This window comes from Lithobates pipiens, unplaced genomic scaffold (assembly GCF_037356315.1).
Source record: "Lithobates pipiens isolate NorthernLeopardFrog02 unplaced genomic scaffold, aLitPip1_a1.2 Scaffold_28, whole genome shotgun sequence".
Lineage (NCBI taxonomy): Eukaryota > Metazoa > Chordata > Amphibia > Anura > Ranidae > Lithobates > Lithobates pipiens.
The window spans coordinates 224,645,265-224,717,353 of NW_027507789.1; the positions used below are offsets into that span (position 1 = coordinate 224,645,265).

The window sequence follows — 72,089 nt, forward strand, 5'->3', positions numbered from 1 at the left end:
GACTATGGAGCTAATGAAGGCAATGGAGGAGAGGGAAGGTCAGGGACCAGGGTAGGCAAAGAAGAGGGTGCAGGAGATGATCACCAGCAGCGTGACATACCGGAATGACACATGCACCGTGATAGAGGCATCTGACAGCAGCACCGTAATACAGAGCACTGACAGCAGCACCGTGACATACAGCGCTGACAGCAGCACCGTGACATACAGCGCTGACAGCAGCACCGTGACATACAGCGCTGACAGCAGCACCGTGACATACAGCGCTGACAGCAGCACCGTGACATACAGCGCTGACAGCAGCACCGTGACATACAGCGCTGACAGCAGCACCGTGACATACAGCGCTGACAGCAGCACCGTGACATACAGCGCTGACAGCAGCACCGTGACATACAGCGCTGACAGCAGCACCGTGACATACAGCGCTGACAGCAGCACCGTGACATACAGCGCTGACAGCAGCACCGTGACATACAGCGCTGACAGCAGCACCGTGACATACAGCGCTGACAGCAGCACCGTGACATACAGCACTGACAGCAGCACCGTAAGCAGCCCCAGGAGGAAGTCAGCACAGCACAGGGATGGTGTGATCCCCTCATAATAAGAACCCCCAGGAGGAAGTCAGCACAGCACAGGGATAGTGTGATCCCTTCATAATAAGAACCCCCAGGAGGAAGTCAGCACAGCACAGGGATATCATAAGCAGCCCCAGTAGAAATATGACACCGCTCAACCTCTTCAAAGAGGAGGGTAGGGGCATATAGTACGGTGTGCTTTTTTGGGTCAAGGAAGTGAGCCAAATGAATTAAGAAGGTCTGTGTGCTTGATTAAAAAAATAGTTTATAGACATATACATGGTCTACTGGTCACATGTGTTGAATTCCTCCGAGATCCATGCCTCATTCATTTTTAGAAATGTGAGGTAGTTAACACTGTGGTGAGCTAGGCGAGTACGCTTATCGGTCACAATCCCCCCTGCTGCGCTGAACGTCCTTTCGGACAGGACACTGGATGAGGGGCAAGCCAACAGTTCGATTGCAAATTGGGCAAGCTCTGGCCAGAGGTCAAGCCTGCCCACCCAGTAGTCTAGGGGTTCATCACTCCTCAGAGCGTCCACATCGGCCGTTAACCCAATGTAGTCGGACACCTGACGGTCTAGGCGTTCCCTGATGCTGGATCCGGATGACACCTGTCGATGGGTCGGCTGAAAGAATGACCTCATATCCGAAGTCACCAACACATCTTCAAACCGGCCTCTTCTTGCAGGCGCTGTTGGATTGGTACCCGCAAATCCTTCTCTGGGAGTGGGAATTGCTCCTCTGCCAGCGCACGCAAAAGCAGAATGCAGCATTTCTCGAAGCAAGGCCTGGAAGTGCTGCATTCTGACAGCCCTCTGCGACGGCGGTAACATTTCCGCCATTTTGTGTTTGTACCGGGGGTCTAAGTACGTTGCCACCCAGTACTGGTCCTTGACCCTCATGCTTTTTATACGGGGGTCCCTATTAAAACACTGGAGCATGAAGGCCCCCATTTGCACTAAAGTGGAAGCGGTGTGGTGGCCTGGCTCCTGCTCATCATCCAGGATAATGTCGTCCTCTTCATTCTCCTCTCCCCATCCTCGCACAACAGGGATCCCAGAAAGGTTTAAAGCATGCTCTTCTTGCTCCTGCTCATCCGCCCCGGCACCATCCTCCTCTGACTCCTCATCAGACTCCTGTTGTTGACTTGTCTCAGATAGAGTAGCCCCCCCTGGGAATTCATCCAGCATTGCGACTTCCTCATCTTCCCGCTCCTGCTCCTCCACAGCCTGATCAATGACACGACGCAATGCACGCTCCAGAAAGAAGGCATAAGGTACCATGTCACTGATGGCGCCATGGCTGCGACTGACCAGTTTGGTGATCTCCTCAAATGGCCGCAGAAGTCTGCATGTGTCGCGCATGAGCAGCCACTGGCGCGGTGAAAAAAAACCCAGCTCCCCAGAACCGTTTCTTTCGCAGAGTTCATACAGGTAGACGTTAACTGCACGTTTCTGCTGGAGCAGCCTATCAAGCATATAGAAGGTTGAGTTCCATCGCGTCGGGCAATCGCAAATAAGACGTCTGACCGGCAGATGGTGTCGCCGCTGAATGTCAGCAAGGCGAGCCATGGCCGTGTAAGATCTTCTGAAATGGGCCGAGATTTTCCTTGCCTGCCGCAAGATGTCCTGGACCCCAGGGTATTTGACAAGGAATCGCTGCACGACCAAGTTTAAGACGTGTGCCATGCACGGCACGTGCGTGATTTTGCCCTGTTTCAATGCGCTAAGCAGATTGGCACCGTTGTCACACACCACTTTACCAACTGTCAAATTGAGCGGTGTTAGCCACTCATCTGCCTGTGAACGCAAAGCTGAAAGGAGTGCCGGGCCAGTGTGGCTCTTTGCTTCCAGGCACAACAGACGCAGCACGGCATGGCAACGTCTCACCTGGCATGTGGAATAGGTTCTGGGGAGCTTGGGCGGTGCAGTGGAAGAGACGCTAGCAGCGGAAAAGGAGGAGGCAGCTGAGGAGGAGAGGGAGGAGGATGGAGTAGGAGGAGGAGAAGAAGAGTCAGGCCTGCATGCAATCCGTGGCGGTAAAACCAAATCTACACGGGTGCCACGGGTTACATGCTTGACGGCCGTCAGAAGGTTCACCCAGTGGGCAGTAAAACTGATATACCTTCCCTGCCCGTGTTTGCTAGACCACGTGTCTGTGGTCAGATGTATCTTGGCACCGACACTGTGTGCCAGAGATACATTCACTTGCCGCTGAACATGGCCATATAGCTCTGGGATGCCCTTCTCTGAGAAATACTTCCTTCCTGGGACCTTCCATTGTGGTGTTCCAATGGCCACAAATTTGCGAAAGGCCTCCGAGTCCACCAGTTTATATGGCAGTAGTTGGCGGGCTATGAGTTCTGACAAGCCAGCCGCCAACCGTTGGGCAAGAGGGTTATCCGGCGTCATCATTTTTTTACGCTCAAACATTAGGCCCACGGAAGCCTGCCTTTTTGCAGAAAAATGTGAGCTTGGCGTGATGGAAGGTGGAGTGGAGGACAATTGTGAGGAGAGAGGAGAAGGAGAAGTAGAAGACGAGGCTGGACGGTGAGAGCCTGCAGTGTGGCTTTGTGTGTTCCGTTGCTCCCACTGGGCTCGGTGATGGCTGCTCATGTGCCTTCTTAAGGCGGTCGTCCCTAGGTGAGTATTGGGCTTACCGCGACTAACGCGTTGACTGCAAAGATTGCAGATGGCAACGCTATTGTCAGCAGCGGACACGTTAAAAAAAGCCCACACTGCGGAGCCATGTGCCGGTGTCCTGGGAGCGCCAGATGTGACCGTACATGGTCGATGACTCGCTCCTGATACATTTGCAGTCTGCTTTGTCCCTGCTGTGCAATGTAAGTCATTGCTGCTTCTCCTCCCTATCTGCTGGTCCATATCTCCCTCTGAACTCCCCTCCTCTTCCTCTCTTGTGGGCACCCACGTGACATCACTAGACACGTCATCATCAACGTCACCTTCCCCACCGCTATAAGTAGAGATCTCGGAGTAGGCAGCAACACCGGGGACCAACCTCCTCCTTGGGCTGATCTGGGTACTGGCGTCAGACTGCTGAGTAGCGCTTGTTGCTACCTCCTCTTCCTGATCCAATACCAAGAGTGGCTGCGCATCAGAAATGTCCTCTTGATATGGATCGGAAAATAATTCCAGTGACTCAAGCGGAAGGTATGTGGTGGTGGTGGTGGTGGTCGTGTTGTTGGTGGTAGTGTCTTTGGGGGTGCACATAGCAGAGAGTGAAGAAGAGGGTGCAGATCGAGAGGATGAGGAGGGTGCAGAAGAGTAAGGCTGAGCGAGCCACTCAACCAAGTCTGGTGCATCCTTTAAAGTAATTGAACGCACCTTCTGCAACTTCCCACTTTGGCTCAAGCCTGTTGCTCCTGCCCTACCCCTACCACCCCTGCGGAAGGGCCTGCCTCTTCCTCTGCCTGTCATTTTTTAAATGACCCTGTGACAAAACTCTTAGTCCCTATACCGATGAAGGACTGCTGCAGTATAGGGCAGCGGTCAGCAGTGGTGCACGTCAACCCTATCTATTGTGGACCGATAGCGGTCCTTACAGAACAGCAGACTGTACCGCACTCAAGCCTATGTACCGTAGCACCCTATACCAAGTTACCAGTCCTTATAAGAACTTTTGTGGACCAAGCAGGTTGTGTATTAGTGTTTAGCAGACTGTACGTCAGTCCCTATACCGCTGAAGGACTGCTGCAGTATAGGGCAGCGGTCAGCAGTGGTGCACGTCAACCCTATCTATTGTGGACCGATAGCGGTCCTTACAGAACAGCAGACTGTACCGCACTCAAGCCTATGTACCGTAGCACCCTATACCAAGTTACCAGTCCTTATAAGAACTTTTGTGGAACAAGCAGGTTGTGTGTTAGTGATTAGCAGACTGTACGTCAGTCCCTATACCGCTGAAGGACTGCTGCAGTATAGGTGAGCGGTCAGCAGTGGTGCACGTCAACCCTATCTATTGTGGACCGATAGCGGTCCTTACAGAACAGCAGACTGTACCGCACTCAAGCCTATGTACCGTAGCACCCTATACCAAGTTACCAGTCCTTATAAGAACTTTTGTGGACCAAGCAGGTTGTGTATTAGTGTTTAGCAGACTGTACGTCAGTCCCTATACCGCTGAAGGACTGCTGCAGTATAGGGCAGCGGTCAGCAGTGGTGCACGTCAACCCTATCTATTGTGGACCGATAGCGGTCCTTACAGAACAGCAGACTGTACCGCACTCAAGCCTATGTACCGTAGCACCCTATACCAAGTTACCAGTCCTTATAAGAACTTTTGTGGAACAAGCAGGTTGTGTGTTAGTGATTAGCAGACTGTACGTCAGTCCCTATACCGCTGAAGGACTGCTGCAGTATAGGTGAGCGGTCAGCAGTGGTGCACGTCAACCCTATCTATTGTGGACCTATAGCGGTCCTTACAGAACAGCAGACTGTACCGCACTCAAGCCTATGTACCGTAGCACCCTATACCAAGTTACCAGTCCTTATAAGAACTTTTGTGGAACAAGCAGGTTGTGTGTTAGTGATTAGCAGACTGTACGTCAGTCCCTATACCGCTGAAGGACTGCTGCAGTATAGGTGAGCGGTCAGCAGTGGTGCACGTCAACCCTATCTATTGTGGACCTATAGCGGTCCTTACAGAACAGCAGACTGTACCGCACTCAAGCCTATGTACCGTAGCACCCTATACCAAGTTACCAGTCCTTATAAGAACTTTTGTGGACCAAGCAGGTTGTGTATTAGTGTTTAGCAGACTGTACGTCAGTCCCTATACCGCTGAAGGACTGCTGCAGTATAGGGCAGCGGTCAGCAGTGGTGCACGTCAACCCTATCTATTGTGGACCGATAGCGGTCCTTACAGAACAGCAGACTGTACCGCACTCAAGCCTATGTACCGTAGCACCCTATACCAAGTTACCAGTCCTTATAAGAACTTTTGTGGAACAAGCAGGTTGTGTGTTAGTGATTAGCAGACTGTACGTCAGTCCCTATACCGCTGAAGGACTGCTGCAGTATAGGGCAGCGGTCAGCAGTGGTGCACGTCAACCCTATCTATTGTGGACCGATAGCGGTCCTTACAGAACAGCAGACTGTACCGCACTCAAGCCTATGTACCGTAGCACCCTATACCAAGTTACCAGTCCTTATAAGAACTTTTGTGGAACAAGTGAGTTGTGAATGTTTAGCAGACTGCAGCAGAAGGGCAGCAGTCAAGTATAATATCCTTTCTATATTTGGAAGAAAGAATATTATACATGTACAAGCCTATTACTGTACCACTGATACCAGTCCTGAAAAGAACCTTTGTGGAACTAATAATAACAGCAAGTCTTTAAAATTACCCTCACTGCCTGACAACACTGCTTCCTTCCTGTCCCTATACAAATTGGCAAAAAAAGAGAACGATTAGTGGTTACTGGAACAGCTCTTTTGTGGACCTTGATAGTAACAGCTAATGATGATGATGATGATGATGATGATGAAAGACTAATCTGGCTGTCCCTGTAGCATACACCGTCCTTTCCCTTTCTCTAAACTAACAAAAGACACTCAGGCTGCTGCAAGAATCAGCAGCACAGCAAACCTATCAACACCTAACACCTATACCAGTCCTGAAAAGAACTTTTGTGTACCAAATAGCTAGTGGTTTATCTCTCCCTACTCCACACAGGAACCTGTCCCTATCGTAACAGAAGAAAGAATGTAAAATGGCCACCGGATCGGGTGTATTTATAGGTTAGGGGGAATGTACAAGTGTCCATGTGCTGTCATGTCTCAATTGGCTGTCCTGTATCACATGATAAACGTGTCACCAAAGGTTAAAGTTCTTGTATACATTAAACACGTAAGTCCGCCGCGGCGAACGACGGAAAAAGGCGTTCGAACGTGCGGACCGCGAATGTCGGAAATTCGCCGCGAAACGACCGCCGGGCGAAACGTTCGTCCATCACTATGGATGGATACACACACAGGGATGGATGGACACACAGGGATGGACGGACACACACACAGGGATGGACAGCCATGTCTCACCCTCGGCTTATACACGAGTCAATAAGTTTTCCAGTTTTTTGGGGGTAAATTGGGGGCCTCGGCTTATATTCGGGTCGGCCTATACTCGAGTATATACGGTATCTTTCAATTATTGGTCACGTCCTATTCCCCCGAGGAAGCCAATGCTTTGGCGAAACATGTAGGGAAGGCTTGACCCGACAGCATACCAAGACCCATACCATTCTGGCCTTGCATTGAGTTTTGATGTATCTTCACGTGTGTGTGTGTGTGTGTGTGTGTGTGTGTGTGTGTATATATATACATATATATATATATATATATATATATATATTTATTTTTATATGTTGTAATAAACTATATATTTTCTTAAACTGTTATTTACTTGAGTTGTGGGCACCACAATAATCCCTATTTCCTCAAACTCCCACTTTTGTAACCTATTTTTGGGATAAGGTGCCTTGTCTAAAACGGACCCCACTGCCACTTTTTTCCAATTATGAATAAACTTTGTTAATTTTATTTTAATTTGCTTTTTTATTTTTCATATATATCTTCTTTACTTGTACCGAGATAGTCCGCTTGCCTCTTATTTTTTTTCTTTTTGGTGAGTCTAGGGTGGGGGGTCTTGACTCCCAAACATTTATTCCTAATTTTAAGTATAGTATATATTCTAAGTTTATGTAAGTGATACCTGATATTAGAATACAATAAATAAATAGATAAATAATAAATAGAATCTAGAAAGTATTCAGACTGCTTCACTTTTTCCATTTTTTTTTTTCCCACAGCATCTGCCTGCAGCTAAGAAAAATCACTTCCTTATGCCGCGTACACGCGACCGGACTTTTTGACAGCAAAGGTCCGACGGAACGAGTCCGTCGGACAATTCGATCGTGTGTGGGGCTCCATCGGACCTTTGCTTTGCCAAAATTCTGGCGGACTTTAGAAATAGAACACGTTTTAAATTTTCCCACCGGAACTCCGCTGGACCGAGAAATCCGCTGGTGTGTGTGCTGGTCCGACGGACAAAAACGGACGCAAGGGCAGCTATTGGCTACTGGCTATGAACTTCCTTATTCTAGTCCGGTCGTATGCCATCACGTTCCAATCCGTCGGACTTTGGTGTGATTGTGTGTGGCCAGGTCCGTTCATTCGGAAAGTCCGTCGGAACTCCACTGAAAGTTCGTCAGAAAGACCGTCGGACTTAGTCCCTCGAAAAGTCCGGTCGTGTGTGTACGCGGCGTAAGTGTTACAATATTTTCTCCGATACATAAACAGCAAATATATATGATAAAAACACTATGTCATATAAAAGTGATACATAAGCTCAGAGTATGGGAAATTTAAATGATACATAAACTTAGAATAGATCACTTCTATACTGTATTGATCATATATATTTGCTGTTTATGTATCACAGAGAAAATATTGTAATACCGAGGAAGGGATTTTTGTTGGCCGCAGGCAGATGATGTGAATTGCAGGCAGAGGCAGGTTCCCTCCTCTCACAGTGTAGTGGTTACAGTCTCTGCCTTCCATCTGGGAGTCTGAGCGTTCGAATCCCCCTCTCCTCCTCCTCCTCCTCCTCCTCCTCCTCTGCAAGTGGTCCTAACATTGCAGCCTGCTCCATGCCTGCTGTGTATTTACATGCTTGCTAGAGTAACATTGGATCAAGTGCCCGGTTTCTCTTTCTGTGAAATTGCGGTTCCACCGGTCCATTGACATTTTCACCTCGAACTGCGAATTTGTCGCCAATTTAAAAGCAAACGCATGAATGTGTGAAATATGACCTCTCGTAAAATGTACTACATGTCATTCCAGGCCGAGTTCATCTTCGTGAGAAGTAATCCCAGGCTGGAGCTCATCCATGCTCACCCTACAGTCAGAGAAATGTAAAAAAAAAAAAAGTGAGTTACATCCAATTATTAAATGGCAAAAAAAAAAAAAAAGTTTAGGCATTAAAAAGGTATATACATACTATAATATCCCCATGAATTATAACGCTAGCTTTTCTGTTTCAATATTTTTATTAAGATTTCAAATAGTTATAGAACATTGTAAGTAACACAACAAGTAGAGGCGCAAAAATCACATAATAATATACTCAAAAAGGCTGTCTGTATAAGGTTATATGCAACGATAATACATATGAGATCTTTTAGTTATCAAGTCCCAGGAAAGTGTCTTTTGTTCCTTGGGTGGGAATTCAACATGCAGGGCTGCCACCACAGGGAGCTGAAACCAGGCCCCTAGACTGTTACAGAGAAAAAGAAGGAGAAGGGGGCGCCTCTGGGTGTAGATTTTCTTAAAAGCAATTTATTCACAGGTCTAAAACAGAGAGATTTTGCACTCACATTTTCCAAGAAATAAAATGGCATGTAGAATAAGAGGGGTCATCTGATTTTGTCCGTCACTTTTAATCCGGTCCGCAAGTGTCCTGTTGTCCTCTCCTGGCGTTACCACTGGTTTGTTGTTTCAAAAAAGCCGGCTCGGTGGACGCAGAGGATGTTTTTCCAAAGCGAGGCTTGGTTGACTGTGACACGTGGGTCGCGGGATTGTGACGTCACGGCGGGCGACGCAGTGATTGGCCTGATGAAAGAGCGCGGTCGTCTCTCCACCTCGACCCGAACGCTCAGGAAACGCGTCGCCCGCCATGACGTCACAATCCCGCGACCCGCGTGTCACAGTCAACCAAGCCTCGCTTTGGAAAAACATCCTCTGCGTCCACCGAGCCGGCTTTTTTGAAACAACAAACCAGTGGTAACGCCAGGAGAGGACAACAGGACACTTGCGGACCGGATTAAAAGTGACGGACAAAATCAGATGACCCCTCTTATTCTACATGCCATTTTATTTCTTGGAAAATGTGAGTGCAAAATCTCTCTGTTTTAGACCTGTGAATAAATTGCTTTTAAGAAAATCTACACCCAACATTGTAAGTAAACAAAGGCAGAAATAGAACCATCAGCATAGGCAGTATATGAACAGTGACTACCATAAAAATATATGAAGAACATACCACATACCGCATATGAAGGTCCAACCGCAGACCCAGAAAAAGTCCATAAGTATGAGAGACTACATTCATACCTCTAGTTTTTATTTTAGCTGTAAGTCAGGGGTGTCCAAACTATCTATCTATCAGTTTTCTGTCCTTCAGACTTTAGAGAGGTTGGACTGTGGCCAGTAGAAAATGTCCCACTATCAATGAGAGTAAAGCAATCATTGGCGTCAGTGGAAAGAATGGTGCCCCCATCGTTTTGGCGTCAGTGGAAAGAATGGTGTCCCATCGTTGGCGTCAATGGAAAAAATGGTGCCCCCATCGTTTTGGCGTCAGTGGAAAGAATGGTGCCCCATCGTTTTGGCGTCAGTGGAAAGAATGGTGCCCAATCGTTGGTGTCAGTGGAAAGAATGGTGTCCCATCGTTGGCGTCAATGGAAAAAATGGTGCCCCCATCGTTTTGGCGTCAGTGGAAAGAATGGTGCCCCATCGTTTTGGCGTCAGTGGAAAGAATGGTGCCCAATCGTTGGTGTCAGTGGAAAGAATGGTGCCCCATCGTTGGTGTCAGTGGAAAGAATGATGCCACATCGTTGGTGTCAGTGGAAAGAATGGTGCCCCATCGTTGGCGTCAATGGAAAAAATGGTGCCCCCATCGTTTTGGCGTCAGTGGAAAGAATGGTGCCCCATCGTTTTGGCGTCAGTGGAAAGAATGGTGTCCCATCGTTGGCGTCAATGGAAAAAATGGTGCCCCCATCGTTTTGGCGTCAGTGGAAAGAATGGTGCCCCATCGTTTTGGCGTCAGTGGAAAGAATGGTGCCCAATCGTTGGTGTCAGTGGAAAGAATGGTGTCCCATCGTTGGCGTCAATGGAAAAAATGGTGCCCCCATCGTTTTGGCGTCAGTGGAAAGAATGGTGCCCCATCGTTTTGGCGTCAGTGGAAAGAATGGTGCCCAATCGTTGGTGTCAGTGGAAAGAATGGTGCCCCATCGTTGGTGTCAGTGGAAAGAATGATGCCACATCGTTGGTGTCAGTGGAAAGAATGGTGCCCCATCGTTGGCGTCAATGGAAAAAATGGTGCCCCCATCGTTTTGGCGTCAGTGGAAAGAATGGTGCCCCATCGTTTTGGCGTCAGTGGAAAGAATGGTGTCCCATCGTTGGCGTCAATGGAAAAAATGGTGCCCCCATCGTTTTGGCGTCAGTGGAAAGAATGGTGCCCCATCGTTTTGGCGTCAGTGGAAAGAATGGTGCCCAATCGTTGGTGTCAGTGGAAAGAATGGTGTCCCATCGTTGGCGTCAATGGAAAAAATGGTGCCCCCATCGTTTTGGCGTCAGTGGAAAGAATGGTGCCCCATCGTTTTGGCGTCAGTGGAAAGAATGGTGCCCAATCGTTGGTGTCAGTGGAAAGAATGGTGCCCCATCGTTGGTGTCAGTGGAAAGAATGATGCCACATCGTTGGTGTCAGTGGAAAGAATGGTGCCCCATCCTTGGCGTCAGTGGAAAGAATGGTGCCCCATAGATGCGTCAGTGTAAGGAATAGAGTCCCATCTTTTTTTTAATACTGTTTTTTTTATTAGTCTTCATCACATACAAAATACACTTGCTAATCTTATTACAAGTACAATTGCTTATACATTGCTGATACATTTATAAAGACAACGTTTTCTTTTCTCAGATTTTGTAAATGTGTCACCTTCTATACAACAGAAGTGAAACCAACATCACCAACTGTAACACTCAAAACAAAACAAAAAACCTCCTCAACACTTAATTACATTTTTGCACAATCCTGAGAAATATTCATAAAGTCTAAGCCGATCTAGTTAATTGTTCCCTGGAGTACCATAAAACCCATTCTTGTGTGTTATCCTATTGTCCTACATTCCCCCGGAACTCAGCACCCCATCAGAGTATTCACATGTATCCATTAGTTCGGTCCATTTCCCCCAAATCTTCATAAATTTACCCTGCACACCCCCTGGCCTCATATGTAAGTTTATAAACCGGTAATACCTGATTTATTAATGTTTTCCACTGGTCCAGAGGAACCGGTGTGGAATATATCCATTGCATAACCACTGTTTTCCTAGCATAATACAACAAAAGACGAAGAAATTGCTTTTGATACGTGCCCAAATCTATATCCTCCAAAAATCGCTAGGATACACCACTTTGGGCTGCAGATATTAGGTAACTCAAAATTATTTGCAATAAATTGCGTTACTTGAGACCAAAATGGTCGGATCCTTTCACAATCCCAAAGCATGTGAAGCAAATCTCCAATATGTCTATTAAATTTATGGCATGTAGGACTGTTTAATTTCTGCATTTAGAAAAGTCGTAAAGGAGTGTAGTAGACTCTATGAAAAATACGCAACTGTATCATTTTATCTTTAGCCGAGAGCGTAGTGACAAAATATGTGTTAAGAAGTTCCTCCCAATTCTCATCTGTAAGGTCCGGTATGTCTAATCGCCAGCGATTTTTTTTAATGGGTGAATAGAGCCCCATCTTTGGTGATGGTGTAAAAATATTACCCCATTGATGGTGTCACAGGGAAAAATGGTGCCCCTTCCTTGGTAACAGTGCAAGGAATAAAGGCCATCTAAAGGCAAGCAAAGGGTAAAATCCAGCCTATGAACCATCATTTGGAGACCACTGCTATAATATACCACTTGCCAACCACCCAACTGTAACTTTACATCATTACTTTACAGCTTAATATTGGGGGTTATGGCTGTAGCTAGATTCCACAAGATCACTTTTAGAAGCAGCGGGCGAGATAAAGCCATCCGCCTAAGCCCCCCCCCTCTTCCTCCCACGCTTCCCGGGCTAATACTACTGATCGGTAGCTCTGGGAACCATCCGGCATGGACAGGGTTTTTCTATAGAGATAAGCGGTGAGGTGACTAGATGGCCACCGCTCATCTCTATGCCCTTGGAGGACCAGAGTGACGATGACATCCCTTCCGATTCTCGGGCCATGTAAACATTATTTTTTTTTTTTTTTCTTAAAGCAAAATATATTTTTTTTTCTTAACCACTTCAGCCCCGGACCATTTGGCTGGCCAAAGACCAGAGCACTTTTTGTGATCCGGCACTGCGTTGCTTTAACTGACAGTTTCGTGGTCGTGCCCCGTGGCTTCCAAACAAAATTGACGTCCTTTTTTCCCCACAAATAGAGCTTTCTTTTGGTGGTATTTGATCACCTCTGCGGTTTTTATTTTTTGCACTATAAACAAAAAAATAGCGACAATTTTGAAAAAAAAAACACAATATTTTTTTACTTTTTGCTATAATAAATATCCCCAAAAAATATATATAAAAAAACATTTTTTTCCTTCAGTTTAGGCCGATACGAATTCTACATATTTTTGGTAAAAAAAAAAAAAAAAACACAATAAGCGTTTATTGATTGGTTTGCGCAAAAGTTATAGAGTCTACAAAATAGGGGATAGTTTTATGGCATTTTTATTAATTTTTTTTTTTTTTACTAGCAATGGTGGCGAGCAGCGATTTTTATCGTGACTGCGACATTATGGTGGACACATCGGACACTTTTGGCGCGATTCTGGGACCATTCACATTTATACATCGATTAGTGCAATTTAATAATGCAATGATTACTGCGTAAATGTGACTGGTAGTGAAGGGGTTATCCACTAGGTGGCGTTGTAGGGATTAAATGTGTCCTAGGGAGTGATTCTAACTGTGTGGGGGAGGGGCTGTGTGTGACACAACACCGATCACCGCTCCCGATTACAGGGAGCCAGTGATCAGTGTCACTAGGCAGAACGGGGAAATGCTTGTTGACATTAGCATTAGCCTGTTCTTCCTCTCTGTGAAACGATCGCGGGTATCCCTGCGAACATCAAGTCCGCGGGACCCGCGATCACACTAGCTTCTTAAAGGGCAATGTACAGGTACGTGATTCTGCCTGCACGTGCCCTTCTGCCGCAGTATATGCGTGAACCGGGTTAAAGCAAAATATTTTTTTTTTTTTTGATCTTTTGCTTTTAAGGGTAGGATAGGTTTATCTCTCCATAAAGAGGACCTGTCATGCTGTATTATCACAAGGGATATTTACTGTTATGGAACCCCTACTCAAGAAGAGTCTGTCCGCCGTAAAAGATTCCTTTTGTCTGGTACCAACACGATCCAAGATCCCTTAGCCCACCCAGTCACTTGTCAAAGCATTAGTGTACGATGCAAACACAGGTACAAAGATATACACTCAGAGGAAACCCCCCCCCCCCTCTTTCTTTGCATAAAGACACAGGGTGGGGTAAACTTTACCTCCTCCAGTAACAAGACACACAGGTATATTCAACTTTCCTAAAGTAGACTGTCCTATCAGAAGGGAGGGCTGTTGGAGAAATTCCCCCCTCCTTTACATAATGACACAGGGTGGGGTAAACTTTACCTCCTCCATTAACAAGACGCACAGGTGTATTCAACTTTCCAACAGTAGACCGTCCTATCAGCAGGGAGGGCTGTTGGAGGAATTCCCCCCTCCTTTACATAATGACACAGGGCGGGGTAAACTATATTCCGTAACAAGAGACACACAGACAGTAGGGGCTTCTGGAGAAATTCCCCCCCCCCCCAGCTAATCCACATACACATATACATCCCATAATAGGTTGCTCTCAAGGCAGACAGAAACAATAGAACAATGGGATACAGCCACACCTCAAACAATCTAGCAGTCTGGAAGGTGAAATTATTTATCTTCGTATTTTCTTGAGGGATTCAGAAATGTTAAAGCGGTAGTAAACCCGCTATTTTTTTATTTATTTTTTAACACCTGCAAAGCAAAAGGCATAATGAGCTAGTATGCACCGCATACTAGCTCATTATGAAATACTTACCTTAGAACGAGGCCCCGACATCTGGCCCGATCCACGCCGAGGGAGCTGACATGCTCCCTCTGCGTTTCTTCCGGGTATCGCGGCTCCGGCGCTGTGAGTGGCCGGAGCCGCGATCTCGTCACTCCCGCGCATGCGCGCGGGAGATTTCATTCCAGCCGGTCGTCTACTGCCGGATTTTCAGGCCGGGAATCCCCTTGTGCGCATGCGCCGCTGCAGTCAGCGGCACATACCGAGGTGAATTTTTTTTACCTACAGGTAAGCCTTATTATAGGCTTTCCTGTAGGTAAAAGTTTAAAAAATGAGTTTACAACCACTTTAATGTCCCAAGTGAAAGATCCCCTTCATTCTTTCAGCACAAACCACACGTATAGAACCCAGGATAACAGGGGTAAAAGGGCATGCTGAGTCTGGTGTGGTTGTACTGGGAGTCGGGTTAGGCAGACTCGACTGGGGTTCTCGGTCACCCTGTGCCCCTAATAGACACAGGATAACTAACACATAGGAGGGTTTGGGGAGCTCTCCAAGGTAAGCTGGGTTCCACAAGCCCTCTGCCCAAAGTGGCTCCCGTCACATTTACATTCCTTGCGATAGCAATAATGTGACAAAAAATGTTAACAAACACCATTTTTTTTCTCTAAGGTCTCTGCTAAAAATATATATATAATGTTTGGCGGTTCTAAGTAATTGTCTAAGAAAAAATACAGATTTTAACTTGTAAACTACAAATGTAAGAAAAAGGCCTGGTCAGCAAGTAGTAAAGCTATCTTCTACCTATAAATACTTTTTTCTATTTGGGATGAGCTATTCTTGCTGAGTACATGCTGTTGCTGCTCTCTCAATGCAAGTCTGTTGTCCAACAGGTAGGTACACTATATTACCAAAAGTATTGGGACACCTGCCTTTAGACCCCTTTCACACTGGGGCGTTTTTCAGGCGCTTTAGCGTTAAAAAAAAGCGCCTGTAAAGCGCTTGAAAGAAGCCTCATCTGCAGTCCCAATGTGAAAGCCCAAGTGCTTTTAGAGCCCTTTCACAATGTCAGCGCCTGAAAAATGCTCGTAAAGCGCCGCTTAAACTAGCAGCGCTTTACCAGCGTTTTTCAAGCGTTATTGGGGCGCTTTTAACCCTTGCTAGTGGCAAAATAAAGGGTTAAAAGCGCCCACAAAACGCTGCTGCCAATAGCGTTTTTCAGGCGTTTTACAGGCGCTTCCCATTGATTTCAATGGAAAGGGGCACTTTAGGAGTGTTGTATTCACCGCTCCAAAAGCGCTGCAAAGAAGCTGCTTGCAGGACTTTTTTTGACGCCCTGCCAGCGCAGCGCCTCAGTGTGAAAGCACTCGGGCTTTTACATTGGGACTGCAGTTGCAGCTTCTTTCAAGCGCTTTACAGGCGCTTTTTTTAACGCTAAAGCACCTGAAAAACGCCCGAAAAACGCCCCAGTGTGAAAGGGGTCTTACACGCACTTTAATGTCATCCCAGTCTTAGTCTGTAGGGTTCAATATTGGGTTGGCCCTCCCTTTGCAGCTATAACAGCTTCAACTCTTCTGGGAAGGGAAGGGCATCCACAAGGTTTAGGAGTGTGTCTATGGGAATGTTTGGCCATTCTTCCAGAAGTGGAAAAGGTCAGGTACTAATGTTGGACAAGAAGGCCTGGCTTACAGTCTCCGCTCTAATTCATCCCAAAAGTGTTCTACTGGGTTGAGGTCAGGACTCTGTGCATGTCTCATACAACTCGCTCATCCCATGTCTTATTGACCTTGCAGTCATGTTGGAACAGGAAGGGGCCGTCCCCAAACTGTTCCCACAAAGTTGAGAGCATGAAATTGTCCAAAATATCTTTGTTAGGCCCCTTTCACACTGGGGCGCCTGTGCAGCGCCTGAAAAATCCAGCTCCTTTCACTCCATTGTGAAAGCCGGAGGGCTTTCACACTGGAGCGGTGCGCTAGCAGGACGGTGAGAAAAAGTCCTGCTAGCCGCATCTTTGGAGCGGTGAAAGGAGCGGTGTTATCACCTCTCCTAAACCGCTCCTACCCATTGAAATCAATGGGACAGCGCGGCTATACCGCTGGCAAAGCGCCGCTGCAGTGGCGCTTTGCGGGCAGTTTTAACCCTTTTTTCGGCCGCTAGCGGAGTGGTTTTAACCCCCACTAGCGGCCGCAGACCGCCGCTAAAATGACGCTAAAGGGCCGCTAAAAATAGCGGTGCTTTACCGCCGATGCCCGCATCGACCCAGTGTGAAAGGGGCCTAAGAGTTCCCTCCACTGGAACTAAGGGGCCAAGCCCAACCCCTGAAAAACAACCCCCACACCATAATCCCCCCCCCTCCACCAAATGGGTTGGACAATGATGGTCAAACATCCCCATAGACACACTCCTAAACCTTGTGGGCGACCTTCCAAGAAGAGTTGAAGCTGTTATAGCTGCAAAGGGCGGAGCCAACTCCATATTGAACCCTATGGGCTAAGACTGGAATGCTATTAAATTTCATGTGCATGTGTGTAAAGGCAGGCGTCCCAATACTTTTGGTAACATAGTGTATATTCAGCTGTATTTCCTTGACTATAATCTAAATACGAATGTATGAAATTTGCATTGGTTACAATGACTAGAAAGGGTGGTATCCCTTTAAGATCTGGGCGTTCTCTCCTCTACATTTATCTTGGCATCTCAAAGTCCATTTCTTCTTGCAGGTGAGTATAGAGCAGACACCGAGAAGAGGATTCCATGCTATGGGCAGGCTTGCTGTGATCTGTGCCGTGCTCACTGTGGCGGGTGCGTAGATTTTTTTTTTGCTTTTATCCTTTTATTCACATCACTGTTTTATAATGTGTGACAAACCCTACAGGGAATAATATGCCCCCAGCGGCCGGGTAGACATGTTACCAAAGGCTAATAGACGGGAAGGGGGGGGGGGGGGGGGGTGCTTATTTACTAAAGGCAAATCCTCTTTGCACTACAAGTGCAGTCGCTGTAGATCCGAGGGGGACATGCAAGGAAAACAAACAGCATTTTTGCTTGTACATGATTGGATGATAAAATCTGCAGAGCTTCCCCTCATTTCAGATCTTCCCCTCAGATTTACAGCGGCTGCCTTTCCAAGTGCAATTGCAGTGCAAAGTGGATTTGCCTTTAGTAAATCAACCCCCAATGGGGTTGACAGCCTTAAAAACAAAATAAAAAAAGATCCTATTTCAAATATAGCATTTTGCTTTTACTTGCATTCACAGCATGTTTTTCCTGGCACCAGCACATGTATACGCCATGGATTGGCACCAGAAAAAGTAAAATGACAGTATTTTATACAATTCTCCTATATGCCAACATGGCAGCTTACATGGGGTAGTATACCGCTATGGATCGGCACCAGGAAAGTAAAATTATAGTAAGAATTCAATACAACTTTCTGAACTTGATGGGTTGGTGCACATTGCCCTGAATGTGGTATCAGTATTTGCACTTGAGTGCTTTTTTTTTTATTTTTATTGACGGATAAGGATTGAGATGTAATATGTATATGTAGTAAAAGTGGGTACAAAGCTTTCGTCCAATGAAATACCTCTAATAAAGCATAGCCCGGTGTTTGCTGGTGAGTAGAGCAATCCTCCCCGCCACAATCAGTCTGACGCTGAAGGATTGCATTCCTCTTCTCTCAGCTATTTCCAACTCTCCTTGTATTCATTTCCCAGGAAGCGAGGTGTTCTGTGAATGAATGACGAGTCCACGTTACTCCATTCACAGAACACCTATGATTGCGGGGAAAACACAAATACAGTTTACAATGCAGCTGGAGCCTCAACTTTTTTATATATATACAGCGGAACCTTGGATTACGAGCATAATCCGTTCCAGGAGGATGCTTGTAATCCAAAGCACTCGCTTATCAAAGCGAGTTACCCTTTAGGAGTCAATGGAAAACTAAGATAATTCGTTCCGCATTGACTTCTATTGCATGCAATAACGTATGTGGCCAGAGGTGGGGGGCGCTGGAGAGCCTCGGAAATACTCGGGGACAGCTCGAAAATCGGAAAGGCTCAGAAACACTCGAGAATAGAGTATTTCTGAGTGATTCCGAGTATCTGCAAATGACTCTGAACCGTTCTGAGTGTCATCGGCGCCCCCCCCCTGCACCTCTGGCCAAATGCGGTACTGCACGCCACATTAGCTTGAATTCTACTCGTTTTGCGAGACAACACTCGCAAACCGAGTCAGAATTTTATTCTTTTAAAAAAAAAAGTTGCTCGTCTTTTAAAACACTTGTTAACCGCGTTACTCTTTAACCAAGGTTCCACTTATATTTCATGCAGCTTAATTCTTTATTGTAAAAGCAAACTTTGGAAGTGTTTCATCTCTAATGATTCAGATGGTGGAAAGCGCTGAAATCACATTAAAGCGGAAGTAAACCCAAAGATTTAACAGTTTCAAAAACAGTTACAGTTGTTTTATATATATATGTATGATAAGTATGTTTATGTATAAGGTTTTGAAATTAAATGTTATCAAATGTTTTTATGTGAAAAATATCTTAATAATAAATAATTGAAATATATATTTTAAAAAAAAACAGTTACATTTCTGGCACGTGCCAGGAATGTAACTTTTACATTGGTTGTGCCAGTGGCAGCTGGTACTCCAAAAAATTTGAGGGGTGGGGGTGCAAACAAACTGAAAAATTCTGAAAAAAAACATCAATTGCACTCCAACTGTGCCCATCAAATTCAGCCACTGTGCCCATCAAATTCAGCCACTGTGCCCATCAAATTCAGCCACTGTGCCCATCATATGCAGCCACTGTGCCCATCAAATTCAGCCACTGTGCCCATCATATGCAGCCACTGTGCCCATCAAATTCAGCCACTGTGCCCATCATATGCAGCCACTGTGCCCATCATATGCAGCCACTGTGCCCATCAAATTCAGCCACTGTGCCCATCAAATTCAGCCACTGTGCCCATCATATGCAGCCTCTGTGCCCATCATATGCAGCCTCTGTGTCCATCAAATGCAGCCTCTGTGTCCATCAAATGCAGCCACTGTACCCATCAAATGCAGCCACTGTGCCCATCAAATGCAGCCACTGTGCCCATCAAATGCAGCCACTGTGTCCATCAAATGCAGCCTCTGTGTCCATCAAATGCAGCCTCTGTGTCCATCAATTGCAGACTGTGTCCATCAAATGCAGCCTCTGTCTCCATCAAATGCAGCCACTGTACCCATCAAATGCAGCCACTGTCTCCATCAAATGCAGCCACTGTACCCATCAAATGCAGCCACTGTACCCATCAAATGCAGCCACTGTGCCCATCAAATGCAGCCACTGTACCCATCAAATGCAGCCACTGTGCCCATCATATGCAGCCACTGTGCCCATCAAATTCAGCCTCTGTGCCGATCATATGCAGCCACTGTGTCCATCAAATGCAGCCACTGCGTCCATCAAATGCAGCCACTGTGCCCATCAAATGCAACCACTGTGCCCATCAAATTCAGCCACTGTGCCCATCATATGCAGCCACTGTGTCCATCAAATTCAGCCACTGTGCCCATCATATGCAGCCACTGTGTCCATCAAATGCAGCCACTGTGTTCATCAAATGCAGCCTCTGTGTCCATCAAATGCAGCCACTGTGCCCATCAAATGCAGCCACTGTGCCCATCAAATGCAGCCACTGTACCCATCAAATGCAGCCTCTGTGTCCATCAAATGCAGCCTCTGTGTCCATCAAATGCAGCCTCTGTGTCCATCAAATGCAGCCACTGTGCCCATCAAATACAGCCACTGTGCCCATCAAATGCAGCCACTGTACCCATCAAATGCAGCCTCTGTGTCCATCAAATGCAGCCTCTGTGTCCATCAAATGCAGCCTCTGTGTCCATCAGATGCAGCCTCTGTGTCCATCAGATGCAGCCTCTGTGTCCATCAAATGTAGCCTCTGTGTCCATCAAATGCAGCCTCTGTGTCCATCAAATGCAGCCTCTGTGTCCATCAAATGCAGCCTCTGTGTCCATCAAATGCAGCCTCTGTGTCCATCAAATGCAGCTACTGTGCCCATCATATGCAGCCACTGTGACCCCCTACCCACCCGCTGTCTGACCGGAATTCACCCCATCCTGGTGGCGGGTCAGGCAACGGGTGACGGCGGTGAGCTATGGGACATGCAGCGGGTCAGGTGGCGGCTCCTGCATCCTCCATAGTTCCTGTGCATCTCTTCTTCCGTTCCGCTAGGCGTCAAATGGGGATGCCTGTGCCTTCAGCCAATCAGGTGACGGGTATTAGACCCGCGCTTCCTGATTGGCTGAGAAAGTGTTAGAAAAGCAAATGTCTATTTGTAGTAATGGGGGAAAAAAAAAACTTATCATTTATTTTGTATAATTCTCCTTTAAGGGGGCATGGCAGAAGGTATGTCCTATACCTACATACTTTTGCAAATAGGTGTCCCTTGATCCCATCTCAAAAAGTTGGGAGGTGTTCTCCCTATCGGCAACTTTTTTCATACCAGCTCAGCCTGGAGCCATTAACCCCGGCATGGCCAGAAGCTTAGCCACATGAAGAGTACAGGGCATACATACTGTGAGTATTACAGGATCCAGGGAGGGAATAGTGCCCCATCATTGGTGTCCGTGGGAGGGAATAGTGCCCCATCATTGGTGTCCATGGGAGGGAATAGTGCCCCATCATTGGCATCTGTGGGAGGGAATAGTGCCCCGTCATTGGCGTCCATGGGAGGGAATAGTGCCCCATCATTGGCATCTGTGGGAGGGAATAGTGCCCCGTCATTGGCGTCCATGGGAGGGAATAGTGCCCCGTCATTGGTGTCCATGTGAGGGAATAGTGCCCCCGTCATTTGCGTCCATGGAAGGGAATAGTGCCCCCGTCATTGGCGTCCATGGGAGGGAATAGTGCCCCGTCATTGGCGTCCATGGGAGGGAATAGTGCCCCGTCATTGGCGTCCATGGGAGGGAATAGTGCCCCCGTCATTGGCGTCCATGAGAGGGAATAGTGCCCCTGTCATTGGTGTCCATGGGAGGGAATAGTGCCCCCATCATTGGCGTCCATGGGAGGGAATAGTGCCCCCGTCATTGGCGTCCATGGGAGGGAATAGTGCCCCCGTCATTGGCGTCCATGGGAGGGAGTAGTGCCCCCATCATTGGCGTCCATGGGAGGGAATAGCGCCCCCGTCATTGGCGTCCATGGGAGGGAATAGTGCCCCCGTCATTGGCGTCCATGGGAGGGAATAGTGCCCCTGTCATTGGTGTCCATGGGAGGGAATAGTGCCCCTGTCATTGGTGTCCATGGGAGGGAATAGTGCCCCCGTCATTGGGAGGGAATAGTGCCCCGTCATTGGTGTGATTAGGAGGAATAGTGCCCTGAGGGCCAGATAAAGGCAAGCAAGGGGCCACATCTAGCCCATGGGCTGCAGTGGAGACCCCTGTAATAAACCAATCATGGTGTTCCAGTAAGGTGAGCAAAAAATGATCCAAAATAGCTTTTACATGGACTTTTTCACAACAGATTGGATCATTTAAAGGCAGGGCTCAAGTCCTGCGGGAACGCATGGGAACGGAGTTCCTGTACTTTTTCCACAACAGTAACTCAGTTCCCATTAGCAGTCGTGTCCTGCAAGACTTTGAAGTATGTGAGCTGTGTGGGAGGTGCTACACCAGCAGCTGCTGACAGCTCGCAATAGTAAGTGCCGCAAACCTGACCATTCAGGCATTGCCAGTAGGGGGCCCCATGACAGATTCCGCTTGGATCTACCTGTCAATCACAGCCAGCTGACGGGTAGATCAGGTCCCTGCTGCTAAGAGATTGTATTTAGTCAGACCTCTCATGATGCTCCTCCCCGCCGGCCCCTCCTTTTATGTACTAAGAGTTAAGCTTCATACACACAATACAAAAATTGGATGAAAAATACCACTTTTGAAGTGTTCGTGCATATGAGCGTATCATTTTTTTTTTTGGTGGCCGAGTGGATCTTGGGTGGGAGATCCCACGCTTTTTTCCCCAGGACTTGACCCCTGTTTAAAGGATAGATAAAAGCTGCAATTAAACACTTTTATATAATATTTTTCTAGAGCTACACATCATCCCAGAAAGACAACTGAGGGAAGATGGGGCATCTGATTCCATAAGAGGGATTGTCCTCCCCAATAGGGGGCAAGTGAAATCTAAGCTTCTTCAGTCCAAACCCATCAACAAGGGAGTGAACCTGAACCAAGCTTGAATCCGTCCCACCCAGTATCCAACTGACTTCACCAGTTCTTGTTAGGAAATCACAGAGGATGGAGAGATCAGGAACAGGGCTGGTCTACTAGGCGTGGAATCAATTCTACATATACAGGTTTACAGAAAGCCTTCAGTCCTGGAAAATAAAAGGGAAAACATAAGCATACACATGTAAGGCATGTCAGGGCCCAATATTTAGTACATCTCTGCACTAGTTGTCTCCTTACAAACACGAACGTAGAGACAAAATAACTGCTGAAAATCCAGAGAGTTCCTAGCTTGTCGTGTCAGCCATGACCAGTGCCTCCTGCTAGACCAGGGATCTCCAATCTACAGCCCTCCAGTTGTTATGGAACTACCTGTCCAAGGAGGCATTGTAAAACTCTGCAATTCACAGACAGGACTAGGCATGATGGGTATTGTAGTTCCAGAACAGCAGGAGGGCCGTAGTTTGGAGACCCCTGTGCTAAACTATGGAACTTTTCCAACCTGCTTTTCAGAGGAGGAGAGGTTTGTGTTCCTAATGCCGCGTAAACACGATCAGATTGTCCGGCGTACTTAGTCCGCCGAAACGCATTTCAGCGGACAATTCGATAGTGTGTGGGCTTCAGCGGACTTTTCCAGCATTAGGTCCGGCGGACTAAGAAAGTATTTTTGGACTCCAATCTTCCCGTCGGACTTGGGTTTCAGCGGATAAATACGTTCGTCAGTATGCTAGTATGGCGGACTAAGAATGACGCATGCTCAGAAGCAAGTACGAAAAAGGAAGCTATTGGCTACTGGCTATTGAACTTCCTTTTTCTAGTCCCGTCGTACGTGCTGTACGCCATCGCGCAAGCGAACGTCGGACTTTCTGTGTGTCCGTGTGTGGCCAAGTCCGTTCGGTAGAAAGTCGGCCAGACTATCTGCCGGATTGTATGTCGGACTAAGTACGCCAGACAATTCGATCGTGTGTACGCGGCATAACACTGCCTGTTCTAATACAACATCAATCATCCATAAATGGTTGTCACCAGGGCTGCCATAGTGAGTAGAGTTGGCCTTCCTGTACCAGTCCTTGGTTCTTTAAGGGGCCCAGGGGCAGAGGATACTTTAAATACCCTTTGAATGCCTGCACAGTAAATCCATGGGCCATGGTTCCCAGTGATTGGATGTGTCACCAGTGTCACCAATGCTGCCATAGTGGGTAGAGTTGGCCTTCCTGTACCAGTCCTTGGTTCTTTAAGGGGCCCAGGGGCAGAGGGGACTTTAAATACCCTTTGAATGCCTGCACAGTAAATCCATGGGCCATGGTTCCCAGTGATTGGATGTGTCACCAGGGCTGCCATAGTGGGTAGAGTTGGCCTTCCTGTACCAGTCCTTGGTTCTTTAAGGGGCCCAGGGGCAAAGGGGACTCTAAATACCCTATGAATGCCTGCACAGTAAATCCACGGTCCATGGTTCCCAGTAAATACCGCCCTCAGGAACCCTTTCCATACCATACACAGTCCTTATGAGGTTATCATGTATGAATACATTATTGAACAAGGTTTTTTTTTTGCCCCACAGATTCTCTGGTAGTGACCTCATACGCACCGCCAGCTGCATTGCTGCTGCACCACGATGTATTATTGTGCTGCGAGTTCTCCCATCCGGAACCCTTCGCCCTGAGCGATATCGGAGTGATATGGAAGGTGAAACGTGACAGTCCAGCACAACTGGTTTACAAGTTCGATGGGCACAATGCCACCGCTGAGAGATCGGGAAGTTCCGTAGATTTCACCTCGCTGCCAATGGGGAACGCATCTCTGCATCTGCCCAACCTGACCCTGGGGGATGCGGGGGAATACACCTGTACTGTATTTGTCTCCACACATGCCGGCAAAGCTACGCTTCATCTGAAAGTGGAAGGTAACAGAATAGTTTGTAATGCTTATCATGCAAGTTAAACAAATTGATGCAATGGTCTGATAAAAATGTCAAATGTCAGATCAGAAGTCAGACAGTGAGCAAAGAGGCCACACAGTAGTGCCAACAGGGGGCAAAGTAGTACAATAGCATTTAGAAGAAAGCTTAGAGGTGTTACAGACTACAAAAGCAGGGGACACGTTAATCCACAGAGCATAGTATGTTTAGGGAAGCCAGAACAAGGAGAAATACTTACCTTAACTACACTCCAGCAAGCTCCCTATGTGACCAGGCCACAGCAGCCTGCTGTCTAGGCCAGTGGTCATCAACCTTGTCCTCAGGGCCCACTAACAGGCCAGGTTTTATGTATTACCTTGGGGAGATGCAGACTATAATACTACAATCACTGAGCAGCAAATGATATCACCTGCAATGTATTTCAGTTATCTTGCAAACCTGACCTGTTAGTGGGTCCTGAGGACAGGGTTGAGGACCACTGGTCTAGGCCACAGTCCAACGCTCACCTCTTCCACATATGATGCAGAGTTAATAGTCCTGCCACTCCTGCACTGCGTTTAATGATGCAGAGGGACTGCCCACAGCTTCATGGGCAGCTTGATGGAACAGGGAATAAGGTAAGTAGTACTGCCTGTCCTTGTACACCATAGAAATGCCCATTTTCCCCTTTTGGCGTGGGGGACTCCACTGGTTTTTATTCCAGCATGCAGTTCAGATTTTCATATTTTCAACACAGTAAATTAAAACATACCGTCACTGACCTCTGGAGCTGCTGGCACTGTGAAGCATCCTCAAAGTTGACAACCCTGAAGTTGCAAGTTTTTTTCTTAACAGCTTAGTGCATGCCATTACACAAGGATGGCAAGCTGCCAAGTCACTACTGCCATAGAAAACAAGGGGGGATGAGCTGAGTTTCAGTGCCTCTTAAACAGTAGCAGCTGGTGCTCAAAATGATTGGGGGGGGGGGGGGGGGCAAACGAACTGAAAAATACTGAAACAAAAACATCATATGCCGCTTCTGTGCCCATCATATGCAGCCAACTGTGCCCATCATACGCAGCCAACTGTGCCCATCATACGCAGCCAACTGTGCCCATCATATGCAGCCTCTGTGCCCATCATATGCAGCCTGTGTGCTCATCATATGCAGCCAACTGTGCCCATCATATGCAGCCTGTGTGCCCCATCATATGCAGCCAACTGTGCCCCATCATATGCAGCCTCTGTGCCCATCATATGCAGCCTCTGTGCCCATCATATGCAGCCTCTGTGCCCATCATATGCAGCCAACTGTGCCCCATCATATGCAGCCAACTGTGCCCATCATATGCAGCCTGCGTGCCCATCATATGCAGCCAACTGTGCCCCATCATATGCAGCCTCTGTGCCCATCATATGCAGCCAACTGTGCCCCATCATATGCAGCCTCTGTGCCCATCATATGCAGCCAACTGTGCCCCATCATATGCCGCCAACTGTGCCCATCATATGCAGCCTGTGTGCCCATCATATGCAGCCAACTGTGCCCCATCAATTGCAGCCTTGGTGCCCATAATATGCAGTCACTATGCCCAGCAAATGCAGCTTTGCTTTTTTTTCCAGCCTGTAAATTATTTCTTGTTAGATTAGCTTCTACATGGGTCCATGTTCCTGAACTAACACCCCTCGATCTATTTTCAATATTTCTTATAGCCTGAGGTTTTTACTCTGCTGCTTTGTTACCCCATCAGTACACAGTTCACAAAGAAGTAACAGTTTAGGCATTATACTATTATATTATATTATTACTTGTCGTCTGTCTTTTCACTTGCTTGGCTATAAAATCATTATAGTAACACTTTTTCAGTCATGTTTACCTATTAAAGTAATTGGGCGCACTTTAAACTTTATTTTGTAATTGTGTTGTCCCCCCTATACATTGTAAAGCGCTGCGTAAACTGTTGGCGCTATATAAATTGTTAATAATAATAATAATAATAATTCCAATATTCCCAAATGTGTCGTTATACACCGTAGCCTCCCTGTCAGTATTCCAGATTCTGGCTCGGGGTGAGATTTAAATACCATAAACGGTATTCCCGAGCCGGGATCGCATCGCTGGATCCATGGAGGGGGGATACTTACCTTGTCCCCTGGATCCAGCGATGTCCCCCTGCTGTGATCAGCGAGCCGTCCTCCAATCGATCTGTGACAGCGCCGGGCTCCGTTCCCTGTGAGCGCTGCGACGCACGGGGACGGAGTTCGGCGCCAAATTCAAAAAGTAAAAAACACAGTATAGATACAGTGTATTGTAATCTTACAGATGACAGTACTGTATATCAAATAATTAATTTTGTGAAAAACAGTGTAGCGCTTATTTGTTTTTACCACATTACAATGTGACCAATGTAATCAGTGCATACATTAGACTGTGCAAACAAATAAATACATTTAAACACTCTTTGCTGTATATGATAATTAAAGCTAGAATGTCCAAACAAATATATGAAAAAATATATATCAAAAATAGGAAAACAACGTGAAAACAAGTGAAAAGTTCTCCAAATTTTCCAAATTTTCTGTGTATGATACGATGAAGTGAAAACAGTCCTACACCTTCTCCAAGGAATGATCGCACAATCACCGCGTGAACCCTCCACCACATAAAATGGGGGCTTACCAGATTTAATGGATCCTACTCAAAATTATATTTGGAGGATCATATATGCTTGTAGATATACATAGGCTTTTTCGATGTTGTCCTTTTCTGGAAGACTTTCAAGTGTGGCTATTTCCTCTACAGTATGTCTCCATCCACATAAATCATCATAGGTAATGGGATAGATATAAAAGAAGAAAGCAGGGACCACAATAGTGTAACTCCGTTTTTCGTTTCAAGTAATTTAATAAAAAATTATCAAACTCACTTGTACAAAGAACATAAGCGCTTTTTCAATAAAATCTCAGGCTGCAGTGAAGTCCCAACGCGTTTCGTCTTAAGCAGACATCATCTGGGTACTGTACTGTATCAAATAATTACACATCCCCTTTGTCCCTAGTGGTCTGTCCAGTGTCCTGCATGCAGTTTTATATTATAAATACTGTTCTTTATGCCAGGAAACTGGAGATTGTCCATAGCAACCAAAAAGTGTCCGTTTACATCAAAAGTGGTTATAGGCCAGCTAGAAAACAGCGATAATAAATCAGAATCACTCGCAGAATTGAGCGATAGTAATCTGTGGAGAAATTCATCATCAAACACTAAAAGTAATGACAGCAACAATTCTGCATCTCAGCATATTCCAGTGTTTTTGATTACATTATTGAATCATTTTTATTATTATTATATTATTATTTGTTATAATTATTTATAGTTATTTATTTTATTTTATATACATATATATATATATATATATATTATAATTTATGATTTCATATTTCAAATTTTATCATACCTGGGATGTCTATTAGACTCTTGTTTGGACAGATTTAAGTGAATTATTTGTAAGAATTACAGGCCTACAATATAAAACGCCAAATTTCGATGCAAAATAATGGTACTGCTTTCAGGACCTAAAATTGGAAATAATCATACCGCCAGAGAGGTTAAAGAGGAAGTAAACCCTGATGGGTGTTACTTCCTCTTTGATTCCCTGCAAAGGTAAAGCATAATGGACTACTATGCATCGCATCGCATCGCATCACATAGTAGTCTGTTATGTGTCACTTACCTGACACAGGAGCCAGCGAAGTCACCGCTGTCCCCTGTAGTCCGGCGCATCCATCTTCTCGGTGGGTCTCGCAGCTCCGCCGCTGTCATTCGGCGAAGCCGCGATGACGTCACTCCCGCGCATGCGCACGGGAGTCGCCACTCACGGCATATCGCCGCTGACCGCGGCGCGCTCAGTGCGCCTGCGCGCCGCTGTCTACGGCACATGCGCCGTAGACAGCGGTGGCTGTCTTTCGGCAAATATCTCCTAAACCGTGTAGGTTTAGGAGATATTTCTTGGACCTACAGGAAAGCCTTAATCTAGGCTTACCTGTAAGTCAAAGTTGGTTGTAAGGGTTTACAACCACTTTAACGCTTTGGTTTCTCCAGCCTTGAAAATGGTTTTGGGCAAACCTTATCTACTACATTCTATGAATCTGTGGTCTTGCATGTTTAGTTTTATATTTTGGTCACGCCACTTCCATTACTATAGTTTTACTGGACAGTAATTTTATCTCCTGCTGTTATCTATAGTTTTCCCATAGTCCTTTATTTTGTATTTAATTCTATTTTCACAAGATGTTCACCACAGATGTTCACAACAGTATCACCCCCTCCCCTCAGGACAATTATCACTTGAAACGGATAGACAAAATCTGTCAATGCCAAGACTTTTTTGTGACAACTGTATGAAGATTTGGATTAGTATTTTTTTATATATATATTTTTTTTATAATGATTTGTTGGATATTGTGTTCTATGTCCAGCCCAGCCTTTTATGTTGCTCTCCCCAATGAATCCATCGCTGATGTTTGGAGAGTCAAAGACTTTTTTCTGTGACCTGAACGGCTTTTATCCCGAAGATCTGGAAATTTCATGGTTTAAGAGGAGCCAAGATGGAGAATTGGGTCTGTCTGAAAACATCTGCACGGGGCTTCCTGTTCTGGAGGACAAGGGGACCTTTAGGATCAGCAGCCAGATCTCTGCAGCATTTTCTGAAGATGATGCCGGTGTTTTTCTGATCTGTGAAGTCCGACACGTGTCTCTACAAAGTCCATTGAGAAGCAGCAGCACAGTTTATTTGATGGGTGAGTGCAAATGTGCAGTTTATATGTTGGGCAGATTAGATGGCAAGCAAAGTTAAGGTGCCTGTCTCTGTGTCTGTCTCTGTGCCTGTCTCTGTGCCTGTCTCTTTGCCTGTCTCTGTGCCTGTCTCTGTGCCTGTCTCTGTGCCTGTCTCTGTGCTTTTCTCTGTGCCTGTCTCTTATCAAAGCAGACAAGCCCTTGCACTTCAAAGCTTGATGGTGGATTTAATGGTGGCCACATGCTTGGAAGTTTTGTGATCAAATTGATCACATTTGCAAACAATTGAATAGTCATAACTTCCATTCCTGTTTTAGACAAGACTGGATCAAACTGTCTATCAATCAGGGCAGAATATTGATTGTGTTGCACTGATTGGCAGCACTGCTACATGGGGGGAGTGGGGGCTAATGCGATCAATAAAATCAATCTTAAATATTGATTTTAACCCCCTTCTATTTGTGGCATATCGATTGAATAGTTTGATTACAGATCAGTTATTCCTAGTGGAAGAAATCGGTCAAAAAAGAAATGGGTCATTGAAGCTTGTATGGTTATCATGTAGGAGATTGTACGATCAGACTGTATAGTGTATGGTCAGCTTTAGTAGTCACAAGATATCATATAAACCCAAATATCAGTGTGTTTTCTTCTTTGTGGTCTGGTATATATATATAAAGTTATCTGTTCAGTAACAATGACATGATGTGCTCTGCCTGCGACTCTAATCGCTTTGCTTCAAGATTTTTGTGATACACAACTTATCCCCTGTAAGATGAAAGGAAGGTTATTGTAGTCCTGTCCTATGGTTACAACGCAGCTCCACCAGATGCAATACAGTGAGCCTCGTCACCCTAAGACTGTTTTGCTTTGTCTTTTAAAATTACTTTGCGGTTAAAGCAAGGAAGCATAAAAATCTTTAATGTAGTAATATGCTTTACTAAACAAATGCTGTACATATAAACGATGTACAATAAGATGAAAATGATAAAAACTGCAAGATGAACATGTACAAATGCATACGCTACATAAAATTCATAGCGAATGAGTATAAACAGTAGGCTTGTGCAATTTGTTTCGTAACGAATTGAAATTCGGCCGAATTTTGCATCTTTCGGACATTTGGATGCATTCGGATGCATCTTCAGCACATGGCTGAGTTCAAGCCCTTTGTTCGCTCCCCCTACTTTCTGCCAACGTCACTTTCTTTTGCATGAGCTTCATGAACCAGTCAAACAAGTTTATTAGCATAGGGAAGCCTAGATTCTAAAAACACATGATAATCAAAATACATAATTCCATATATTTATGCTATAAAAAAGATCACTAAAATAGCCTTTCCCACACAAGCACAGGAAGTGTTACTGTCAGGATCGCCAGGTGAAAATAAAGTAAGAGCCTGGAAAAAGAATGCAGCCATACTTAATAACTTGTAAGCTGCCATATATTACGTTTTTGTGTTTAGATCATTTAAACGTTGCCTTGAGCACCATCTGCATAGTACCTTCTGTTTTTGCCAAGACCATTTATGTTCTGAACGGCTGTTAGTAATGTCTTACGGTTTCTCATGTTTTTTCAGCCCGGGGTGAAGCACAGGGGAGTACAGCAGCCACGGTGTCTATTGTCGTCTGTACAGTCCTGTTGGCGATTATATTTGGAATCTTGTATCAAAGGTTTCTTGCTAAAGGTAAGATGCGGTGTGATCACTTCTCAGAAAATGCTGAAGAATCCTCAGCTTTAGACCTCATAAGATAACCATGAAGACTAAATTTGGGGTCATCTTTAACCGCTTAAGCCCCGGAATCATTTGGCTGGCTAAAGACCAGACCACTTTTTGCGCTTCGGCACTGCGTTGCTTTAACTGACAATTGCGCCGTCGTGCGACGTGGCTCCCAATCAAAATTCACTTCCTTTTTTCCCACAAATAGAGTGTTCTTTTGGTGGTCTTTGGTGGTATTTGCTCACCTCTGTGGTTTTTATTTTTTGCGCTATATACAAAAAAAGCAAAACAATTTTGAAAAAAAACGCATTATTTTTTACTCTGTTATAAATATCCCCCAAAAATATATTAAAAAAAAATTTTTTCCTCAATTTAGGCCGATACATATTATTCTACATATTTTTGGTTAAAAAAAATTGTAATAAGCGATTATTGATTGGTTTACGCAAAAGTTATAATGGGAATAGTTTTATGGCATTTTTATTATATATATTATATTTATTATATCTGTATTTTTTTTACTAGTAATGTCGGTGATCTGCAATTTTTATCGTGACCACGACATTATGGCGGAAACGTCTGACAAATTTTGACACATTTTTGGGACCATTGGCATTAATACAGCGATCTTTGCGATTAAAATTGCATTGATTACTGTAAAAATGGCACTGGCAGTGAAGGGGTTAACACTAGGGGGCAGTGAATGGGGTTAATGTGTATCCTAGGGAGTGTTCTAACTGAAGGGGGGAGACGATGAACAGACGATCTGCCAGTTCACTGCTCAGAGACCCGGAAACAGTGTGTTTACACACACAGCTCCCGGTTCTCCGTGTGCCCCGAGCGATCGCAGGAGCCCGGCGGTAATCGAGACCGCCGAGCACTCGCATCGTCTCGGGGAGTGAGTGGGGGGCGCACAATCGCCCCCCCCAGTGGTCGTTTATGTTACCGACGTAACATAACGGCCATTTGCGCAGCCGAGTCATGCTGCCGCAGTACCACTGCGGTGTCTGGTCGGCAAGCAGTTTAACCACCTATGGACCACCATACGTTTTTGAATGACCAAATGGCATTGTTGAACCCTCTTTGCTCTAATTCCTGATATTTCCCATCTCCTCCCCCCTCAGTACCACCCCTGATGTCACAGCTCATAATCCCAGAGCTGAACTCAGCCGGAGAAAAGATGGTTGCCGTGTGTAATATAAGTGGGTTCCGGCCCAGAACAATCGACATTTGCTGGTATATTGATAAGTCCGTGAAGGAAGCCGGAGCTGAGACTTCAGGGACGGGGCCCTTGCTGTCCACTGCAGATATCGCAGGACAAGCGTCTCATTCTGTTAGCAAACAAGGCAGCGTGTTCAACATGACGTCTGAGCTTTCCTACACCCCTTCCGTGCAGGATCACGGGGCCAAGATGGTGTGTGAGGTGAAGCACAAAGCCCTCTGTGCTGTGAAAAGACTGGAGAGACCCATTTATGTAATAGGTATGTGTTCTAACTTTAAATAAATTGTCAGAAACCATGCAATCAGACCGAGACAGAAGTACAGTTAAATCACACTTGTTTAATAATAAAAGTAAATAGAACAAACGTAGTCAAAACATAGCCAGAGTTCAGGAACCGCAACGGATAGTCAGACAAGCCAAACGTCAGGGAGCCGGAGATGAGCGTAGTAAAACAGCAAGCAGGATCCGGAGCCAGAAGGGATATCAGCCAAGCAAGTCTATTAACAGGAATGCAGGAGATATTGACCAAGGCGAAGGCAGAGATCCTCTGGGCTGGACAGCTTAGGTAGGCAGGACTGACGAGCAGGATATCATCAACAGCTGAGTAACTGTGGAGAGATAGGAGCTGGCAATTAGCCGACAGCTGAGCAACCAGCTCAGAAAAGGAATGGCTGAGCCCAGCCCTGACATAAATTTAGTCTTGGGTAGCGTGACCCATGGTTAGGTTCTCATTGTAAATCCCCTTTTTTCCCCGGGGCTCATTGGAGTATTGGGATATTATGTAATGTATTTTAAGCTTGTCTTTTGGTATGTTTGGCCTGCTCTGTAGCCCAGCCCAAGGGCCCCCCACGGCCTGCTCTGTAGCCCAGTCTGAGGGCCCCCCCACGGCCTGCTCTGTAGCCCAGCCTGAGGTCCCCCAGCAGCTTGCTCTGTAGCAAAGCTCGAGGGCCCCCCATGGCCTGCTCTGTAGCCCAGCCTGAGGTCCCCCCGTGGCCTGCTCTGTAGCCCAGCCGGAGGTCCCCCGCGGCCTGCTCTGTAAACCAGCCCAAGGGCCCCCCTGCAGCCCGCTCTGTAGCCCAGCCCACGGGCCCCCCGCGGCCCGCTCTGTAACCCAGCCCAAGGGCCCCGTGGCCTGCCATGTATCGCAGCCCGAGGGCCCACTGCAGCCTGCTCTGTAGCCCAGCCTGAGGGCCCCGCACAGCCTGCTCTGTAGCCCAGCCTGAGGGCCCCCTGGCCTACCATGTATCGCAGCCCGAGGGCCCCCCAGCCTGCCGTGTATCGCAGCCCGAGTGCCCCCTGGCCTGCCATGTAGCACAGCCCAAGGGCCCCCCGGCCTGCCATGTAGCACAGCCCGAGGGCCTGCGCTTGAGATGAGTCTTATAATTCATATTGCTAGCGGTACCTAATCTTTCTTTTGCAGCCCGTCCTAACAAAATGTACATTACAAGCTCCCCTCTGGTCCCGCGGGCAGGAGAAAAGCTGGCTCTGAGTTGCATCGTGGAAAAGTTTTATCCAAAGCCGATATCGCTAAGCTGGGTGAAGAACAGAAGTGCGCTGACCAATGTCACTGAGTATGGCCCCTTTCCCTGTGATAATGATTATTACAGCATTTGGAGCCAGGTGGAGTTTATACTGAGTGAGAAGGATGACGGCGCAATCTTCATCTGTCAGATCAGTCATAACAGCTTGGGAAGTCCGGAGGAGGTCTCATTTGAGATCAACTTAAAAGGTGAGATTCAGTTTGGTGGGAGACATATAGATAAAACACCAGCCAAAATGTGTTTGATAATGGAGAAGTGTTACAGCTAAACTCTGGGATGAACAAATATCGTCTAAATACAAGTGGCCTGTATTATCTTCGTGTGATACTTCTTCCAGATCTGTGCAGTCATCCGGTGTGAGACTTCCACGGCTGCTGCTCTCCCCTTGTGCAGGGGGACTGGTCTTGTCTCCGCCCCCCTCTAATTTTTTCTAGTGGGTGGAGCCTTCTGGGTCCCTCCTATTGCTGTCTGCACGGGCTGTGTACAGCACAGTGATGTCACTGTTAACCTTCCTAAATAATATCTGGGTTTGCAAAGGCATTTGGTGCACAATTTGAATATATGGCCTTTGTCTATTAACCACTTCAGCCCCGGAAGATTTTCCCCCCTTCCTGACCAGAGCACTTTTTTGCGATTCTGCACTGCGCCGCTTTAACTGACAATTGTGTGGCCGTGCGACGTTACACCAAAACAAATTTGAGGTCCTTTTTTCCCCACATAGTTTTTTTTTTTTTGGTGGTATTTGATCACCTCTGCGGTTTTTATTTTTTGCACTATAAACAAAAAAAGAGCGACAATTTTGAAAAAAATAAGCAATATTAGCAAAAATTTTTTTGCTATAATAAATATAGTATTAGCATTGCAGGGTATTGGCAAGGTATGGCAGAGTAATAGGGTATGGCAGAGTATTGGCAGGGAATTGCAGAGTATTGGCAAGGTATTGCAGAGTATTGGTAGGGTATTGGCAGGGTATTGGCAGGGTATTGGCAGAGTATTGGCAGGGTATTGGCAGGGTATTGGCAGAGTATTGGCAGGGTATTGCAAAGTATTGTCAGAGTATTGGCAGGGTATTACAGAGTATTGGCAGGGTATTGCAGAGTATTGGCAGGGTATTGGCAGAGTATGGCAGGGTATTGCAGGGTATTGGCAGGGTATTGGCAGAGTATGGAGGGATAGCTGCGACTGCAATTGTCACAGAGCAGCGCTGTGGGCACTACAGATCCAGCCCACAGTGCTGCTGCCATGCGATCTCCCCCCTCCACCATACAGATCAGTACACAGAGGGGAGAGAGGAACCAGCGTCATGACATGACGCCGGTTTGTTTACAAGTGATCGATCCGTCATTTGACAGAGCGATCACATTGTAAACGGCTGGCAGGTGTACAAAGATGGCCGCCGCTCTGGAGCTAGGCTGAAGCTGCGGCCTTTCCTAAGGCAGAGGCCGCGGAGCGCTCCTTGGATTGCAGCGTGTGCCGATCCGAACAGGGTGACCCATTCGGATCACGGATCGGTGACGATCCATTGCACCCCTAAATTTGACACTATTTTGGGACCGTTGTCATTTATACAACGATCAGTGCTATAAAAATGCACTGATTACTGTGTAAATGACACTGGCAGGGAAGGGGTTAAACACGAGGGGGCAATGAAGGGGTTGAGCGTGTCCTAGGGAGCGGATCTCACGGGACAGGAAAATATACAGTCATACTGTCAGAATTTCCAACCCTACATAATTTGTGTGTGCATCTTGTTGGGGAAATTGGGGATTGCAATATGAACCCGAGAGGTCAGCAGGATGTCTGAGGGCTTTCAGATCAGGTCCGCCAGTCAGTTTTTCAGGCGGAACCTGATTGGACCCTCCGTTCACTCCTATGGAGCAGCAGATGTCCGCTGACACACGCTGCTATCTGATTCTGTCCACCAAATCCAGACCGATGGTGACCCTATTTTCCATATGTTTGGAGGATCGGATGGGTTTGGATAAAAACAGACAGAGGGTCCTCATAGGGGAGAGCGGGACTCTTGACAGGTCCGTCTCTGCACAGTGAGTGGAGACAGACCTGTCATCCGCCCTGCTCAGCGGGGATCAGCGGATCAATGCCTCACTGAGCAAGCGGAGTACGTCAAACAGACAAGCCTGTGTGAAAGGGCCTCAAGAACCCTTTTTCCAGTGAACTTTATTGGATGGTCCATGTATGTCCAATTACACCCGCCGACCTCCAATCCCGTCCACTAGAGAAACGGAAGGGAACCTATCCCCCTCCATCTGATCGGAGGGCAAGGCCCATCTGAAACAGGCCCAAGTTTCATTATTCCTATATTTGAGATGACATTCAACACTATGGTTTTAATAGTTTCTCATATATATATATATATATATATATGTATAATTTATATTATACAGTATCTCACAAAAGTAAGTACACCCCTCACATTTTTGTAAATCTTTTCATGTGACAACACTGAAGAAATGACACTTGTCTACAATGTAAAGTAGTGAGTGTACAGCTTGTATAACAGTGTAAATTTCCTGTCCCCTCAAAATAACTCAACACACAGCAATTAATGTCTAAACCGCTGGCAACAAAAGTCAGTACACCCCTAAGGGAAAAATCTCCAAATTGGGCCCAAAGTGTCAATATTTTGTGTGGCCGCCATTATTTTCCAGCACTGCCTTAACCCTCTTGGGCATGGAGGTCACCAGAGCTTCATAGGTCACCACCGGAGTCCTCTTCCCCTCCCCCATGATGACATCACGGAGCTGATGGATGTTAGAGACCTTACGAAAATGTGAGAGGTGTACTTGCTTTTGTGAGATACTGTGTATGTGTGTGTGTGTGTGTGTGTGTATATATATATATATATATATATATATATATATATATATATATATATATATATATATACTTGTATTCTGGCTTGCTATATTTTGCTCTGGTTCCTCTGAATAGTCTGTGATTAGGTCTTATTTCATTTATTTTGATAACTTGCCAATGTAATACATTTCTCCTGTGTATGCTATATTGCAGAGACCATCGTTTATCTCCTTTTTTAACATGTACATTTCTTTGCATGTTCATTAGGCCTGTTTATTCCCTTCCTGCCTGCACTGTATCTGAAAGATGCCGGGTGGATATTCATGGACATTGTCCCATGACTGCGCTGCCCGTGCGCCCCCTGCAGCACGCATGTGGTGTTTTATGTGATCACTGAGTCTTTCGAACTCAGCTGATTACAGATTAGGCTAAAGGGCCCTTTACCATGTGATCAGCTGTGTCCAATGACAGCTGATCTCAATGTCAACACAAGCCAGTTTTTGGCTTTCCTTTCCTCACATGATAACGGGAGGAGTGGAGAAGAGAGCCGATAACCGACTTGTGTTGAAGGGACAGCAACACTGATAATCGGGGGACTGATTATCAGTGTCCTGTTTCAGTGCTGCCCATCAGTGCTGCCTCTGCAGTGCCCACCAGTGCTTCCTCAGCAGTGCCCATTAGTGCTGCCTCAGCAGTGCCCACCAGTGCTACCTCAGCAGTGCCCACCAGTGCTGCCCCTGCAGTGCCCACCAGTGCTGCCTCTGCAGTGCCCATTAGTGCTGCCTATCAGTGCCCATTATTGCTGCCCATCGGTGCCCACCAGTGCTGCCTCTGCAGTGCCCACCAGTGCTGCCTCTGCAGTGCCCATTAGTGCTGCCTATCAGTGCCCATTATTGCTGCCCATCGGTGCCCACCAGTGCTGCCTCTGCAGTGCCCACCAGTGCTGCCTCTGCAGTGCCCACCACTGCTGCCTCAGCAGTGCCCATTAGTGCTGCCTATCAGTGCCCATTATTGCTGCCCATCGGTGACCATTAGTGCTGCCTATCAGTGCCCATCAGTGAAGGAGAAAAATTAACTGTTAGCAAAATTTTATAACAAACGTTGAACCATGTTTTTTTTTTTATTTCGATATTTTTTCATTTGTTTAGCAAAAAATAAATCCAGTGGTGATTAAATGCCATAAAAAAAGCTCTTTGTGTGAAAAAAAACGATACAAATTTAGTGTTGGTAGTGTTGCATTACCGCGCAATTGTCATTCAAAGCGTGACAGCGCTGAAAGCTGAAATTTTGCCTGGGCAGGAAAGGGGGGGTGAAATTGGATTAAAATTCTGGTTCTTTCCTGCACGGTCCATTGTGGAGATGCGACCCCCTTGTCACGGGTGAATCTGAGCAGTGTATGCCTGGTTTTGGCAGGAATACTTACACACCTGTTGGCTGGGTTCATAAACATCCCAGGAAAAGAAGTCAGGGCTCATCCTTGGAGACAGCTCCGCCCGGCAGACAGGAGTTCTGGCCTAGGAGTCAGGAGGGAGCGAGTGCAGCACGAAGCTATTAACTGCAAGCACAGAGGTGCTGAGCGTCCAGTCTGGGGGAGACAGGCCAAGGCCTAAGGTGTAAGTAGGGTTGCCACTTTTTCTTCAAGTCAAATCCGAACACTTTAGCGGCTCATGACATTTTTTTTTTTTTTTTTTTAGAATATAAACTATACATATATTTTGCTATTAAATAACATTTCTAATCATATGAAGTTAATAACAAGAGTCCCCCTTTATAGCAGAGTCCACAGAGTTCCCCTTTTACATCTGAACTTGCAGAGTTCTCTTTCACTGGAAGGGGGGACTCTGCAGACTCTGATATAAGGGAAAACTCTGGGGCCTCTAGCATAAGGGATGATCTGGGAACCCTGATTTAAGGGGGAACACTGAGAACTCTGATGTACTGAGAAGACTCTGATGTAAGGGGAAACACTGTGGCCTCTGGTGTAAAGGGGAAATCTGATGTAAGGGGTGCTCTGAGAATCCTGATTTACCTTAGCGTACTCACTCAGAGGCAGGAGAGAGAAGGGGGGAGACTTTGGTCACAGACAGGGATGGATGAGGAGCTCAATCACTCCTTGGCCTCTTATCCAGATGTATCTGAGGCTGCTGGATTCAAATTTCTGGACCCAACTTTCCTTTCCTGAGGCACAGCGCCGGGGTCTAGAGTGTGGGCAGACACAGAGGGGTAGAGGTGGGGGGAAGAGGTGCTGATCGAGCCCTCTCTCCTGTCTGTCTGTGTGTGTGTTTGGGGTGGGGGGAGTTGTTAGTTCTGGCTTTGGGCAGTGTGAAAGAAAGTGTAACAGATACTCTCAGCTTAGACAACAGCAGCCAGCAACCCTGCTGGGAAGCCATAGTCCAGCCTATATAATGTGTCCGGGTTTCAGGCAGTCTGAAACCCGAACACATGATTCCAAACCCCGAACTGTCCGGGTGAATCCTGGACAGGTGGCAACCCTAGGTGTAAGGCCTGAGCAGGAAGGCTGAATGCTGTGTGTTCTGAAGCAGGACTGGAATGCTGAATGCTGCGAGAAAATCTGCTGTTTATTTTTTTAGCCTTCTGTTTCTTTTGAATAAAAACGGCTACCATGCCTTTGAAAATGCAGTCGGCACTGTAATGATTTCTTCAGCTCGCATGCACCACTAGAGCCTAATCACCCCAACGCCTTACACCATTTATACTTTTTAGAATTTAAATTTTTTTGCAATAATTGTGGCACCTGTAGAAAAGACGCTTGAGAGGGGATTTGATTTCAATTTACAAATACCGTACTGGTGACCCCACAGTAGGGATAAAACGTTACTGCAGAAGGGAGTTTAAAGTGGTGTTGCCATTTAAAAAAAAGACAGCAGCTACAAATACTTCAGCTGTTGACTTTTAATAATTGGACACTTACCTGTCCCAGGGTCCAGCGATGCGGGGGATCAAAGCCCCACTCGTCTCCTCCTCCGTTGGGCAGCACCGGCATTGTAACTGTGGACGCCCGGCAGTGGCTTCACCGCCGGGCACACACTGTGCATGCGCAGCGTGCCATAATCGGCCGCGCAATCATCTGGGACCTGTCACGTGTCCCAGATAATTGACAAGAGGGAGGGGGCAGAGTTGAGCCCTTCATGCGCCGAGGGGAAGTGATGTCACAAGCCCAGCCACTGAAGGAGGCAGACTACGAGGGACCCCCTAGCAACAGCTGTTTAGAGGTAAGTAACAAATTAAAAAAAAAGTTTCCAAATTATTATTATATTTTTTTTTTGGAACATTCAGGTGCAACTCCACTTTAACAAGACACGTGGCCACTCATTAAAATTAGAAGAAAAGAGGTTAAATCTTAAACTATGTAAAGGGTTCTTTACTGTAAGAGTGGCAAAGATGTGGAATTCCCTTCCACAGACGGTGGTCTCAGCGGGGGGGGGGGGGGCATCGATAGTTTCAAAAAACTATTAGATAAGCACCTGAACGACCGCAACATACAGAGATATACAATGTAATACTGACATATAATCACACACATAGGTTGGACTTGATGGACTTGTGTCATTTTCCAATCTCACCTACTATGTAACTATGTAACATTAGTTTTACGTAATAAGGGAAAAAAATGGAGAAAATGAAAAATGGGCATTTTTGTTCGTACTCGATGGCTCTGTTCAGATATGGGTGATATGGAATCGTAGCAATTCTGCCTGCAATTCCAAAATGGGCAAGATGATTGGAAGACCAAATGGGGTGTTATATTTTGCCACGTAACAAAATGCGTGAGAATAATGGCAAACGGCAAGTGTGAAATTGTTCTTGGATTAGACCACAATTTTGGTCCCTTAGATTCTTTGGAGTGATCGTGCATAGGGTAGCCTATTCAAGTGAATGGGCTGTCCTATGCTTGTTGTATCGCTTGATGCCCAAGGCACAATGCTGCCCTACTGGAGGAGGGAGCAGGCATGTAATTTCACTGATCCAGAAGTGCCAATAGGAGAAGTATGAGACGCCGCTCTACCGACCCCGTGTTTGAGAGTGAATGGCCTCAGCCAGTGCTACTCCTCTGGCCACAACCACTTTTTTTTTGTATTTTGCCCGTGAGCCGGGGGCGAAACGTGTCAGTAGGCCTGGCTGGTGAAGTAGCGTTGCCTGAGGCCATTCACTAACACAAAAACATTGGGTTGGTAAAGTGGCGTCTTGTCCTTCTCTTGTAGGGCCTTATGCTATCATGACATGGATTTAACCCACCCACTCAGCCGTGTAATCTAACATTAAAGTGGTTGTAAACCCTTACAAACCACTTTGACCTACAGGTAAGCCTAGATTAAGGCTTACCTGTAGGTCCAAGAAATATCTCCTAAACCTATACGGTTTAGGAGATATTTGTCCGAAGACAGGCACCGCTGTGTACGGCGCATGCGGCGCGCAGGCGCACTGAGCGCGGCATTTCCAATAATGGAGCTGCCGCGCGTGTCGGCTCCCGTGCGCATGCGCGGGAGTGACGTCATCGCGGCTTCGCCGAATGACAGCGGCGGAGCTGCGAGACCCCACCGAGAAGATGGATGCGCCGGACTACAGGGGACAGCGGCGACTTCGCTGGCTCCTGTGTCAGGTAAGTGACACATAATGGACTACTATGCGATGTGATGCGATGCGATGCGATGCATAGTAGTCCATTATGCTTTGCCTTTGCAGGGAATGAAAGAGGAAGTAAACCCATCAGGGTTTACTTCCTCTTTAATCTATCAAATGTATGAGGAAGACCCTACAAGGTAACACAGATGTTGAATTTGACACCATCAAACCTCACAAAACTCACAACATTCACACCATCAAAACTCACAATTAGTTTAGTTCCAAGTCTGCTGGACACTATACGTTCTGCTTAAAGGGGAGCTCCACCCTAAAGTGGATCTTCCGCTCATTGGAACCCTCCCCCCCTCCGGCGCCACAATTGGCACCTTTCAGGGGGGAGGGGGTGCAGGTACCTGTACAGTACAGGTATCTGCACCCACTTCCGGCATAGATATCCGCAGAATCTACGCCCCTTTCCGCAGGTCCCCCCCGCTGCCTGCTGGGAAACACACGGATCCCAGAGACAGCGGGGACCATCCTTATTGCGCAGCGCGACTCGCGCATGCGCAGTAGGGAACCGGGAAATGAAGCCGCAAGGCTCCACTTCCTGATTCCCATACCCAAGATGGCGGCGGCAGCACCCGAGAGACGATCGAGAGATCGGCTTCGGGTGCCGACATCGCGGGCGCGCGCTGGGCGGGTAAGTGTCCTTATTTTAAAAGTCAGCAGCTGCAGTATTTGTAGCTGCTGGCTTTTAAAAAAAAAAAAAAAAAACGGCTGAACTCCTGCTTTAAACTATGGGATTTTTCAACCCAAAACGGTGATATTTGAACAGAACATCCAAAGGGTTGGATTGGCACTTGTATGGCCAGGGTAAGCATTTACATAAACATGGAGAGTCTTTGTGCAGATTGAACAAATGTGCAAACATGACATAAACAAATGAACAATTTCTGCCCTCCAGGGATGCCTCCAGAAGTCCAGTACATCTCAGCTGACCCTCCAGACCCTGGTGTTGGCATGGAGACCCGACTCAGCTGTATGCTTCAGAACTTCTTCCCCATGGATATAGAGGTGGTCTGGTTCAAGAACGGAGTTCAGCAAGACTTGGGGGTCTACAATTCTCCCTGTGTGCAAAGCTCCCGAGGTCTTTACTCGATGTGCACTATGTTAAAGCTTATTGCTGAGGCAGAAGATCACGAGAGCGTTTTCACGTGTCGGGTGCAGCACGTGGCTCTGAAATCCTGCCAAGAGAGAACTTACACACTGACTCTGACTGGCTCTTCTGATTTATCAGCGTCTGCCAATAGAATTTAATAAAGTTTGTATCTTTTGTTTACGTTTTTTTTTTTAACGTATATACATAACTGTCACGTACCTAGTAAGCGAGCCCGGAATGCAGGGAGCGGCCTCTCGTAGCCCCTGGCTCGAGAACCCCTGGAGGTGGTAACAGGGATTCAAAAGTTCAGAGGGCACAAGTGCCTGGCAAGTAAAGGCAGGTCCGGATAGTCAGCAGCAACACAGACAGCAGGTAGATACGGCTGATGACAATCGGCAGGTGGCAGCAGGCACAGGTAGATGGACTGGCAAGGCAGACGATCGTCAGTGGAGACAGCAGGCACAGGAGATCCGAGCGGATCGGCAGGAAACAGCAGAGTCGGGTACAGGCCGGGTCGGCAGCAGGCAGTCAACAACAGTACAAGAGAAGAGGCAGAGACGTGGTCAGACAGGCAGGTAGTCGGTGGCAGGCAGCAACGAACGTGGTCAAGAACAAGCCGGGTCACAGGAATCAAGGCAACAGGTAACAGGTAGCAGAATCTCCGAACACGCTGTAGACTAGACAGCAAGAGGGGAACGGAAGCAGAGTCCTTAAGAAGCCTTTAGGGCGCCAAAACGGTCGCACGACGAGTCAGCGTGCCCCCGCGAGTGGCCGTGCACCCGTTCGTGACCCCGCGTTCACCACATCGCGCACCCGCGTGCGCCCGATCGTGCCAACGCGCACCCGCGTGCGTCCGTTCGCGTTGACACGCGCTAAAGGAAAACGACAGGTTCTCGACAACAGGCTTCTGCGGGTAGATCTCCCATGTGCGATCGGAACGCCAGGACGGTCGTGACAATAACTATGGTATGTCTGCGTATTTACAGCGGTACAATTTTTGCCAGGACATCGTTAAGCAGGGCTGTCTTAATGAATGGGCACTGGGCCAGGGGCCCCTCGATCAGGGCCAGAACAATGGGGGCAGACACACTGGCAGTTTGGTCGCCCTTGCCACACTTTGACAGGAGTAACTGCAATGTCACTCCTGTCAGAAGGAGCAGAAGAGAGGGTTCAGCTTTCTCCTCCCTCCTGCAGGGGGCAGAAGGGAGCTGAGACTGAGAACTCACCTCAGAGTAGGAGAGAAAGGTAGGAACAACATTTGTGATCTGAGTAGAAGGGGGCTGGGGGGACAAATCTTATGCAAGGGGGCACTATGATGGTGGAACCTGATGTAAGGGGACTCTACTCTATGGTTAACACAAGGTGAGTACGTAATTTGCTCTTTAATACTTCTCTTCCAGCTTTCACCATGTGGTCCCGAACAGTCTTCAGCATTTGTAAGAGCAATGAGCAGAGCAAGCTTTAACAAGGCATCTATAAAAGTTTGGGGAGATTCATTTCCTTTAAATTGGGCATTCTGCTGTTTAACCACTTGCCTACCGGGCACTTTCACCCCCTTCCTGCCCAGGCCAATTTTCAGATTTCAGCACTGTCACACTTTGGGTACCAAAATGACCGCGTAATTGTCATTCAAACTGAATTTTTTGCATTTTTTTTTTACACAAATTTAGCTTTCCTTTGGTTGTATTTTTAATCACTTTTTCATATAAAATATAACATTTTAGAAACGGCTTATTTTTCTCCTTTACTAATGGGGGGCGCAGATGAGGCTGCACTGGTGGGCACATATTGACAGCACTGGTGGGCGTTTATAGATGGCACTTGTGGGCACACATTGGCAGCACTGGTTGGCACTGCAGTGATAATCAGGACACCAATAATCAGTGCTCTGATTATCAGTGTACATGTCCCTTTTAGACCCCTTTCACACCAAGGGCGTTTTGCAGGCGGTATAGCGTTAGAAATAGCGCCTGCAATCCGCCCTAAAAAAGCTGCACCATTGTCTGTAGTGTTAAAGCCCCGAGGACTTTCACACTACAGCGGTGCGCTGGCAGGACGTCAGGGAAAAGTCCTGCCAGCAGCTTCTTTGGAGCGGTGAAGGAGCGGTGTGTTTACCGCTCCTCCACCACTGCTCCCCATTGAAATCAATGGGGCAGCGCTGTATTACCGCCGGCAAAACGCCGCTATTGCGGTAAAAGCGCCCCGCTAGCGGCCGAAATGTGCCGCAAAACCCGGCAGTACAACGCCGCAAAAAATAGCGCCGTTTTACCGCCGACGCTATGGTCAGTGTGGTGTGAAAGGGGTCTAAGAGAAGCCAGTTATCAGCTCTCTCCTCTCCTTTAACCACTTAAAGCGGAGGTCCACCCTAAAGTGGACCTTCCGCTCATTGGAACCCTCCCCCCCCCCTCCGGCGCCACAATTGGCACCTTTCAGGGGGGAGGGGGAGTGCAGGTACTTGTACAGTACAGGTATCTGCACCCACTTCCGGGATGGCTCTCTGATTACGCCCCTTTCCGAAAGTCCCCCGCTGCCTGCTGGGAAACACAAAGATCCCAGAGGCAGCGGGTCCATCCTTATTGCGCAGCGCGATTCGCGCATGCGCAGTATGGAACCGGGAAATGAAGCCGAAAGGCTCCACTTCCTGATTCCCATACCCAAGATGGCGGCCGCAGCACCTGAGAGACCAGTACAGGTATCTGCACCCACTTCCGGCATAGCTATCTGCGGAAAGGGGCGTAGATTACGCCCCTTTCCGCAAGTGCCCGCCCCCTTCCACAAGTGCCCCGCTGCCTGCTGGGAAACACAAAGATCCCAGAGGCATTGGGGACCGTCCTTATGCGCAGCGCGATTCGCGCATGCGCAGTAGGGAACCGGGAAATGAAGCCGAAAGGCCCATACCCAAGATGGCGGCGGCAGCACCCGACAGACGATCGAGAGATCGGCTTCGGGTGCCGACATCGCGGGCGCGCTGGACAGGTAAGTGTCACTATTTTAAAAGTCAGCAGCTGCAGTATTTGTAGCTGCTGGCTTTTAAAAAAAAAAAAAAAAAAAAAACGCGGAGTCCCGGCGGACTCCCTTTTTAAGGACCAGGCCTCTTTTTCAGACTTGGTGTTTCCATGTTTAAAACTGTTTTTTTTTTTGCTAGAAAATTACTTAGAACCCCCAAACATTTTATATTGTTTTTTTTTCTAATACCCTAGAGAATAAAATGGCGGTCATTGAAATACTTTTTTTCACACCGTATTTGCGCAGCGGTCTTACAAGCGCACCTTTTTTGGAAAAAATTCACTTTTTTGAATAAGAAAAATAAGACAACAGTAAAATTAGCGCAATTTTTTTTTTATATCGTGAAAGATAATGGTACACCGAGTAAATTGATACCCAACATGTCACGCTTCAAAATTGCGCCCCCCGCTCGTGGAATGGCGTCAAACTTTTAGCCTCAAAAATCTCCATAAGCGACATTTAAAAAATTCTACAGGTTGCATTTTTTGCGTTACAGAGGAGGTCTAGGGCTAGAATTATTGCTCTCACTCTACCGATCGCGGCGATACCTCACATGTGTGGTTTGACCACCGTTTCCATATGCGGGCGCTACTCACGTATGTGCTCGCTTCTGTGCGCAAGCTCGTCGTGACGGGGTGTTTTTAAAAAACTTTTTTTTTCTTATTTATTTTAATTGATTTTATTTATTTTTACACTGTTTTTAAAAAAAATAAATAAAAAATGGATCACTTTTATTCCTATTACAAGGAATGTAAACATCCCTTGTAATAGAAAAAGCATGACAGGGCCTCTTATATATGAGATCTGGGGGGTCAAAAAGTCCTCAAATCTCATATTTGGGCTAAAATGCAACAAAAAAAATAAATAAATAAAAAGAAAAAATGACATTTAAAAAAAATATACCTTTAAGAGGTATGAGCGGAAGTGACGTTTTGACGTCGCTTCCGCCCTCCTATGGTATAGAGACGAGTGGGGGGGCCATCTTAGCCTCACTCGTCTCCATACCCAGCTAGGAAGAGGACCCGATCGCCTCCGCCGCTACCGACGGCTCCGGTAAGCGGCGGATGGTGCGGGAGGACGGCGGGAGGGGGGGTGGCACCTCTCCCGCCGCCGATAGCGGTGAGCTCGTGGCGAATCCGCCGCGGAGACCACCGTTATCGTACAGCCGACCACCGCCTAAAGAGATGGATATCTGGGTTGTGGCAGCAGCTGCTGCCGTTACCGAGATATCCCTCTTCAAAAATAGGACGTACATCGGCGAGCGGCGGTCGGCGAGCGGCGGTCGGCGGTCGACAAGTGGTTAATTAGTAATTAATCCGTAATTAGCTGTGTCCAATCACAGCTGATCAGGGAAGTAAACAGAAGCCGGTTATCGGCATTCCCTTCCTCATGCCGATAACCGGCTTCTGTTTACATCCCTGATCAGCTGCGATTGGACACCATGCCCATGCCCGGCAGCGGGCGCGATCACGGTAGGCTGTCATATGATGACCTCCCAGAACGAGCCGGCAGCGCTGTAGCCGTCATTCGTCTATAATGATGTCCCATGTTTAGGCTGATGGTGTTGCAGAAATCTTCACTGCGAGATTGTTGGTCGAATTTCATCACTGGTAAATTGTGACCTAAATTGGGCTAAATTGTCCCCGGATTTGACTTCAACAGGAGCTGGGGCAATTTTCAAAGACAGTCAGTGCAGAATTTAAAAAAAAAAACGAATTCTGAATTACACACCCCCCGCTCCTGCTAGCTTAGGCGGGTGTATTTTTTCCATTATCTGTGTCCCTTTCTGATGATGATGTGCTGATCGGAGCGGATGGACTATTTCTTCAGTTTCCGGCACATGCCCATTCAGCTCCGCTCACATCTTCTTCTGCCTTGGCTCAAATCCCGGCCAGCCGCCTGCCTGACTATCTCCTTGCCTTCCCCGGCAGAGTCATTTTCCTCCGATCCCCACACAGTAGTAGCCGGAGAGTGAGACCTGAGAGGCTGTGAGGCCGGCGGAGGCGGCATCGGGCAGAGAGAGGCAGCTGAGCTCAGCTGACGATGTCCAGCAGCAGAAATAGAGGGGAAGCAGATACAATCGGGGGGCTGCCAGTGCCTTCAAGGCTTCATCACAGGTGTGCTTTGGGGGTGTCTGTGAATAGACTACATCGCACCGTGTCTCTCTGGCATAATGGATGGTATCAGAACTCACAGGCAGCAGCACTTATTGGTCAGAAGATCACAAAATCAGCATGATCCCACATACACAATTCATTGATCTCCTCTATGGGTAGAGATGGACAGCAGATCGATCCTATTCCTCCCCCACTATTGATATCTGTAGCGCCCTCTTGTGGTCACGTCATGTTGGGTGTTTTTTTCTATTGGTGGGCGGGATTGTAACGTTCTTATCCAAATTCTTTTGTAAAATCTAATTTTTTTTGTCTTCCCTGGAACATAAGCGACGAGTTGTTGACTTCCATCTCCTGACAAGATTCTAATTTTAACACTTTTTCCATTCACAGTCTGTTTTGTGGCGGTGGGAGGGGAATGCTGTGTAACCCCTCCCCTCCCCCCCCCCCTTTTCCCTGTGATGCCACAGTCCCACGCCGGTTTCTTGACGTCGTTTTGCATTTCTGGGTATCAGAGCTAATCAGCGGATCTGGCGGACTCGCCTAGTGGTCTGCCCATGTTAACAAGGCAGTTCGCCGTTCTGTCAGTATGGAAGACATTGATCCTGTGTTCCTGCAAAGCAGTTACAGGGATCTATGTCTTCCCCTAGTAAAAGCACCTCCCCCCACAGTGAGAAAACAATTGTTAGGCACACATTTAACTCATTGATTGCCCTAGATGTTATCCCTTTCCCAGCCAGTGTCATTAGTAGGGCTGAAACAACTAATCGATTAATTGACAACTAATCGAAATTAATCGATTACTATTTTCATAATCGATTAATCGGCCAGTAACATAATGGGGGTTAAAAAAAACTAAAATGAGCCCTTTATAGTACAAAAAGAGCAAATAATCGCTACTGTAAATATTACTTTCACTGTTCTATAGTAAAAAAAATGAACCCCTTACAGTAGTGATTATTTGCTTTTTTTTTTGTACTATAAAGGGCTAATTTTAGTTTTTTTTAACCCCATTATGTTACTAAATTTAGTCTTAGACCTGGTTCACATCTATGTATTTATTGGTGCTTTCTGCAGAAATGCACTACAGTTAATTTACATGGTTTCCTATGGGTTCACATCTGAAATAATAGAAGAGAAGTCCCCTGGGGGTGGATTTTTAAGGCACGTACAGACTAAAATGATGCACAAATTATTTTATTACATAAAACAGACAAAAAGCAGTTTAGTATACAGTATACATCTAAAAAGTACACCAACGGGTATGTATACAACCAGTATTAATACTAAACTTGGTTATGTCGTATCATTCATTTGGAAAGAATCACCCTACGCGTTTCGGAGCTTGACAAAGCATATCCTTCTTCAGGGGTGTAAATACAACGTTTTTGTAGAATCGAATGAATGCCTTAAAAATCCACCCCCAGGGGACTTCTCTTCTATTATGTTCTAGGATGTGGCACAACAAATTCACGTGGCTCTGTCATACCCTCATTTCTGTTTACATCTGAAAGGGTCAGGGGACTTGTAACGCAAAATGGTGCTTTATTGGTTCAATATACTTCAATGGAGAAGCTGCAGAAAAGCATGTAGTGCATTTTTGTAGCAATTCGATTTTTATTGTGACTGCGACATTGTGGGGGACCCATCTGACATTTTTGACACATTTTTGGGACCATTGTCATTTATACAGCAATCAGTGCTATATAAATGCAGTGATTCCTGTGTAAATGACACTGGCAGTGAAGGGGTTAACCAGGGGGTGGCAGTGTAGGGGTTAAGTGTTCCTAGGGGTGTGTTACTAACTGTGGGGGGGTTGGGCTTTCATTTAGTGAACACTGATCTCTGCTCCAATCACATGGAGCAGAGATCAGCGTCACTAGTTGCTAGGCAGAATGGAGAAATGCTGTTTACACGGCATTTCCTCCATTCAGCCGTCCCGTGAGACGATCACGGGTATGCCCGCGGCGATCGAGTCCGCGGGTCCCGCGACCAGACTCACGGCGGCACGCTCCCGATGGCAGGGCGGCATTGAAGATTGGACATACATCTACGCCAATATGCCTGCACGTGCCATTCTGTCGACGTACATCGTCGTGCGCTGGTTGGGAACCGGTTAATCTACCCCAAAAAAATGGGCAGATTAAAATTGTAATCTGCCCAAAAAAATGCAAATTGCAGTAAAATCACGTGCGCAAAAATCAAAACGCGCAGCAAAAAGCACAGCAGAAACAGATAAAAAGCAAACTGCATAGGCGTGCACCGAGCCTTATGCCGGCCACACAGATCAATTTTCAGATGAGAATATTCAGAATTTTGTTTGACATTTTCACTTGTTTTTAACATTCTGTTTTTAAAATTAATGTAATTTCTGAACGAAAACCACATCCACCGTCTGAGAATTCCTTTGACTAAGAAGTTTTCTATTATTTCCAAATTTTCCCGTCACTGTAGTTGAAAATGAACGTCAATTTCACCCACTTTTTTTTTTTTTTTTAAAGGTTATTAACCGATTAATCGAAACAATAATCGGCCAACTAATCGATTATGAAAATAATTGTTAGTTGCAGCCCTAGTCATTAGTACAGTGACAGTACATTTTTTTAGCACTGAGCTCTGTATTAGTGTCACTGGTTCCCACAAAGTGTCAAAAGTGTCACTAATGCCGCGTAACACACGAGCGAAATGTCCGACAGAAAAAGTCAGATGGAATCTTTTAATCGGATATTCCTATCGTGTGTGTGTGTGTGTGTGTGCCTCATCTGACTTTTTGTTCTGAAAATTCTGATGGACCTAGATATAGAACGTGTTTTATAATATTTCCGACAGAACAAATTCCTATCGGGGGGAAAACCGCTGTTCCCGACGGACCAAAAACACGACGCACGCTCTGAAGCAAGTACGAGACGGAGGCTATAGGCTACTGGCTACTGAACTTCCTTCTTCTAGTCCCGTCGTACGTGTTTTACGTCACCGCGTTCTAGACCATCGGTCTTTGGTGTGATTGTGTGCAGGCAAGACAGTTTCAGCGGAAACTTCCGTCGGAAAAACCTTCGGAGTTTATTCAGACGGGGAAAAGCAGTGCTGTGTTTACGCGGCATTAGTGTTTTCCTGATTTGTCCACCGCAATATCACAGACCCGCTATGAGTCGCTGATTGCTGCCATTACTAGTAAAAAAAAAAGATGTCCCCGGATTTCATTTTAAAAATCTGGTGACCTTATTCTAGTGAGCTTCTGTCCTTAACATAAAGAAAAAAGCAAGCAGTTTTAACCACTTCCCGACCAGCGCACGACGATGTACGTCGACAGAATGGCACGGGCAGGCATATTGGCGTACAGGTACGTCCAATATTCGATGCCGCCCTGCCATCGGGAGCGCGCCGCCGGCGGCGCGCTCCCGCGCTGGTCGGGACCCCCGTGAGTCCGGTCGCGGGACCCGCGGACTCGATCGCCGCGGGCATCCCCGCGATCGTCTCACGGAGCTGCCGAATGGAGGAAATGCTGTATAACCAACATTTCTCCATTCTGCCTAGCAACTAGTGACACTGATCTCTGCTCCATGTGATTGGAGCAGAGATCAGTGTACACTAAATGAAAGCCCAACCCCCCTACAGTTAGTAACACACCCCTAGGAACACTTAACCCCTACACTGCCACCCACTGGTTAACCCCTTCACTGCCAGTGTCATTTACACAGGAATCACTGCATTTATATAGCAGTGATTACTGTATAAATGACAATGGTCCCAAAAATGTGTCAAAAATGTCCGATGTGTCCCCCACAATGTCGCAGTCACAATAAAAATCGCTGATCGCCGCCATTACTAGTAAAAAAAAAAAGAATAAAAAATTATTAATAAAAATGCTATAAAACTATCCCTATTTTGTAAACGCTATAACTTTTGCGCAAACCAATCAATAATCGCTTATTGCGATTTTTATTTACCAAAAATATGTAGAAGAATACGTATCGGCCTAAACTGAGGAAAAAAAAAATGTTTTTTTATATATTTTTGGGGGATATTTATTATAACAAAAAGTAAAAAATAATGCGTTTTTTTCAAAATTGTCGCTCTATTTTTGTTTATAGCGCAAAAAATAAAAATCGCAGAGGTGATCAAATACCACCAAAAGAAAGCTCTATTTGTGGGAAAAAAAAGGATGTCAATTTTGTTTGGGAGCCACGTCGCACGACCGCGCAATTGTCAGTTAAAGCGACGCAGTGCCGAATCGCAAAAAGTGGTCTGGTCTTTGACCAGCAAAATGGTCCCGTCTGCAAGTGGTTAAAATAGTAGATGTTCCCCATAGGATGTAAGGGCGCATTCACACCTGTATATAGGGCTGTACACTTCCTGCCGATATACTTACAAATCTGAACAGCTGCTAGTACAGCGGGGGGGGGGGGGGGGGTCATGGGCTAAAAAGTGTGGGAACTCACCCAAGATTCCCCCCACCTCAAAAATAATTTAACCACTTAAGGACCAGGCCTCTTTTTCAGACTTGGTGTTTACATGTTTAAAACATATTTTTTTGCTAGAAAATTACTTAGAACCCCCCAAAACATTTTATATATTTTTTTTCTAACACCCTAGAGAATAAAATGGCGGTCATTGAAATACTTTTTTTCACACCGTATTTGCGCAGCGGTCTTACAAGCGCACTTTTTTTGGAAAAAATTCACTTTTTTTTAAATAAAAAAATAAGACAACAGTAAAATTAGCCCAATTTTTTTTTTATATTGTGAAAGATAATGGTACGCCGAGTAAATTGATACCCAACATGTCACGCTTCAAAATTGCGCCCCCCGCTCGTGGAATGGCGTCAAACTTTTAGCCTCAAAAATCTCCATAAGCGTCATTTAAAAAAATTCTACAGGTTGCATTTTTTGCGTTACAGAGGAGGTAATTCTAGGGCTAGAATTATTGCTCTCGCTCTACCGATCGCGGCGATACCTCACATGTGTGGTTTGACCACCGTTTTCATATGCGGGCGCTACTCACGTATGTGCGCTCGCTTCTGTGCGCAAGCTCGTCGTGACGGGGTGTTTTTAAAAAACTTATTTATTTTAATTGATTTTATTTATTTTTACACTGTTTTAAAAAAAAATAAAAAATGGATCACTTTTTATTCCTATTCCAAAAAATGTAAACATCCCTTGTAATAGAAAAAAGTGTGACAGGTCCTCTTAAATATGAGATCTGGGGGGGGGGGGGTCAAAAAGTCCTCATATTTGGACTAAAATGCAGCAAACAAAAAAAAAAAGAAAATCTTACATTTAAAAAAAATATACCTTTTAAGAGATATGGGCGGAAGTGAAGTTTTGACGTCGCTTCCGCCCTCCTATGGTATAGAGACGAGTGGGGGGGGGGGCCATCTTAGCCTCACTCGTCTCTATGCCCAGCTAGGAAGAGGACCCGATCGCCTCCGCCGCTACCGACGGCTCCGGATTCGCCGCGGAGACCACCGTTATCGTACAGCCGACCGCCGCCTGAAGAGATGGATATCTCGGTTGTGGCAGCAGCTGCTGCCGTTACCGAGATATCCCTCTTCAAAAAAAAAAAAAGGACGTACATCGGCGTGTGCGGCGGTCGGCAAGTGGTTAAGGTGCTTTTTTTTTAATGTATGAAGTGCTTCTTATATTCACCACCAAGTGACTCCACCAGCACCAGTTGAAATGGCCACTCACCAGATCATATCTGTATATGCGCCTTTAGTTCATTTAGGATAACCTCTCCTTTTAGGGGTTCCACCAACTGCCTCTCCAAACAGGAAATAGAAACCTTTCGTTGCTAGTTTTTCCTCCCAAAAAAATATATATACGGGACCATCATAGTGCAGTATATCAAACAAATGTATTTAAAAGTGTTAAAATGACAAAATTTACACTCACATGTGCTTGTGCCTGAGCCGGTGTCTTGTCTAATAACGTCCTCCATCGGATAGTGTCCGCAACACAGATTCCGAAAATTGCCGAGGATGAACGGCGCCTGCGCCGTGAGTCCAGGTTCTATCCCCACCATCCAAGTGGACATAGAGTAGGAATAAAAAAAGAGCCGAGCGCAGTGAGGCCGAAGCCCGAAGTGTGGCGAGCGAAGCTCACCCGCAAGGGGCCCTTTAATACTCACAACCCTATGTCCGCTTGGATGGTGGGGCCACCACCTCCACTCACGGCGCAGGTCACCGTTCAGCTTCGGAAATTTTCAGAATCTTCGTCTGCTCCGTACTGCGCATGCGCAGTACGGGGCGGACGCTATATGATGGCCGGAAACACTATACGGCGCAGAACACCGACACCAAGCATGTCCAGCCGTGTACGTTGGGGTTACAGGTTAAATCTGTCCCCCCCCCTTATACTCCTAGTTCCCTCTGGATAGCGATGTGCATTCCAGATCTCTTCCTCGTACATCGGAAATGGTAAACGGAGATCCCAGCAGCCTCTACGCGTTTCGTCAGCAGCCTCTACGCGTTTCGCCAGCAGCCTCTACGCGTCACGGTTTAGGAGATATTTCTTGGATCTACAGGTAAGCCTTAATCTAGGCTTACCTGTAGGTCAAAGTGGTCTGTAAGGGTTTACAACCACTTTAACTGTTTAGTACTTGAGTGATCACTCACTTGGGATATTCATAGTACCCTGTAACTGATTGTTTTGATTATATATATATATATATATATATATATATATATATATATATATATATATATAATTTTATTTTATTTTTTTTCTGTTTTGAGGCACTGTATTGCACTTTAATTACTTGACACCACAGCAGAGGTGGCAAGCCCCCCAACACGGGTTAAGTGGGTAGCTCTGCAGTGGTGCCAATATTTTGTATGTGTTTGACTTATATTGTCATATAGCACTTTGGTAATATTTAATATCTTCTAGGGAAGTTTTCATTAGGGCTGCAACTAACGATTATTTTCATAATCGATTAGTTGACTGATTATTGTTTCGATTAATCGATTAATCGGTTAATAGCCTTAAAAAAAAAAGTGTGGTGTATAATTTAGTTAATATGTAAAGTTTTTAAAAAAAAGGCAATTTATTCTTAAATATCTCTATATGCAGTGGTAAATATAAATAACCAACTATATGGTTAGGGAGCAAAATATTGAATCCACTCTGAGAATGACAGAAGAGATGTACTGTATATATTAGAGGGGACATATACTGTATATACTATTAGAGGAGAGATATACTGTATATACCATTAGAAGAGATATACTGTATATACCATTAGAGGAGGGATATAGTGTATATACTATTAGAGGAGAGATATAGTGTATATACTATTAGAGGAGAGATATACTGTATATACCATTAGAAGAGATATACTGTATATACCATTAGAGGAGGGATATAGTGTATATACTATTAGAGGAGAGATATAGTGTATATACTATTAGAGGAGAGATATACTGTATATACCATTAGAAGAGATATACTGTATATACCATTAGAAGAGATATACTGTATATACCATTAGAGGAGGGATATAGTGTATATACTATTAAAGGGTCAATCTGGTAAATATCATCAGACTCATTAACTTTAACCCCATTTTGTTACTGGCCGATTAATCGATTATGAAAATAGTAATCGATTAATTACATAATTGATTAGTTGTTTCAGCCCTAGTTTTCATATATGCGCGGCACTCTGTGGGTTTTGTAAAAATAACAAAAAATAGCGTGGAATTGAAATAGTTAGCGCAACCCACGTTTTATACATATGTTGAAAATGTTATGACAAACTAAGAAAAACTTTTTTTTTTTTTTTTTTTTTTATTGTTTAGCAAAAAATAACCCCCCCCCCCCCCCAAAAGAAATCTCTATTTGTGGGAAGAAAATGATAAAAATGTGGTTTTGGTACAATGTTGTATGACTGCGCAATTGTCATTCAAAGTGTGACAGCGCTGAAAGCTGAAAATTGTCCTGGGCAAGAAGGTGGGGGGGGGGGGGAAGGGCCCGGTATTGAATCTTCAACTGCCATAATGCTGCCCATGTGATCCGTTATGACACCAGCCATTGGATGGTTTGAGAGCACAACCAATGTGACAGTTGGCATTCCCGGCATGACGGAAATTGATATGTTTTTTTGAAACTGTTAAGTCGATGGGATTACTTCCTCATTATTACAGGTAGAAACCTTTTTATTTTAAATAACGCACAGGCATTAGGATGGAGATTTTTATGTGACAGAGGAGACGATATAAAGGTCAGATTGTGGCTTAACAATCACTTTAATGTCCTCTTCTGTTCTATAATTCTTTGAAAACAAATCATTTTGGGGTGAATTTTTGATCCATGAGTGTAGGTGGCTTATCCAGTGTACTTTTTGTATCGATCACTATCCATGGTACTTACCAATCTCGGTGTCTGTTTCCTGGCGATGTCCATTGGCTTTGCAGCCGGAACCCGAAACATCCAACAACGGCTCTGAAACAGCCGCGCACAAACGTCCGGGTCCTCTTAATCCTGGAGGGCTTTTTTGGTTGGGGTACCTGCAGGCTGGTCACTAATACCTCCTACCATAGCTGCCCTTCCTTTGCCTGGTTTCTCTTTGGTGTTTTTCAGAGAAAGAATCTGATTACATTGAAATCGGTTCATTATTAAGAATAAAGAAACTCGCTTTAAATGTATGACAATAGAAATCGCAATGAAATCGAATCGAATCAAATCCAAGAAAATCGCAAGAAAAATCTCAGGAGAGATCAGAAGCCACGTCCTCACTGGTCAGTGAACACTCAGCTTCTGCTGCCTGCCTTCCCTGCGCCTGGTTATATGCTCAGCCGATGACATAATTTTTTTTTTCTTGGCTCAGCCAATGAAATCACAGTGCAGTCATGTGACCTTTTTTTTTTTTCTTAGCTCAGCCAATGAAATCACTGTGCAGTCATGTGACCTTATTTTTTTTTCTTGGCTCAGCCAATGAAATTACAGTGCAGTCATGTGACTTTTTTTTTTTTTTCTTGGCTCAGCCAATGAAATTACAGTGCAGTCATGTGACTTTTTTTTTTTTTTAAATCTCTGATGACTTAACTGACAATTTTTCTTAAAGGAGCCACGCCCTTATTTGTGAGCTTTGTGAATTCAGCCTGTAGGATCGGTATACGGATCTAATAGGGATATATACGGCTCCTGGAAGAACTTGTTATTGTGAATGAGATTTAACCCTTACAGTCCCATGGCTGAAATAAAGATCTCTATTCTTATGATAACATTTTGAATGGAGCCTTATAAATCCTCCCCGCACATCAAATCTTTCTCATATTTCCCCCCCCCCCCCATTTTTAACCCTTTAATTGCCAAATCAAATGTTTTTCCTTTCATTTATAAACCCTTTATGAAAACAATTCCCCTCCCCCCCCACTACCAAACTATATTGTTTGTTTGTTTCAAGTGTTTAACTGTCAAACCAAGTACCCCCTCCCTCTCCCCCTCCCCCTACACATACAGTTTAACTGCCACTTTCACTGCCAAATCATTTTTTATTTCTCCCTCGTATGTTACATTATAAATAAAGGAAAATATTTTTATTGTTAGTGTTGGATGGAGTGGAGAGGGATTAGAACCCCCTGCCAGGTTTTTATTGCGGTCTGTGCCCCCTTTAGGGAGATTCATTCTCTCTATTTAACATTGCCAACAAAAGTGAAAGAAAAATTCCAGATTTTAGGTTGTCACCGGTAGTGATGGACGAACTTCCGACGGGACGTTTCGCGAACGCGGCCGATAGTTCGCGAACCGGAACGTTCGCGGCGGGCCCCATTGACTTCAATGGGAGGCGAACTTCGCAAACCTACAGGTCAAATTTGCAGCCACAAAATAATTAATAGCTGTGCAAACATAGTCCCACCACATGGCCAATGACATAATACATGTATGAGGTGAATTTGGGATCGACAACTACAAGCATTCTTTTTTTATATGGGAAATTGTTCTGACAATTCAGGACTGTGGAGCGCATGAAGGCAATGGAGGAGAGGGAAGGTCAGGGACCAGGGTAGGCAAAGAAGAGGGTGCAGGAGATGATCACCAGCATTTTGACATACAGCAATGACACCTGCACCGTGATAGAGTCATCTGACACCAGCACCGTGATAGAGAGCACTGACATCAGCAGCGTGACATAAAGCACTCACACCAGCACCGTGATATACAGCACTGACAGCAGCACCGTGATAGAGAGCACTGACATCAGCACCGTGATATACAGCACTGACACCTTCACCGTAATCAGCCCCAGGAGGAAGTCAGCATAGCACAGGGATGGTGGGAGCCCCTCATAATGAGCATAGCACAGGGATGGTGGGAGCCCCTCATAATGAGCATAGCACAGGGATGGTGGGAGCCCCTCATAATGAGCATAGCACAGGGATGGTGGGAGCACCTCAAAATATGCACAGCAGAGGTACAGCCCCAGGAGGAAGTCAGCACAGCACAGGGATGGTGGGAGCCCCTTATAAGGACTTTTGTGGACCAAGTAGGTTGTGTGTGAGTGATTAGCAGACTGTACGTCAGTCCCTATACCGATGAAGGACTGCTGCAGTATAGGGCAGCGGTCAGCAGTAGTGCACCTCAACCCTATGTATTGTGGACCGATACCAGTCCTTATAGAATAGCAGACTGTACCTCACTCAACCCTATGTACTGTAGTACCCTTCACCAAGTTACCAGTCCTTATAAGGACTTTTGTGGAACAAGTGAGTTGTGAATGATTAGCAGACTGCAGCAGAAGGGCAGCAGTCAAGTATAATATTCTTTCTATATTTGGAAGAAAGAATATTATACGTGTACAAGCCTATTACCATACCACTGATACCAGTCCTGAAAAGAACCTTTGTGGAACTAATAGTAACAGCTACTGATTAAACTGACCCTCACTGCCTGACACACTGCTTCCTGCCTGTCCCTATATAAACTGGCAAAACAGAGGCTGCTGGAACAATAACTGGTTACTGGAATAGCACTTTTGTGGACCTGATAGTAACAGCTAATGATGATGATGATGATGATGATGATGACTAAATTGACTGTCAAACCCGAACACTTTAGCGGCGCAAAGCATTTTTTTAAATATTATGAACTATTATAAACTATACATATATTTTGCTATTAAATAACATTTCTAATCATATGAAATTAATAACAAGAGACCCCCTTTACAACAGAGTCCGCAGAGTTCCCCTTTTACATCTGAACTCGCAGAGTTCCCTTTCACTGAGAACTCTGATGTATGGAGAGGAAACACTGTGGCCTCTGGTGTAAAGGGGAAATCTGATATAAGGGGTGCTCTGAGAACCCTGATATACCTTAGTGTACTCTCTCAGAGGCAGGAGAGAGAAGGTGGGAGACTTCAATCACAGACTCACAGACAGGGATGGATGGTGAGCTCACTCACCCCTTGGCAATCAGCACCTCTCATCCAGATGTATTTGAGGCTGCTGGACTTCAAATTTCCAGCCCCCACTTTCCTTTTCTGAAGTACGGGTAGGGTAGGGGGTGGGGGGGAGAGGTGCAGATCGAGCCCTCTCTCCTCTCCCTTCTGTGTGTGTGTTTGGGGGGGGGGGGGGTTGTTAGTGCTGGCTTTGGGCAGCGTGAAAGAATGTAACAGTCACTCTCAGCTTAGACAACTGCAGCCAGCAACCCTGCTGAGAAGCCATAGTCCAGTCTGAATAATGTGTCCGGGTTTCAGGCAGTCTGAAACCCGGACGCATAGTTTCAAACCCGAACTGTCCGGGTGAATCCTGGACAGGTGGCAACCCTAATACCAGTCCTGAAAAGAACTTTTGTGTACCTAATAGCTAGCGATTTGGGTCACTGCAATCTCTCCCTGCTCCACACAGCAACCTTTCCCTATAGTGACAGAAGAAAGAATGTAAAATGGCCGCCGGATCGGGTGTATTTATAAGTTAGGGGGAATGTCCAAGTGTCCATGTGCTGTAATGTCTCAATTGGCTGTCCTGTACCCCATGATGGATGTGTCATCAGGTCAAAGTTCTTTTACACAGTAAAAACACGGAAGTCCGCCGGGCGAACTGCGCCAATAGTCCGCCGATCGGGCGAATCGCGAACAGCCGAAATTCGCTGCGAAACGACCGCCGGGCGAACTGTTCGGCCATCACTAGTCACCAGAACAGGAATTAGAGGGGAAATCTTCCAATGGGGACACTAGTTCTGGTGACGCCCCGGGATGATGTCACTTTGGGAGGATTTCTCTCACTTCCTGTTTTAGCTATGGGAATGGAAGTGAAGGGAAATCCCCCCCCCCCAATGGGGACACAGATAACAAATAAAACTTGACAGGGGTTGTAGTCCCCCCTTATTCTATTGTAAATGGGGAAAAAAAATGTTTGTCTTTATTCTTGTTTTATCTTTTATCTGGTATGCGGGGGATGGTGGGGACTCAGTATAAAAGAGGGTGCAGCATATTATACATGGGGGCTATGGGGTGTGGGGGGAGGGGTGAGCGCTCAGATAGACATTTGAACCCTTTCACTGCTGGAGATTTTTGCTGATTTCGGCTCTCCCAGCATTCCATAGATTGTGAAAGGATGAAGGCCCCAGTCACACCTCTGACATACACCTGGATGGCAAACACCCAACAAGCATAGCGCCCCCCATTGATTTCAGTGCGTTGCCCTGTGCCCCACAAGCGTGACAAAGTAGCCCATGACGCGTTCCGCTTTGTTTTATTTCCCACGCATTTTGCCACATTTGTTGTGTTAGGCAAAGTAATCGGGCAAGTAATCTATGGGGACACTGTGAATGGGGCAAATAATCTATTGGGACACTATGATGGGGCAACTAATCTATGGGGGGAGGTACTGTAATGGGGAAACTAATCTATGGGGGGAGGTACTGTAATGGGGAAACTAATCTATGGGGGGCACTTTGATGGGGCAACTGATCAATAGGGACACTGTGATCGGGCAACTAATCTATGGGGGGAGGTACTGTAATGGGGAAACGAATCTATGGGGGAGGTACTGTAATGGGGAAACTAATCTATGGGGGGTACTTTGATGGGGCAACTGATCATTAGGGACACTGTGATCGGGCAACTAATCTATGAAGGGTACTGTGATGGGGCAAGTGATCTATATATGTACCCTGATGGGTGCCGCTAATCTATGAGGGCAACTAATCTAAGGGGACATTCTGATGGGGCAACTAATCTATGGGGGGAGGTACTGTAATGGGGAAACTAATCTATGGGGGGAGGTACTGTAATGGGGCAACTAATCTATGGGGGGAGGTACTGTAATGGGGAAACTAATCTATGGGGGGAGGTACTGTAATGGGGAAACTAATCTATGGGGGGAGGTACTGTAATGGGGAAACTAATCTATGGGGGGAGGTACTGTAATGGGGAAACTAATCTATGGGGGGAGGTACTGTAATGGGGAAACTAATCTATGGGGGAGGCACTGTAATGGGGAAACTAATCTATGGGGCGCACTTTGATGGGGCAACTGATCAATAGGGACACTGTGATCGGGCAACTAATCTATGAAGGGTACTGTGATGGGGCAAGTGATCTATATATGTACCCTGATGGGTGCAGCTAATCTATGAGGGCAACTAATCTAAAGGGACATTCTGATGGGGTAACTGATCTATGGGGGCACTCTGATAGGGCAAGTGATTTGTGGGGGGGGGGCACTCTGATGAGAGCAACTGATCTATGGGGGAATCCGAAAAATACAAAAATGTGCTATACTGCAGCTGACCAGTCCTTAGATATGGTGGCTGCATTTATTTTCTTTTTCCTTTGTTTTCACCTGGCGATCCTGCCAGTAACTCACTTCCTGTCCGAGGGTGACAACATTCATTGTACTGAATCTTTGGAGAAGTTGTGTTGTCACTGTAAAACACAAAGTGTGTTTGGACTACAGAATACACCCCCCCTGTCTATAACATAGTGAGGTGATGTTTTGTAGTCCACATAGAGAACTGAGACTGAAAACAGTCCAGAGGCAACGAGACCAGAAAGTTATCTGCTCTGTATATTTTTCTGGCAGGATCAAAAGTTACAGCTCTTCCTGTCCAGGATAGGGACTCTTACGTCTTCCCTTCTTCTTGTCACAGGAAGAATACCTGAGCTCCTTGTTGGGTGAATATCAAGAGAAAGATGAAGAGGAGCAACAAAGAGCGCTGTGTGCCAAAGTCTGCCGAAGATCTTCCAATAGTAAGTACTGGCAGATAACATCCCCCGCTTCCCCACAGTGACATGCTTTATTTTCTATGAAATCTGGTGATAGAATGTAAATGACCTTACCTTATGGGTCCAGGTCGACCCCTGAGCAGAGGAAATATTTTGGTACTTACTGGACATGGACACCTCGTGGCCTCCCCTTTCCAAACCTCTAACCACCCTATTGGCCTGTGTAGCTTCCTGTCATACATGTACTACATTATGACCACTAGATGGAGCTGAGGATCATCAGTTAAGTGTAAAAGGCCTAGAGAGGGTACATGTAGATAACGTGGGCACGGGGATAGGGCACATGGCCTGTACAAGTAGTCTTGTATCATGTCTGCAGTCTCTAACCATCTCTTGTACCCTGTCTGAAATCTCTCACTATCTCTTATCGTGTCTGCAGTCTCTTAGGGGGAGTCTGGAGGGGAATCAAGGTTGAGAGCTTCACCGGGATTGGAATTACGGGAGGAGTCAGACGTGTATGGACCGTGGAGAAGAGACTATAGAATAAAACCCAGAGCCACCAACCTGGAGCCGTCTAACTGAGCCCTGCACGCTGCACCAGAGAGGAGGTCAGTGGCACCGCCATCAGGCCAGTCTGAGGGGGGTCACTGATGTAAGGGTTGAATACGATTATGTAAGAGGGCATTGATAGTATGTCTGCAGTCTCTGATCATCTCCTGTACTATATCTGCAGTCTCTGATCATCTCCTGTACTATGCCTGCAGTCTCTGACCATCTCCTGTACTATGTCTGCAGTCTCTGATCATCTCCTGTAGTATGTCTGCAGTCTCTGACCATCTCCTGTACTATGTCTGCAGTCTCTGATCATCTCCTGTACTATGTCTGCAGTCTCTGACCATCTCCTGTACTATGTCTGCAGTCTCTGATCATCTCCTGTAGTATGTCTGCAGTCTCTGACCATCTCCTGTACTATGTCTGCAGTCTCTGACCATCTCCTGTACTATGTCTGCAGTCTCTGATCATCTCCTGTAGTATGTCTGCAGTCTCTGATCATCTCCTGTACTATGTCTGCAGTCTCTGACCATCTCCTGTACCATGTCTGCAGTCTCTGATCATCTCCTTACTATGTCTGCAGTCTCTGATCGTCTCCTGTACTATGTCTGCCGTCTCTGACCATCTCCTGTACTATGTCTGCAGTCTCTGACCATCTCCTGTACTATGTCTGCAGTCTCTGACCATCTCCTTTACTATGTCTGCAGTCTCTGACCATCTCCTGTACTATGTCTGCAGTCTCTGATCATCTCCTGTATCATGTCTGCAGTCTCTGACCATCTCCTGTACTATGTCTGCAGTCTCTGACCATCTCCTGTACCATGTCTGCAGTCTCTGACCATCTCCTGTACTATGTCTGCAGTCTCTGACCATCTCCTGTACCATGTCTGCAGTCTCTGATCGTCTCCTGTACTATGTCTGCAGTCTCTGACCGTCTCCTGTACTATGTCTGCAGTCTCTGACCATCTCCTGTACTATGTCTGCAGTCTCTGATCATCTCCTGTACCATGTCTGCAGTCTCTGATCGTCTCCTGTACTATGTCTGCAGTCTCTGACCGTCTCCTGTACTATGTCTGCAGTCTCTGACCGTCTCCTGTACTATGTCTGCAGTCTCTGACCGTCTCCTATGACATCTTTCAGGATAACAATCACAGCGATCGTTGTTGCGGTGTGTCAGTCTGACACACCGCAACTCCGATCTAGGTAAATAGTCTCTGTTAGAGACTCTTTACCATGTTATCACAATGTAAACAGGAAGAGCCGTTGCTCGGCTTTTCCTCACTCGCATCTGATAGGCACGAGTAGTGAATAGCCGATCGGCTGCTCCTCCTGATGGGGGGGGGGGGGGGGGGTCTGTGCTGATTGATTATCAGCGCAGCAGCCCCAAGGATGCCCACCACTAGTCATCACCAGGTATGCCACCCATGGCCACCAGGGATGCCAGTCAGTGCCCACAATGGATTGCAATCAGTGCCCACAATGGGCATCACTGTTTGGCACTGATTGGCATGCATCAATACATCCATTAGTGTACATCAGTGCCACCTATCAGTGCCCAACTATGCCCATCCGTGCGCCTATCAGTGCCTATCCGTGCTGCCTATCAGTGCCCATCAGTGACACCTATGTGTACCCATCAGTGCTGCATATCATTGCCACCTATCATTGCCACCTCTTTGGTGCCCATCAGTGCCGCCTTATTAGTGCCCATAAATGCAGCCCCATCAGTGCCCATCAGTGAAGGAGAAAAGTTACTTATTTACAAAGTTGTAACAGAAACAAAAACAAAAAAACTTTTATTTTTTTTCAAAATTTTCGGTCTTTTTTTTTTTTTTTATTTGTTTAGCAGAAAATAAAAAGCGCAGAGGTGATCAAATACCACCAAAAGAAAGCTCGATTTGTGGGAACAAAATGATAAAAATGTAATTTGGGTACAGCGTTGTATGACGGCGCAATTGTCATTCAAAGTGCGGCACAGCGCTGAAAGCTGAAAATCGGTCTGGGCAGGAAGGGGGTATAAGTGGCCGGTCTTGAAGCGGTTAAAAATATACCGGGGGTTATGGCAGCGCCGGTATTCAATGTCAAACAGCCGCCGTATAATGATGGCGGGGCGGTTCGTAAGTGGTTAACAGAAGTCAATGCAAGTCATGATGAGATCGCCCCCCCAAAGTAGCGTAGGAACCTTTTTCTGAGTCGCGCCGATGAGCACAGTTCCATTGCCGTTTAATGGGGTGCGACTTGTCATGCGACTTTAGAGCTCTCAAGGCAGTGTGAACCGAGCCTTAACTTTATTTTTGTTTTGGATAAACTAAGGGAGGGTTATACAACCCCTCCCCCCCCCCCCCCCCTACTACCCACCACCCCCTGTCAGTTTGTGTCCCATTGGAGAGATTTCCCTTTACTTCCTGTGCCAAAGCCAAAACAGGAAGTGAGAGAAAATCCTTCCAAAGTGAGGGACGCAAGGTCGTCGCCCCCCGCCCCCCCCCCCCCCTTTCCTGTTCTGGTGACAACCTGAATTTTTTGTACCTTCAGTCTCAGTAAATGGGACAAATAGAGAGAGCAAATCTCTCTAACAGGAGGACAGACAGTAATAAAGACCCGACAAGGACTCTAATCCCATTCCACTGCATACAAAACTAAAAAAGAAAACAAAAAAACTGAAAATTGGATCATACTTACCATAATTTTCCTTTCCTGGTGCCTATCCATGCTGATATGCTGCCATGCAGGGCCACTGATGGGGGGGGGGGACCACCAGCTGTTCCTGTACTGGGCCCTGCCCTGTAGGGGGGCCCAGAGGCAGAGGGGGGGGGGACTCCCACATTATAGGGACTATACTAATCCTGAGCTAGGGTCCCATGTAGTGTGCGTGGGAGGAAGCAGAAAGCAAATTATTTAAACATTTTGGGAGTAATCTGCAGCCGTATGCAGGGCCAGATTAAGAACATCATGGGCCTGGTGCTGAGGATTTTGGTGGGGCCTTTTATAAACAATAAATAAATAAAAATGCAAACAATTTTTTGTTGTAACAAATTAAAGAGAGAGAGGGAGGATGAGAGAAAGAGAGAGAGAAAGGGGATGAAAGAGGTGTGAGGGGTAAGGGAGGGAGGATGAGAGAGAAAGGGGGGATGGTAGAGAGAGGATACGCATGAGCATGTGTGGGAATGACATCAACGCAGCCTGGCCAAGGCAAATGACGGAAGGCACAGAACCCAGAAGAAAGACCGGGTGAAGATGGAAGTGCCCGGGCCCCGCCGGACTGATCACAGCACAGCACTGGAGGGCTCAGTCTGACAATTTAAGTGTACCCTAATGTGCTAATATGCTGGGCATACTTGTACATTATGGCATAACCTACCCCATGGCCTCTAAAAAGTAATAATGTTAGAAAAGTTTACTACCACTTTAATATCACAGGAGCCTCTCATGGGGCCCCCTACTGACCCTGTGGCCCTTGGGCAGTGCCTAAGTGCAGAGTTGTCAACATTTGAAAAATATTTTCAGGGACGCTTTTTTTTTTTACAAGTGCTATATTTAGAGTAGCTGACATCCCCTATGTTCCTCTATACATCACAATAGTAATTACAAAATTAAATAAGTACTAATAATGGGGCAGAAGAAATATGAGGACTGTGAGATTTCCTTTAGTTGAACTGTCAAAAGTGCCTATTCTAGAGCTGGTAACATTGAGGATATTCAGTATAATTTTAAAGAACAGTTTTTGTGGTTAAGAGGCATAGGGGAGGAGTATGGATGGTATAAAAGTGGGAAGTATGTGCAGGTGAGGGAGAGGAATGTGGAGGGTCTAACAGTGGGCACTATGTACAGGAGAGGAGTGCAGAGGGTATGGCAGAAGGCACTATGTACAGGAGAGGAGTGTGAAGGGTATGACAGTGGGCAGTATGGACAGCAGAGTAGTGTAGAGGGTGTGACATTGTGCACTATGTATAAGAGAAGAGTGTGGAGGGTATGACAGTGAGCAATATGTACAGGAGTGTGGAGGGTATAACGGTGGGTAGTGATGGACGAACTTCCGACGGGACGTTTCGCGAACGCGAAACGCGAACGGGCACAAACGTTCGCGAAAACGACCGTTCGCCGCGGGCTCCATTGACTTCAATGGGAGGCGAATTTCGCAAACCTTTAGGTCGAATTTGCGGCCACGGGGTAATTATTAGGGGGTAGCACGTAGTCCCACCACCTGGACAATAGCATAATACATGTATGAGGTGAATTTGGGATCGATAACTACAAGCATTTTTTTTTTATTTGGGAAATTGTTCTGACAATTCAGGACTATGGAGCTAATGAAGGCAATGGAGGAGAGGGAAGGTCAGGGACCAGGGTAGGCAAACAAGAGGGTGCAGGAGATACAGAGCACTGACAGCAGCACCGTAATACAGAGCACTGACATCAGCACCGTGACATACAGCGCTGACAGCAGCTCCGTGACATACAGCGCTGACAGCAGCTCCGTGACATACAGCGCTGACAGCAGCTCCGTGACATACAGCGCTGACAGCAGCTCCGTGACATACAGCGCTGACAGCAGCTCCGTGACATACAGCGCTGACAGCAGCACCGTGACATACAGCGCTGACAGCAGCTCCGTGACATACAGCGCTGACAGCAGCTCCGTGACATACAGCGCTGACAGCAGCTCCGTGACATACAGCACTGACAGCAGCTCCGTGACATACAGCGCTGACAGCAGCTCCGTGACATACAGCGCTGACAGCAGCACCGTGACATACAGCGCTGACAGCAGCTCCGTGACATACAGCGCTGACAGCAGCTCCGTGACATACAGCGCTGACAGCAGCTCCGTGACATACAGCACTGACAGCAGCTCCGTGACATACAGCGCTGACAGCAGCTCCGTGACATACAGCGCTGACAGCAGCACCGTGACATACAGCGCTGACAGCAGCTCCGTGACATACAGCGCTGACAGCAGCTCCGTGACATACAGCGCTGACAGCAGCTCCGTGACATACAGCGCTGACAGCAGCTCCGTGACATACAGCGCTGACAGCAGCTCCGTGACATACAGCGCTGACAGCAGCTCCGTGACATACAGCGCTGACAGCAGCTCCGTGACATACAGCGCTGACAGCAGCACCGTAAGCAGCCCCAGGAGGAAGTCAGCACAGCACAGGGATGGTGTGATCCCCTCATAATAAGAACCCCCAGGAGGAAGTCAGCACAGCACAGGGATGGTGGGAGCCCCTCATAATAAGAACCCCCAGGAGGAAGTCAGCACAGCACAGGGATGGTGGGAGCCCCTCATAATAAGAACACCCAGGAGGAAGTCAGCACAGCACAGGGATGGTGGGAACCCCTCATAATAAGCAGCCCCAGTAGAAATATGACACCGCTCAACCTCTTCAAAGAGGAGGGTAGGGGCATATAGTACGGTGTGCTTTTTTGGGTCAGGGAAGTGAGCCAAATGAATTAAGAAGGTCTGTGTGCTTGATTCCAAAAATTGTTTATAGACATATACATGGTCTACTGATCACATGTGTTGAATTCCTCCGAGATCCATGCCTCATTCATTTTTAGAAATGTGAGGTAGTTAACACTGTCGTGAGCTAGGCGAGTACGCTTATCGGTCACAATCCCCCCTGCTGCGCTGAACGTCCTTTCGGACAGGACACTGGATGAGGGGCAAGCCAACAGTTCGATTGCAAATTGGGCAAGCTCTGGCCAGAGGTCAAGCCTGCCCACCCAGTAGTCTAGGGGTTCATCACTCCTCAGAGCGTCCACATCGGCCGTTAACCCAATGTAGTCGGACACCTGACGGTCTAGGCGTTCCCTGATGCTGGATCCGGATGACACCTGTCGATGGGTCGGCTGAAAGAATGACCTCATATCCGAAGTCACCAACACATCTTCAAACCGGCCTCTTCTTGCAGGCGCTGTTGGATTGGTACCCGCAAATCCTTCTCTGGGAGTGGGAATTGCTCCTCTGCCAGCGCACGCAAAAGCAGAATGCAGCATTTCTCGAAGCAAGGCCTGGAAGTGCTGCATTCTGACAGCCCTCTGCGACGGCGGTAACATTTCCGCCATTTTGTGTTTGTACCGGGGATCTAAGTACGTTGCCACCCAGTACTGGTCCTTGACCCTCATGCTTTTTATACGGGGGTCCCTATTAAAACACTGGAGCATGAAGGCCCCCATTTGCACTCAAGCGGAAGGTATGTGGTGGTGGTGGTGTTGTTGGTGGTAGTGTCTTTGGGGGTGCACATAGCAGAGAGTGAAGAAGAGGGTGCAGATCGAGAGGATGAGGAGGGTGCAGAAGAATAAGGCTGAGTGAGCCACTCAACCAAGTCTGGTGCGTCCTTTAAAGTAATTGAACGCACCTTCTGCAACTTCCCACTTTGGCTCAAGGCTGTTGCTCCTGCCCTACCCCTACCACCCCTGCGGAAGGGCCTGCCTCTTCCTCTGCCTGTCATTTTTTAAATCACCCTGTGACAAAACTCTTAGTCCCTATACCGCTGAAGGACTGCTGCAGTATAGGGCAGCGGTCAGCAGTAGTGCACGTCAACCCTATGTATTGTGGACCGATAGCGGTCCTTACAGAACAGCAGACTGTACTGCACTCAGGCCTATGTACCGTAGCACCCTATACCAAGTTACCAGTCCTTATAAGAACTTTTGTGGACCAAGCAGGTTGTGTGTTAGTGATTAGCAGACTGTGCGTCAGTCCCTATACCAATGAAGGACTGCTGCAGTATAGGGCAGCGGTCAGCAGTAGTGCACGGCAACCCTATGTATTGTGGACCGATAGCGGTCCTTACAGAACAGCAGACTGTAACGCACTCAGGCCTATGTACCGTAGCACCCTATACCAAGTTACCAGTCCTTATAAGAACTTTTGTGGACCAAGCAGGTTGTGTGTTAGTGTTTAGCAGACTGTGCGTCAGTCCCTATACCGCTGAAGGACTGCTGCAGTATAGGGCAGCGGTCAGCAGTAGTGCACGGCAACCCTATGTATTGTGGACCGATAGCGGTCCTTACAGAACAGCAGACTGTAACGCACTCAGGCCTATGTACCGTAGCACCCTATACCAAGTTACCAGTCCTTATAAGAACTTTTGTGGACCAAGCAGGTTGTGTGTTAGTGTTTAGCAGACTGTGCGTCAGTCCCTATACCGCTGAAGGACTGCTGCAGTATAGGGCAGCGGTCAGCAGTAGTGCACGGCAACCCTATGTATTGTGGACCGATAGCGGTCCTTACAGAACAGCAGACTGTAACGCACTCAGGCCTATGTACCGTAGCACCCTATACCAAGTTACCAGTCCTTATAAGAACTTTTGTGGACCAAGCAGGTTGTGTGTTAGTGTTTAGCAGACTGTGCGTCAGTCCCTATACCGCTGAAGGACTGCTGCAGTATAGGGCAGCGGTCAGCAGTAGTGCACGTCAACCCTATGTATTGTGGACCGATAGCGGTCCTTACAGAACAGCAGACTGTACTGCACTCAGGCCTATGTACCGTAGCACCCTATACCAAGTTACCAGTCCTTATAAGAACTTTTGTGGACCAAGCAGGTTGTGTGTTAGTGATTAGCAGACTGTGCGTCAGTCCCTATACCAATGAAGGACTGCTGCAGTATAGGGCAGCGGTCAGCAGTAGTGCACGGCAACCCTATGTATTGTGGACCGATAGCGGTCCTTACAGAACAGCAGACTGTAACGCACTCAGGCCTATGTACCGTAGCACCCTATACCAAGTTACCAGTCCTTATAAGAACTTTTGTGGACCAAGCAGGTTGTGTGTTAGTGATTAGCAGACTGTACGTCAGTCCCTATACCAATGAAGGACTGCTGCAGTATAGGGCAGCGGTCAGCAGTAGTGCACGGCAACCCTATGTATTGTGGACCGATAGCGGTCCTTACAGAACAGCAGACTGTAACGCACTCAGGCCTATGTACCGTAGCACCCTATACCAAGTTACCAGTCCTTATAAGAACTTTTGTGGACCAAGCAGGTTGTGTGTTAGTGATTAGCAGACTGTACGTCAGTCCCTATACCAATGAAGGGCTGCTGCAGTATAGGGCAGCGGTCAGCAGTAGTGCACGGCAACCCTATGTATTGTGGACCGATAGCGGTCCTTACAGAACAGCAGACTGTAACGCACTCAGGCCTATGTACCGTAGCACCCTATACCAAGTTACCAGTCCTTATAAGAACTTTTGTGGACCAAGCAGGTTGTGTGTTAGTGATTAGCAGACTGTACGTCAGTCCCTATACCAATGAAGGACTGCTGCAGTATAGGGCAGCGGTCAGCAGTAGTGCACGGCAACCCTATGTATTGTGGACCGATAGCGGTCCTTACAGAACAGCAGACTGTAACGCACTCAGGCCTATGTACCGTAGCACCCTATACCAAGTTACCAGTCCTTATAAGAACTTTTGTGGACCAAGCAGGTTGTGTGTTAGTGTTTAGCAGACTGTGCGTCAGTCCCTATACCGCTGAAGGACTGCTGCAGTATAGGGCAGCGGTCAGCAGTAGTGCACGGCAACCCTATGTATTGTGGACCGATAGCGGTCCTTACAGAACAGCAGACTGTAACGCACTCAGGCCTATGTACCGTAGCACCCTATACCAAGTTACCAGTCCTTATAAGAACTTTTGTGGACCAAGCAGGTTGTGTGTTAGTGTTTAGCAGACTGTGCGTCAGTCCCTATACCGCTGAAGGACTGCTGCAGTATAGGGCAGCGGTCAGCAGTAGTGCACGGCAACCCTATGTATTGTGGACCGATAGCGGTCCTTACAGAACAGCAGACTGTAACGCACTCAGGCCTATGTACCGTAGCACCCTATACCAAGTTACCAGTCCTTATAAGAACTTTTGTGGACCAAGCAGGTTGTGTGTTAGTGTTTAGCAGACTGTGCGTCAGTCCCTATACCGCTGAAGGACTGCTGCAGTATAGGGCAGCGGTCAGCAGTAGTGCACGGCAACCCTATGTATTGTGGACCGATAGCGGTCCTTACAGAACAGCAGACTGTACTGCACTCAGGCCTATGTACCGTAGCACCCTATACCAAGTTACCAGTCCTTATAAGAACTTTTGTGGACCAAGCAGGTTGTGTGTTAGTGTTTAGCAGACTGTGCGTCAGTCCCTATACCGCTGAAGGACTGCTGCAGTATAGGGCAGCGGTCAGCAGTAGTGCACGGCAACCCTATGTATTGTGGACCGATAGCGGTCCTTACAGAACAGCAGACTGTAACGCACTCAGGCCTATGTACCGTAGCACCCTATACCAAGTTACCAGTCCTTATAAGAACTTTTGTGGACCAAGCAGGTTGTGTGTTAGTGATTAGCAGACTGTACGTCAGTCCCTATACCAATGAAGGACTGCTGCAGTATAGGGCAGCGGTCAGCAGTAGTGCACGGCAACCCTATGTATTGTGGACCGATAGCGGTCCTTACAGAACAGCAGACTGTAACGCACTCAGGCCTATGTACCGTAGCACCCTATACCAAGTTACCAGTCCTTATAAGAACTTTTGTGGACCAAGCAGGTTGTGTGTTAGTGATTAGCAGACTGTACGTCAGTCCCTATACCAATGAAGGGCTGCTGCAGTATAGGGCAGCGGTCAGCAGTAGTGCACGGCAACCCTATGTATTGTGGACCGATAGCGGTCCTTACAGAACAGCAGACTGTAACGCACTCAGGCCTATGTACCGTAGCACCCTATACCAAGTTACCAGTCCTTATAAGAACTTTTGTGGACCAAGCAGGTTGTGTGTTAGTGATTAGCAGACTGTACGTCAGTCCCTATACCAATGAAGGACTGCTGCAGTATAGGG

The 72,089-nt window shown here is 46.6% G+C and overlaps 1 gene segment (V, D, J or C); it reads left to right on the top strand.

Moving 5' to 3' along the window:
• Positions 1–8,223: 8,223 nt before the first annotated feature.
• LOC143936202 (Ig mu chain C region secreted form-like) lies at positions 8,224–42,608 on the top strand. The segment is given in 8 exon segments: positions 8,224–8,529; positions 17,176–17,257; positions 24,258–24,599; positions 29,070–29,390; positions 30,965–31,072; positions 32,230–32,586; positions 33,748–34,056; positions 42,234–42,608. Coding segments are annotated over 7 exon segments (1,833 nt in total).
• The last annotated feature ends 29,481 nt before the right edge of the window (positions 42,609–72,089 follow it).